Below are 69,947 nucleotides of genomic sequence, written 5' to 3' on the forward strand. Positions count from 1 at the left end.
GAGCATGCTGGTGACGACGTGGCGTTGCTTCACATTGTGTCAGTCACTGAAATGAATTTGGAAAGGAGACAGATGCCCAAAGATCTTGTCAGTGGCCATCTCCAAGTGGTGTGATTATGAGTCATTTTTAATTGTTTCTTTAATCCTTTCTGTATTTTCTCATTTTTCTACAATGAGCATTGTAACTTTTATCAAAAAGAACATTTTTTTTAATAGAAGCTGTCGTCACGTAGAACTAACCCACACTGCCGTATTTTCCTTAGAAGGCAGGAGCTCTCCGTGAGGTCCTCAGGTAAGGAGGTGTGGGAGATGAAAGGTAATTAAGATGTGCCCCAGAGAGTGGACAGCTAGGAGAGAGAGGAGAGAGGGAGGGGGAGAGACACAGGGAGGGAGGAGGAGGAGGCGGGAGAGAGGGAGAGACGAAACGGCTGACAGCTGCATCTGCGCATCTCCAAGATGCTCAGTGATAAGAGCAAAGCACACAAACAGTCCTGTCCGGCCCCCTCTGCATACACTTAGAGCCGAGGACGTTCAGGGCTGGGCTTCCTCACCCGCCCCAGGCACACGGCGGCCAGCAGCCTAGGGCAGAGCTGGGGTATGGACCCACGCAGGCAGGGAGCCTGGAGGTGTAGCCACCCCATCAGGCGCTGCCTACAGTGAGGTGGAGCAGAGCAGCTCTGTGAACGAGGACCAAGGGCCGCTATTGGGGTGGTGACATGGCAGGGAAACCCCCCCAGGCGAGGAGGCTCTGTAGCACCTTCTGTGGGCATCGCCATTGCCTGGCATGGTGGGCGTCCATCCCGAGGTGGCCCTGCCTCGGGGCAGACTTTCCAGCTGTGATCTCACAGCAGGGGAGCTTCCAGAGGGGAGCTCCCCAGCAGAGGATGGGTCCGTCTCCAGCCCTGGAGACGCTCTGGGGATGGGGTGACACCCCAGCGGTCAAAGTTGGGGGACCAGGGCACCCACTGCTTCTCGCTCCTGCCAGACTCCCATTCTGGAGAAAGAGACACATTTTTCTCAAAGTCAGCTAAGGTTCCTTTGGGATGAGATGAAAATATTCACTCTTATTTCAAAAAAATACAGGAGAACATGTGTGACGCAGCACAGCTGCTGATTAAACGTGGGCGCTCCGGGACGAGGCTCCTCTCCGGCCGCCCCCAGCCCCGGTTTGCCCAACACCAAGACCAGCGGAGCATTTAGATGGAGGATGCGGTGGGTCTCCTGTCCCACTACGTCGGGGACCCTCCTGCTCTTCTCATCCCGTCCAGCGGGTCCCCTGTGGCAGCCGGTGGGCACAAACGTCACCCCATGCATGCACCCGTCTATGTGGTGGGGAACGGCTGGTATAACAGCCTTATACTGTGAACTCTTCAGATCCAGCGATGCCCATGTTAGCAGACGAAGGAGGCCATCCACCGGCAGATCTCAGAGCCTGCTCCCCCAGTGTGCCAACCACTCAGTCCTGCAGCCCGCGTGGAACCTGCATCGCCCCACTGGTGGGCCCCAGCCCTGGCTAGAGGTGGCATTCAGGGCCCACCAGCACCACAGCTGGGTGTGGGCACGGTCGCCACCCTCCCTCGGGGAGTTCTGAGTGGGGTTTGGGTAACTCACCCTTGCTGTGCACGGCCGAGTCTACTGTGGACCCACTGCATGAATCGAGTGGAGACAAGCTCAGACCTTCACATCTGGGGCTCAGGGGAGCCATTTCCCTTCTCGTTGGGGTCTTCACAGAAAAAAATATTCCTCTTGGTGTGTGTCCTAAAGTTCCACGGAATTACACCTGCTGTGGGGGCTCCATGCAGGGAATCAGGTGGGCACAGGGCTGTCCCTGGAGGGGCTTCTCCCTAGACATGGGACAGAATGGCATTCGGGGTCCAGCTTCTGTGTTCCCATGTGGCTCCTGTCACCACCCCTGTCCCCGTTGCTGCCGTGGACTCCGCTCTTCCCTGGACGGAAGTCACCGGGTGCGGAAGGCAGGTGGCAGAGTGGGAGCATCCGTCAGTCATCCACCCCTGAGGGGCCAGGCACTGTCCGACCCGGGTTCTGGAAGTAAAACAACCTCCAGAAGGATCCAGGGCTCACAGGACAGGTGCCATAGGCTTGCCGTGGCTCTTCGGAGCTCTTGCCTGTGAGGGCCAGGTGCACAGTGACGGGGACAGACCTCTACCCCCGTGAATGGCAGCACGTGGTGCCTCCTGCCTGGGTCCCCTTAGGTAACCCCAGGGAACATGCATGGTCCCAGCTCCCACTTTACTGCAGGCCCAGAGCAGGACCAGTAGCCCAGCTCCCTGCTCCAGTCTCAGACCCACTGGCAGCACTACCCCTGCCTGCTTGATGCCCCACACAGTCCAAGAGGCCCGGCCTCATCACAGACTCTGTGAAGAGCATGTCCCTCCAGAGCACTCCCTCAAGGGGCCTCATCAGTGTCCCCGAAGCAGGCGGACCATTGAGTCCAGCAGGATGGATGGTCCTCCAAGAGGAGCACTCGCTCCCGGGATCCACTCCAGCATCATGTCCTTGAGAGCTGCCGGTGAGCCCGGGGGCGCAGGATGAACTCGATGCCCCACATCTTTCTTGATCTCAGGTTGTGCCCGAGGCGCAGGAGGCCGACCATGGAGCCCCCAGTGCTCAGGGAGCAGAGAAAGATTTATTCGAATTGGCCAGAACAAGCAGGCAGGAGAGCAGCATCTCTCAGGTCTGCCTTGACAAAAGAAGAAAGTGGGGGCCTCACAGGGCCCAGGCGCTTGCGGGGTGGAGTTCTGGAGAGCAAAGGGGAAGTTGGGGTTTCTTCCACTTCAGATGAGACCTTGAACAGCTAGATTCTTGGCGCCCGTGGCAGTTGGGGCTCGTCATCTGGTCATAACCTCTTCAAAGGCGTTCTTCTTCTGGCAGACAAGCCCATGAACCCGTGTGACCCCTGAGACACCCCTCCGGTTAGACTAGGAAGCAGCAAATCAGTAAGCTATCATGATGGGCAGGCTGTGGAGCAAGCATTTGGGCTCAACAAATACATGTAATGAGGACTGAGGTTATTCATCTGGGATTTTTGTGGCCACTGACCTCTCTCCACCTGTGGTCGTGTTGGGAACAAGGCGGACAGGTAGCCGTGTTCTTATGGATTATTTACAGTGACCCTCAGGTACCCGGCTTCTGTCAGAGTGAGGGGCAGAGGGGAGGCGCCGGTGGGGGAGGGAGGCCTCTTTCAATTCCCAGGAGGAAATGAATCCTGGGATTCCTGAGGGAAGGGCAGGGCGCGGCTGAAGCACCATTCCTAAGAGACCCACGGGCCACCAGGCCTGCCTCCTGAGGGCCCCGTGTCCCTCCCCGCCCCGCTCTCCCTCTGGACTGAACAAGGGGCAGCGGGCACTGCAAGGTCTCTCTGTGGGCTGGGGACCTGAGCAGGGGGCAAAGGATCTGCCAGGGACGTGCACAGAACAGAGACGGGAGGTCACTCCCCACGACGCGCAGGCATGCCGGCCGAAATCAGAAGCACCCAGATGAGAGGACGTGGCCACACCTGGCCATCACCGACTTCCGCGGGTGTCAGAGGGCTGACTCTTCTGGGTGCTGTTCCTCTTATCGGGCACTGTTCAGTGCCTCTCCACTGGCTTCCGCCCAGCACGGGGGTTTGGGGGGCCCGGACTTGTTACGCTGCACCTGCCTTCCAAGACGCCAGCCCCCTTCAGGCCTGGCCAGGGAGGTCCCAGCAGGGCCTTTCTCCGAATTCCCTTGGTCTGTGGAAACACGAGAAGCCGTGAGAACTGTGAGGTTTTCTGCGCTCTCACCAGGTCCCTGTTACAAGCTTCGAATCGCTTGTGCAAAGGGGATGCTGGCTGCCGACACACAGACCAGCACCTGCAGCATCGAGGGGCCTGCGTCCCCCAGACCTGACACCTGGCCAGTCCCGGCCAGGGCAAGGAGCTGGCTTCCGGCCGTCCTCTGGTGTCAGAGCCCCAGCAAGGCCCTGGCAGCCACCTGCACGCACACGGGCAGCGGCTCCGGCTGCAGACTGCAGAGCATGGTCCAGCGGCTGCTGAAATTTCTCTGAGGTGGAGCTGCATCTCTATTGCCCAGATTGTTTTTCCTTGATTAAAAACTGATTTTCTGCTGTGCTCTCAGAATTGCTTTTCATTGCCTTTGGAGGAACAGGAAGGAGAGGAATAAAAGACCTACTGTAAATAATCTTCCTCGGGGAAGAGGCTAGAGGAAAAGAAAACCTAATTTGTCTGATTTCCTTTTTCGTAAAATAAGTGCATACTTAATGAAAACGGCTTATGCCGTGTGTATTTCATCTTTATGTTCTGGGGAAAATGTGGAGAAATCGCACAGGTTTAAGACGTTCTTGGAATCAACAGAGCAGGGGAAATGAGCCCGGTACCTCTCCCGCCTGGAAGCCCTACTACGCGCCAGCACTGCACTGATTGATCCGTCCCCACGACAACCCACGACGTGGGGAACACATCCTGCGTCCTCACTGTAGGAGTCAGAATTTGCTATTCCCCATAATTGAAATACTCGTGATTAAAACAAATCCACTTCTGCAATCATAGATCTCCCGTTTACCGTGAATCCCTTTTTCTGAAGGAAACTAACAACTTAATGACATGTCTCCAGGCTCCAATCAAATGGGTCTCCTGAAATACGAGGTTGTAAAAATAAAAACCAGAGCAGAGAGGAGGAAAGAGCTCCCCCGAGGAGCTGAGAGACCCCGAGCCCGTCGCTGTGGGTGAGGATGGGGGTGCCGGGCACCGGCTCTGGGTCAGGGAGCCGTGGTGGTCCATCACCCCAACCGGGGAAAGGGTGACCAGCAGAGGAGGCTGTGGCCACAGTCCCCGCCCATCCCCAGGGCTTCAGGTTCTGCCTCAGGGTTTCTCCTAAGATGGCCCTCAGGGGAGTCCCCAGGGGCAGGGTCCCCACAGCGCCCACCCCAGTGCCCACGGGGTCAGCGCCCCCCAGGGCTAAGAGCTCAGCCCAGAGGTGAGGCCCCCCATGTGCCGCATCCAGCTCTCAGGCCGTCACCCTGCAGCCCAGCCTAAGGAGACAGTGGGGCTGGTGCCCCCATCAGGGACCAGGCAGCGCTGGGGGGCCAGGCAGCCAAGGTAAATTCAGGGGTGGGGAACCTCCCACTGTCTGTAGTTCGTGCTGAGCCCCCCTGAGCTGCATGCCCGAGCCTGGCCTTGCGGGGGGACATGCTGCCTGTGCCCGGATGTGGCCAGAGGCTGCAAAAGCCTTCCAGCTTCCCCGCCATCCTTCCCCCACCTGTCGCCAGGAGGATGGACATTCGTGGGGTCCTGTGCCTATGACCGTGATTAATGGCTCTATGCTTGTTGATTCCCATAAATTCAGCACTTAGTGCTTCAGTTCAAGCTTGGGGAGACGTTTGCCAGTCCGGAGAATGGTTCTCAGGGATGAGGACAGGGACGGGGGGTACATATGGCTGCAGGCCCCGCTGCGGGCACCTCACCCTGTCCCCGAGGTCACATTGCCATGAGGGGGCTGCTGCCCCACACTTGGCTCACCCCAAGGAGCCAAGCTCCTGGCTCACCCCAGGAGTCAGAGGAGACCACAGAAGGGAAGAGGGTGGGTCCTGCCTCCTCCCCGAGAGGGACGAGAGACTGCACAGGAAGCTGAGCACGGACCGAGTCCCCCAGCCCTAAAGGGCAGCCACTGGGCAGGGCAGGGTCTAGGTCTTCCCACAAAAGCATGTGACCCCGAACCATCGCTCCTCCTGGGGAGGGTGAGCCCGCCTCCAGCAGGAGGACCCCCCACGACCAGAGAACCACTCACTTCGTTCACATGGCCAAGACACCAAGAATGGGGACAGCGGCCTCAGGGAGTGGATCTGACCTTGCTGAAGATGTCGTGAGGAACCGAGGGGAGGACGGTTCCCCACACTGGACACCGTGCGCACCCGCCTGCCTGCAACCTTCTGCCAAAGCGTGTCCCCAGAGCAGCTCCTCAGCCACAGTGCCGCGGGTCTGGGCAGGGTCCTCGGCCGCGGTGGCCCCACAGCCAAGTTGCGTGGGTGGCAGGTCGTTGCAAGTTATTCTCGGTAAGTGGCACTCGATGCCACAGGCCAGTGCCCGCTCAGCTGGAGTCCACAGGCATGCCCCGACTGACCACATGCTCTCAAAGTGATGTGCAGAGGCCTCGCACAGGCTCTTGGGGGTGAGCATTTTTCTAGAATTGCTCCACAGTTTCCCTAGGTTCCGGAAAGGGTCCCTGATCACCCCCAAAAAGTTAAAACCCTCATTGTCGGAGAACAATAAAACATCAGAGTGGAGTGCCTCCGAAAGCCTGACCACAGGGACGTGGGGAAGGCAAAGCCTGGACGAGAAGGCGGAGTCTCAGCTTCCTGGAAAGGACAGAAGCTGGAGCTCTGGCCTGAGAAGCCAAGAGAAACGGGCAGGCCAGAGGGGATGGGGCCATCAGCAAGGGGGCACAGGGACACAGGGACATTGGAGCAGGAGTCTCTCCTGCCAACAGAGGCACACTCTGTGCTCACGTGATAGGAGACCTGTGGTGTTTGATGATTGCCCCTTCCTCCCACACTGTCACCTCGCTCACCAGCACGCGCTGCCTTGGCTTTCCGTGTGCTGGGCCCCGGCCTGTGCACTTCACATGGGTTAGCTTGTGCAACTGCAGAACGGCCCCTTGGGTGGGCCTGATTGTTATCTGCATTTGACAGAAGGGGAAACTGAGGCTCTCCATGCGAACATCTCATGTAGAGTCTGGCCTAGAGGAGGTGCTTGTAGGTACATATGGAGTGGATAAAATGGGCTTCAAAATGGGCGTCTTGACCCCAAACAAAGCCATGCTCTGAACCATCCACTGCTGAGATGCTTCCAGATGTCCACGGCACATTGGTGCCCCGTCAGTGGACAAGCCACAGGCACCACCAGCTCTAAGCCAGGAGAATAAATGTCAAACCCAGGGCGGCAGCAGCAGTGTCCGTGCCTGGTCCTGGCAGGGCGCCTGTAAGGCATGTGCTGATTTCCAGGTGAAGCTAAGACGGGGAAGGCCCTTCCTAGGAATACATGCTCACTGAGAGGGCTAGTCTCCTGGGGGGCATGGTCGGTCCTAACTGTGCTGCCCGCAGTCTTCAGGATTAAGTGGAGCCAGCACTTAGGGTGCGAGCTGCGATGTGGGATCCCCCAGGACACAGGAAGCAGTTGGGTTGGTACAAGGAAGGCTGGCTCCCCCAGATGCTGACTTACTTTCCCTCATTCTAAAGGAAAACGTTTAATTAGAGGATTAATGGAGGATAACGTTTCCTTCATCGATTTCCTTCCTTTCTCGATATTCACCAGGACAATTGATGCCAACAGGACAGATGGAAGCTCCTCTAGGAAGGAAAGGTGTGGTGCTTTCGCACTCAGTTTCCAAGCCTTATTTTCTTTAGGTCTATTTTCCTATCTTTTTTCTAACTTCTTAAGAAGGAAACATCACTGACTTTAAACTTTTTTTCCTCAATTATTCACCTAATGCTATAAATTTCCCTCCAAGCACTGCTTTAGCTGCATCCAACAGATTCTGATATGTTCCGTTTTCATACATATTGAGATGCGGTGTTTCTCTCTACCTACTGTTTTAGTTGTGTCTCGTAAATTTGGATGTTTTGTCAAATGCATATTTGTCTCACAATTATACTTCTCTGTTTTACCTTATTAGTGGCTGCTCTAATAATTACTCTGTGCACTCCTACCGTGCCACAGCCTACCTTGAATTGATGTTGTACCACTTCACATACCCTCTTTCCTCCCTTCCAGACCTGTGTGTTATTGCCATCATATATTTAATTTCTGTATATGTTATAAAACTCATACTATATTTTAAAATTACATTTCTTTATTCAATAGATTTTTAAGGGAATTGGGGAGATAATATTTATATTTATCCAATATTTATAATTTCCACTGCTCTTCATTTTTTTTCAGATCACTTAGCCTTTCAAGTATGAGGGCCTGATGGCAATAATTTATTTAGCTTTTCTTTATCTAAAAATCCCTTTATTTAACCTTTCTATTGTGTGATATTTTCAGTGGTTATAGAATTCCAGTAGAAAACTTTTTTGTTTTCATCCTTACTTCCATTCTTCTGATGAAAAGTCAGCCACCCTTCGTATGCTGTCCCTGAATCTAGCGCTTTCTTTTTCTCTGGCTGCTCTCAGATTTTCTCTTCATTCCGAGGTTTTAGTAGTTGGTGTTCCCATTTGTCATCCTCTTTGTTTTGTATTTTTCCTGCTCGAGGTCATTGAGCCTTTTGAAACTGTGGTGTGGGATCTTTTATCAAATTTAGGAAACATTCTGACCAGTGTGTCTTCACATGTCTCTTCTGCTCCTTGGCTGCCCATTTCCCTCTGGGACTCCGATGTACATCTGTAGTGAGTCATTCGAATTGCCCCACAGATTTGGGTTGTCCTGCTTCCCTCCTGACCCTTACCCTCCGTATGCTTCAGTCTGGATCATCTCGTTGACCTAGCTTTGAGGTTACATACCCTTTGTCTGCTGTGTCCAGTTTGCTTTTAAACCTATCCAACATTTCTTTCACGTAAGAGATTGTACTTCCCATCTCTGGATTTCTCCTTCCATCTTTTTATTTTCCATTTTCTGCTAATATTCTCCGTCTGTCCTATTTTCCTGTAAGTTTTTAACATATTGATAAAAGCTGTTTCAATGCTTTGTCTGCTAATTCAACATCTGAGTCATTTGCGGGTGTGATTCTATTCATTATATTTTTTTTTACCTTTGGAGAATGTCTAGTAATTTCTGTTTGCAAACTGGGCACTGTGAATGACATATTATAGAGACTGGATTTTGTTATCTTCCTCTAAAGGGTGCTGAGTTTTGTCCTGGCAGATGTTAAATTGCTGGTGATTTTTATAAGATGGTCTCAAACACACAGGTCTTATTAACAAGCTCACTCAGAAGTTTAATTTTTGAATTAGTAAACTAACCATCCACAATTTGGATTCCAAGTATTTTAATTTCAGAATAAGTAGATTTAGAAATAAGTCAGAGAGAGAAAGTCAAATATAGCTCACAAATAGAAGATTAAAAACAACGACAAACAAACACATGGCAACAGAGATTGGATTGGTGGTTATCAGAGGGGAAGCGGGGAGGGAAGAGGGTGAAAGGGGTGGTTAGGCATGTGTGTGGTGATGGAGGGTAATTAGTCTTTGGGTGGTGAACGTGATGGAATCTACACAGAAATCGAAATATATAACAATGTACACCTGAAATTTATAAAATGTTATAAACCAATATTACTGCAATAAAAAAAGAATAAATAGATTTAAATAAATTTGAGGGAGGAGTTGATAAAGTAGAAATAAATTTAAAGGTGACACAATAGAGTAATCTGTAGATAGATAGAAACTGAGATTGGACTTGAGCCTGTGGTTTCCCCTGGGCACACATGTGTACACTCTGTCCCCATGTCATCCTGTATCTGTGTTCGGTGCTGTGGTACCCAGGCAAGGATTCATCCATGGTGTAATTGTCAGGATGAGCTGGAGTAGCTGCTGCAATAATCATCCTCCAATCAAATTTGGTATTTAACAACCAATCTGGGATTTGCCATTCAAGTCAAGTCTAGCGTGGGTCAGGGTCAGCAGTGACAGCTCAGGAGGGCAGCTGTCCTCCATGCTGTGACTCAGATTCAGCTGCTTCAAACTCTAGGCCCCGTGACCTCCAAGGCTGAGGGGAGGAGACTGGAGAGCCATCGAGGGCTGTTTATCGCCTCTGCCCAGAAGTGACACAAAGCCATGGGGAGCCAGCCTCCTGGCCGTGCCCAACTCAAGGCGGGCGGACATGTAGACCTAGCAGAAGGGGCCTGGATATCAGCAAGCACTGGTCCACTCAGTCACATACAGGGAACTCGTTTCTGCCTAACCACACAAAGGGCTTCAGGGCAACTCGGCTCCTGGCTCCTGGCTTTAGGTTGCCCTAACCCTAAATTGAAATTACCGGCTGAGTATCTCTGGTGCTCCTGCTCTGGATGGTGCGTGGCCCCAGGGTGGGAGCTGTCTCGCTGATCTTTGGATCCCCAGCCGCACCACCATGCCTGGCCGGGTATCCTCTGGGTCATAGTTAAATGGGGTCACCCACAGGATCAGCACTTCTTCCCCTCGTGAGTTAAGATGCTCGGACTTTGTGACTTGTCTTCCTAAATCTGTGTCTCCAAGAAAATCATAGAAATCTTGGCTGCTTGATGCTAGAAGCATCAAACTGATCATTTTGATTCTCCTCCACCAACCCCCAGGTACAAGCCAGCATGATCCTGGATGAAGCAACTGCCACTTAAACCTCCTCCCTTCTTCTATTCCAGCTCATCTCCCATCTTAGTACAGCGAAGTAGTGAGAATTATACTTCTTACAAAATGCTAATGTCTCCACTATTTTTAAACCCTTTGGTGCCTCGTCAAAGCGCGTGGAGTAAAATCAACTCCTCACCCTGTCGCGAGTCTCCGCTCCTCCTCTCTCCACCCTCTCCGATGCCCCCACCCCCACCCCTGCTCTCTCCACTCCTGCCTCCCGGGCACCCTTCCGTGAACTTGTCGGCCAGCCTGGGAAGCTCGTTCCTGTCCAGCCCCTTTCTAGCGCAATCTTGTCCTCCAGGCTTTGGCTCAAATATAACCTCCTCCAAGAGGTTCTCTGACCACCTATCTCAGGCAGCCTCCCCCTTGCTCTCGGCTCCGTCCCCTGCGTGTCTCCCTAGTACCCTGAGGATCCCAACCTGGACTGGTGCTTCACCTCCTTTCAGAATGTGAGCCCTGCATGGGCAGGGCCTGTCCTGGCTTGGCAGCATACTAGTTCATACATAAAACAGTCACAGGAAAGAAAAATGGTGCTAACCTCATGCACTTAATTTTTCATAATATTCTTATACATACATAGGCATATGCATGTACATCTGTATAAACGTATATGCATATATTTGCATATACATGTATGTACACACAGGGCTCATATATGGGCACCAAAAAAATAGAGATCCTAGTAAAAACCTGATTTTGCTATCACTGTGGCTTTTTAATCTTCTTTAAACAGCCGTAATAGAGATAAAATTTCTTAATTTATCATCTGTGATGCTGGTCTTGACCTCAAACCACGCCCTGGTCTACTCAGACCACGAAACACGTGACTTGGTGTGTGTAAGAGCCCTGTGTTTCAGAAACACCATCCTGCAGGGTCCCTGAGTGACAGGTGAGACCAGCTCCTCTCTTGCCACAGCTCCCTGATGATCAATGGGGAGAACTCTGTGCTCCTCTAAACTAAGACAGATTTCCCCACATACTTAGGTGCAATTTTATGCAAATCAGGGTCTCTGCACCCACACTGGATGTGTATAAATCCCCTGGAGGGAAACGATGTGTCCCAGCAAAGCACAGCACGGTGCCATGGTGCCCCCTCTCTCTGGTGTTTCTCAATGCAGGACCAGCGATGCTTGGGGAGGGGCCTCAGCACCTGTTCATGCATTGCAAGTCGTGTATCACCCCCAGCTCTCACCTACTAACTGCCAGTAGGGCTGCCCCAGAAGGTGCAAATCCAAAACTGCCCCATATCCCCAAACGTCCCCAGAGGCCAGTCCCACCACCATTGAAAATCACTGGCTTTTTTGAACATTCTGTCCCATTGAAAACAGAGCAGGTCAGCTACACGGACAAAGAGAAGGAGGTACAGATGCGAATGTTGGCCGTGTCATCCAAGTCCCATCCAGAGGAGAAGACGGCTTTCTGGAAATGGCCACAGATGCCCTTCCTGTGGGTGGGAGTCTTGGCCTGGGCATGCCAACGCTTGACACGCACTGTTGACGCTGGTCTGTCTCCTTCCAGGAGGAGTCTCGTTCCCCATGCAGCTGCAGCCTGCCGGGCAGTGCTGGCATGTGTCTAGTTTGGGGCTCAACAAATTTTTTCAGGTAGAAAATATTTTAGGCTTTGTGGGCCCCACGTTCTCTGTTGCAACTTCTCCCCTCTTCTCTCTTAGTGCGGAAGTACCCAGAGACGGCATGTGATGAATGAGCGTGGCTCTGCTCCGATAAAACTTTATTTACAAAATCACTTGGCAAGCCGAGTCTTGCCCCGGCCCGCAGCGTGCTGCTTTCGCATGGCAGCCTCTGCAACCTCACTGCAGGTGCATCCGCCCCTCAGAAATGGGCCCACCTCAGGGTGCTGGTGCATTGGATCTGGGCCCCGCCTTGTGGTGAGTTCTGCATGGCAACACCAGCCCTTCCCTGAGGACAGTCTCTCTGCTGACCACGGAGCAGGGCTCCCCACTGGCTGCTTCCATAGCAGCAAATGAAAGGGAGCCAAGGTGTGCCGGGTCACAGACACACGTGGAGCACAAAACACTGCTCCTTCTTGGCAGCAGAAACTCAAGGAACAGCAGTTTATTTACTGAATTCATTAATTCATTCGTTCATAAAGGAATTATTAAGGCCCTACTGGTTCCAGGCACTGCTTGAGGCACAGAGCCACGGCATTGAACACAGCAGATGGAATCTCCACCCCACGGGGGCTGCGTGGTGCAAGCGCGAGCCAGGAGTCTCTAGACGATGATGTGCATGGAGGGACCCCCTCCCCAGAGAGCCCATCTCTCCTGCATGGTGTTCTGAGCGTGTCTAGTCCACATCACAGGAACAGAGCAGAAGTGGGAGCAGCAGGAAGTGGCTGAGGCACAGGCTGGAATATCAGACCAAGCTGGGTTCGAGTCGTGGCCTCCTTTCTCACTATTTGAGTGACTCTCATAAGTTGTTTAACTTTCCTACATCTATTGTCTCTTCTGCAAGATGGGTAAACACCCTTCCAGAGCTGTTTCTGGGACTGGGTGAGGTAAGATGTTAACGGAACTTGAGGCTCCCTCCCCGAAAGAAGCAGAGCCTGAGACAAGCGTTTGAATGCAAGTGACTTTTTGGGAACATGATCCCAGAGAAGAGGAGTGGGCCTGGGATAGTCAGGGCCAAGGACAGAAGCCCATCTGAGACCGTCGCTGAGCAGGTGTGCAGTACGGGGTCTCTGAGGGGCACGTGCAGAGAGCTCAGCATTCTCTCAGGGCTGGGGGGACAGAGCGTTCACCCAGCGACTCCTGCCCCATCGGTCAGCAGGTCTGAGTTTGCAACGTGCAGATGACAAGCTGACTCCTGCAAGTGTCCCTCGATTTGGCACCTGGCGCCAGAGAGGGCCCCGGGCCATGCAGGCGGGACTGCCCAGGGCGGGGCTGCTGGGTTACACCATGTGCCACTTGTCCCAGTGCCGTCTGGCCTCAAAGGTGGGCCAAGAACACCACAGGCCAGGTACAGAGGTGTCCAGATCAGAGGCAGGAAGCACCGGCACAAACATGGCCAGCACCAAATCAGGGATCACCATCCTCAGCATCATAGTTGGGGACACCGCTTTGGAATAGTGTTCCCAGTAAGCTGGGGGCCCAAATTCATGGACTGATTTCCACCCTCAGGCTCATTTATCATTTTGGAGAAAAGACACTTGGATCGGAAGGACCCCTTGGATTTGGCCCAATCTACCTCCCCTGCTTAAAACTTGTCAGAAGATCGCACTTGAGACAAACATCCTCCCCACAGACACTGGTCCCCGACTCCGGACGTCCACTCCAGACCCGCGGCTTCCCGCCAGGTCACTCGGATGGAGCCAGCTGGCACTTGCGTCTTCTCCGCTAGCGGAGGAACGCGTGTGTCTCTTCTGCGTCTGGCTCGCTCCCAAATGCTGCCAGCTGTCCTTGATTTGTTGCTCGTCCCTGTTCTAAGGTCTGATGCCGCAGCCAGTTCCAGAGCTAACACTGGGAGTCGGCCTCTCTCTCCGTCTCTCTCCCTCTCGCCTCTTCTACAAAACCCTTCCCTCCCCGCTGGATCTACCCTGCTCTCTCTACCAGCCTAGGTAGCTAGCCATCAGAAGGCGAGCAACTAAACCCAGAAACAAAACTGAGTCTAAGCACTCAGTTTAACTATTTGACTGTAATTGCAATTATTTTACCCCATTCGTGATGACCTTGGTTTAGCAGTGATGGTCAAACGCCACCCTGTGGAACCTCAGAAGCTCTTCTCCGTGTGGGGTGGAAAGGCTATTTGGTTAAGGGGATACAGAGACCCACCATAGCGGCACACTGAGGAAGAAAGTTTGAGAACATGGTCACAGGAGAGAGTAGTCACCCCCCGCTTGTCCACGTGGGACAGGCTCCAAGGGCCACAGCGGATGCCTGAACCCACGGACAGCGTCAAACCTGTATAGACTGTGTTTTCTCTTACATACACGTATTTGAGGTATGACAGCAAAACTAGCATGAATTCCTGTTTTCTGTCTCACAGCTTCATGGATTGAAGATTTGTTCTTACTGTAGATCTCAGCAACCTCAGCAGACGATTCTTTTTCTTTCATCATTGAGTCAAGAACTTTTACCTCTTCACTTAAAGGAAGCACTTTATGGCTTCTCTTTGGCACATCTGAATCGCCAGCATCACTCCTCTTGCACTGTAGGGCCACGACAGTCGATCTGGTAACTGCGAGGGCTGCCAGTGACTACCGGACAGCGGCATGCACAGTGCGGATCGGCTGGACAAAGGGGTGACCCAAGGCCCGGGAGGCGTGGAACGGGACGGTGTGAGACTTCATCAGGCTACTCAGAACAGCATGCAACTTCAAATTCATGACTTGTTTGTTTCTGGAATTTTCCATTTAATATTTTTGGACCGCAGTTGACCCCGGGTAACTGAAACCGTGGAAAGTGGAGCCGCAGATGAGGGGGGATGACTCTTAGGATTCTTTTGGCTGCAGGCAACAGAAAGCCTTAACTCCAGCTGTCTTCACTCAAAGACGTGCGCCTCCTACAGTGGGACGTCCAGAGGCGGCACCTGCTCCACTTATGTGCCCACCCGTCTCCGTGGTGGTTTCCTCTTCAAGTTGGCCCAGGTACCTGCTTGTTCCAGAGGTCCCTTCCAGATATGACCGTGGCCAGTGGAAAAAGAGGCCCTCTCTTTCTGTCTCTTTCTATCACAAAGAAATCTTATCCGGAACCCTGAGCTGACTCCCCTTACTTCTCACCAGCATTGCATCACACGCTTCTGCTTTTGGCCAGCAGCTTCTGAAGTCACTCCCAATGGTCCTGCCTCCTGGTTCCATGTGCTCCCCTTGAGTGAGGGCTGGCTTAGTGACTCACTTATAACAGAAAACAGAAAAGTGATGGTTTCCACTTCTGAGATTAGGCTGTGCAAGGCTATGACCTCCCTCTTGCTCACAGTCTCACTTTTCACGTGTTTGCCTGGTTGAGAGGGCCATTCGGCGAGCCACCTGGCAAGGAAATGAGGATAGCCTTTGCAACGGGAACTGAGGCCCTCAGGCCAAAATTCCTCAAGGAGCTGAACCCTGGCCACACCGTGTAAATGACCTTGGAAGTGACCTCTCTCCAGTCGAGCACCCAGATGAGATCACAGCCTGGGCTGACAGCTGGTGGCTTGTGAGGGACCCTGAGTCAGAGGCCCCATTTAAACTGTGCCTGGATCCACAACTCACCGAAGCTCTGAGATAATAAGGGGTGATGTTTTGAGCTGCTAAGTCTCAGGGTAATTCCTGAGAGCAATAGAGAACCGGTAAGATGCTTGATCAGTCACTGGGATGGGCACTCAAGGGCTGTGACTGGCTTGGGCCAGTCAGGCTTGATCAAGGACCTGCCACCCTTTGCAGGGGCGTGTGCAGGAAAGGTGGGCATCTGAACAGACTGGGGCTTGCCAATGTGGGAAAGGTTTAGGTGGCTGAGAGTTGCTCTTAGAGGCATACTGGCTGGGGGTAGGAGTGACGTTGAATTCATTCATTCATTCCCTCATTCAGATGCATTATTGACAACCTACTTCTCTTCTGGGCCTGGCCCAGGTCTTCAGTGAGTATTAACGGTGCCTGGTGGAAATCTGTGAGTCTGAGCCCTGGGAATTGGGTGGTGGTGGTTGCTTCTTGGCAAGCAGGACTGTTTTCGTCTCATGCCTGGCGTTGGGCTGAACCGTGATTTGATGCATTGTTGGTGATGATGTGCTGTGATCACGGTCTTTTTGACAACACACTGTGATTCTTGTTACTGGCTGGATCGTCCTGAAGTCTCAGAAATGGGGCAATGGATTAAACCATGGAAAAGCGGTCGAGTGAGTTCGCTTCTTTTTCTATGTCAACTTGCTGGCAGACATACTGAAGAATATTTTTCCAGTGAGGTGCTTATGAAAAACATTTCTGAGTACCATAAAATCAATTGCGTTTATAAGAGAAAGCTATTGTTCCAGGAAACTTTGCTACAAATTCAGAATAAAGAGATTCAAGGAATAAGCAAAGGAAGGACAAGGCAGGCCAACAAAGGGCTCTTTCAGCCCCATATTTCCAGTGGGTTCACCCAGCCAGGGCCATGGAGAGACCTGCGGCTTGGTTAAACATGTGTACATAGGGAAGTTCGAACAACCCCAACCCACCAGTTTTCCTCTTTAATCAAATGGTTATTTCAGTGAAATGTTAAATTAGAGGTAAACAGTAACAACAATTAGGGTATCATGGAATATGAGTGGGGCCTTCAATTTTTGGAAATGTCAAGATTCAAGGGAAGCCTCGCTCTTCATCTTCCTCTCTCTCCAGCTCCTGTGCCGACGGCCACCGCCTACCGTGATGGTCCAGACATGTACGGGTTCAGTTGTTGAAAACGTGCTCATTGTCACAGCCCCCTCAGGACGCTTAGCTGGGAAGCACGGCCCCACTGAGGACAGAGGTAGGATGACCGTGGAGTCTCAAGAGGAAGGGCTTAGCTGAGGGGTCCAGCTCCAACTAGCCCTAACCCCCCGGAGCAAAGTCCCCAGGGCTCAGCAGCCCCTCCTGACAGGTGTCCAGTTAGGGGATTGTGTGTTCCAACAGGAAAAGGGGTTCACATCCGTGTTTCTAAAAACGCCCCCTCATGCCACTCCCTGTGGGACGAGAACCACAGGCCATCTACCCTACTACTTCCATTCCCACCACAGCCGACACCTGACAACAACACTGACGTGAACCTCAGGGCTTCTGTGCACTTTGAGGTGTTGCCAGGCGTTGTGTTGTGTCGTTTTAACAAAACCGTCACCCTCCTGAAGAGGTCATGAGAGCTACGGTCAGAGAGCAGTGACAAAATTCATTTTGAGAAAGACAAACAGGTTTTCTACCAGAAAATGTTCTCTCATAGTATAAATTAGTATTTCTTTTTACGGATCAAAAAATTATTTCAAGAATAAATGTAATGTGGAAAATACGAAATATGGATTAAAAAAATGTGTACCCGTTATCATGGTGACCGTCAGATCATCGAACGCGGCTGCAGCCCCCTGTGAGGGCCTCACAGCCTGCGAGTGGACCCCACGCCCCCAGTGAGAACTGACGGGGCAGCACAGGGGGCTGGCTGTGCCCCCTGAGCGAGTGTTCACCCTCCTATCTTCCGATTGTTAAATGCGGAGTGACATAGTGCCCAGGCCGCAGCCTATAAATACCACTTGCCTCTAAAAGTAGCTGAGACGTGTAGGAGAAATGGCTCACCCCAGAGCTGGGACAGGAAGTGTGCAAGATGAGCCCAGAACATCTTGTTGTACCTCAAGTAGGGGGCCACCCAAGACTGCCCGGGCCACATCAAAGGGGCTCAGAGAGGACTGGGGGAGGCTCCGAGAGGCCAAAAACGGGAGAGCTTAAGCCCCAATAAGTGCAGTGTATTGAAACACGTGAACGATATTCCCACCCAGGAGGCGATATGGACTCTCAAAAAAAATCCCTTATTTCTCACCTTTGGAGGATTCTGAGACATCAGTTCATCGTTTCCCCATCTCTCCTGCAGTGTAACCAAGTGGTTGACCAGGCAAAGTTGATCCTTATAAAAGTGTTCCAGCTAACAGATGAAGACAGATTGACCGAACTCAAACAGCACCATTTTCCAGATCCTTGCGATAGTCATCAATGGTCACCAACATCAGAGCAAGAAAGACCACCGCTTTGTATGTGCCTTCATATGGGAGTTCACGCCCTCTGTGAAGGAGAACTGCCCACACTGAACCCAGATACGGCCAGATTTCTAGATCTAACTGCTAATTTACATGAAGTGCAGGGGACAAAGGAGCATATTCACTGATTCCCTGAGGATGGGATCGGCCAAAACACGAATGCAAGAGACTCTACAAGACAAAACACCAGTTTCTTCTTCAGCAATGGCAAGAAGATGGCAGACAAGAAGATAAAAGGTGGATGGGAGACCTAAAGATGTAGAGAGATATACGAGAGCTGTCAACTGAGCACAATGCACACCCTTCATTAGATCCTGAGGTTTAAAACAAAATGGGCAAAAACAAGGAAAAGGGAACATTGACTGCATATTTGAGGATATCAAAGAATTATTGATATTTTAGGTCTGACATTTGTCCTAGGAAGTTTTTATGTGTCCCCATCTTTTAGAGATCTATACTGAGGTGTTTACAGGTATGTTGCCCTGAATTCACTTCAAAGCCAATAGGCTGGGAAAATGGGTGGGACTGGCCATGAGTTAAGTAAGTGTGGGAACTGCTTGATGGGCACCCACTTGTTCTCTCTCTTCTATCTTTGTAAATGGTTGGAATTTTCCAGGAGAAATCACTTTACAATGTGGAGTTTGGACCACGGGATCCACCGTCTTTGTGCTCTACACTTCTGTCTTCCAGGCTGAGGATCAAAGTGCTGGGCCAAGACAAGATCCCTGTACCATTGGCTCACATGGTGCCCCCGCCTGGGCTGTGGTGACGTCCGGCCACGTCTACTCTGAGAACCTCGGTCCTCTCTCCTGGGCGGCTGGTGGAGAGCCCGCTGCATCTCAGTGCCCAGGTCCTTGGAGCCCTGTGGAAGCAGGAGCAGGTCTGGCTTGGCTGCATCTTCACACCTCTGGGAACCAGGCTCAGCACACTCAGAGCCAGGATGCGGACCCAGACAGTCATCGCAGCTTCCCAAGCCTGCCCACCGTGCTTCCTGGCCTCTGACCCCACTGAGGCTCCAGGGGCCACTGACGAGAAGCCTCCCATGGCGTCAGCCTGTTGTCGACAAGAAGCTACCTCACCATGAGGAAAGGTGCCCAACGAAACTGGACTCGCAGGTGAGCATCAAGATTCTTGGAGTCCACCACCACCTGGGAGAGTGGAATTTGCTCTGCAGGCAGCCTCCCAGGAACTGCCAAGTACACCCCAATCCTGGCATGTCGTCAGCGCCAAGGTGACCTGAGCAGACTGTGATTTGGGAGATCTGACCCAAGCTGTGGTCGAGGGCTGGAAGCAGGCTGTGAAATGGCGGCACCAGACCTGCAAAGCAAATCACCGTCGAGCAGCCACAACTGGAAAATGAGGTCCCGCAGGCAGCGAGGCCAGGAGGAGCGTATTGATTTCCTGTTGAGCACACGCTTCAAGGATCCGCAGCCAATAAAGAGATCCGGCTCCACTATCTGACAATAACACCCGACTCGGCCCCACCACCCCGGACTCAGGGTATTGAACCAAGTTACCAGCATTCACAGGAAGGCACTTACAACCATTATCAAATGGAGCACAAACCCTCTGTTTCTGGGCTTCTTGTGAAAACGTCCCCTCCTGTACAATTCCCCCACCGTTTTCACGGAGGTTTGCCTGTGGATAAAGGTGGACACGTCCCTCTCGTCTGTGTGCTTCTCTGTCTCATACTCACTGCAAAGAGAGATTTAGGCAAAATGCAAGATTTCAAACTATCAGTTCAATGCTTTTTAAAGTTTTTATCCTGTAGACAGTTTCTCAGAGCACCAGATCGACACTTCAGACCACTCGGTCTCACTCCTGGGCCTCAGAAAATTGTCAAGCATTAAAGAGAAAACCAGTGACCTGTCCCCAATGTTGTGGGGACTCTCACCCAGATTGTGAGGATCCAAGGACCCAAAATGAGATCACTCCTCTGCCAACTGGTTCTCAACGCTGATGGTCAGAGCCTCCTAGCGTTTGAAGGGCTTCTGTTCTGACCAAAATGATGACCACTCTAGCCACTCCTCCCCCTCAAAGAAAACCACAGGGCACCGAGGGCCAGTGTCATCTTTGGGGGTGTGGGGCTGGAGTAGGGAGGGGTCTAGGACTCCAAGATCACGCAGAAAGTCCACCGCAGCTGGTCAGGGACAGCAGACACCAGCACAGAGGTTTTCTCCCAGACGATGTGGCCCAAGGGTGTGAGCAGTCCAGCCAGGCTTTGGGCCAGGGCCTTGACCAGGGCTGAAAAAACTCAGAGAACCTGCAACTTGTTGCAGGATGTTAGGTAAACCGGAAAGCAAAATCTCTAAGGACTTCGTTTCTGATATTCTCCTAGAAATAGAGCGTCCCACAGACAGGACAGCACACAGCTTATTCACCATGTAGCAAGAAAGCAGTGTCTGGAAAGGGACAGTCTGGCTGTGCCTGCTGGCTAAGTCGGGGAGTCCCAGGCCACCAGACACTGCGCCAGCCCTGGACTTGTATGGGAAGAAAGGCTGACCTGAAGCTGAGGTTTGCTCTGATTGTGGAGTGGAGCAATTCTCCCCAGGCCTCAGGCTCACACAGGCCCCAGGAATAATGTCCAGGGATGATACGTGTGCATCCGTGGAAGCCCATTGCACACACGATGGAAGCAGAACAAATCCTCAGACACAGGACTTTTAAACGTGGTGGCAACACCTTTTTGGAAGGTGGAATTGAAAGGGTACGCAAGCTCTGAGACGATGTTCGGTGTCCAGGTAATCAGGCCTTCTGACATCTCACGAGGGAGCCGCGGCCTCCACAGCCCTGAGGAGACGTCTCTCCGAGGGAAGACAGCCAGTTCCCAAGACGCTGGGCTGCTGGGCTGAGATTCTGAAGAAGCAGGTGTGTGTTCTCCCAGGAGTCCCCACCCACCAGCAGGCAATGCCCCCAACCCAAAGCCCAGCCACCACGCGTGGCTCTGGGGGCGCCCTGTGCCCAGGAAACTTCCACACCCTCCTCGCACCCTCTCTGCCAGTGTTTACGGGGTGGGTTACGGAAGAGCCACCAGGAAAGTCCGTGGGGCGCAAAGCCCATCAGGGTTAAGGGAAATACGGAAAGTGGATGGAGACCAGGAAAACCCGTTTCCAGAAGGTCTGACACTATAACCATTTCATCTCATCTCACCAGATGTTAAAGAAAACACAAAAGAAACCTGATTTAAAAATCTAATAATTTACTATATTAGGTCACCTTTACACATTTTTATTCTTTCCCCAGAGTCCCCACCACTACTTTGCTATATGTATTCACTGTATAGAAAATCAACATGCAGAGTAGGTACCAGTGCAAACTGCCCGTGTGAACCATAGCTCCCAGCGACCTGGGGCCTTAGCCACACGCTGCTACAAACTAGCCCCTCCCCCTTGAGCCCCATTCTACATTTGGCACCACCAGGTACCCATCATGCAGGCGGAACCCAGGAATCCTCTTGGTGCACCCATTTCCAGGTCCACACACCTAACCAGCTGTGAAGGCCACTCAAGGCTCCCTCCTTATCGCCTCCCTGACCAGTCCCGACTGCGCTGCCCCAGGGCCAGCTCCTGTCACTTGTTGGGTAGAGGCTAAGCGGCTGTCACACAGAGAACAAACATGCAGCAGCTTAAATAAGACACAAGTTCTTCCTCTCTCCTGTCAGAGACGAAAGACCGGTGTGGTCCAAAGCAGGGCACTTCTGCCGAGCTCAAGATGTGGCTTCCGTTTCCAGGTCTACGGTGACTAATTTTTACCACTTCCCAACCAATGAGAGATGGAAGTCAGGCAGTGGAGGGTACGCGGTTTCCTTTCAACTTAGTCATATGGAAGCCACATGCACCCCTCCCACGTGCCAGTGGCAGAACTTTGTTCAGGGCCCCCGCTCAGCAAGGGAGGCTGGAAGCGTGGCTGCTCCCTGGCGGCCGCTGCTCGGCTACAACCCCAAGGTCACGGGCAATGGGCAGATCTGCCCCCTGGATGGCTGGAAGTTCTTCTGAGGGCACCTTGTGCCTCCAACTTCCTCACGCCCTCCAGCCAGCCACCTATACCACCACACCGGGCAGACCTTCACCGCACCTGTCATTCAATCAGTACAGAATGGGATCCTTTCATAACGTCACTGACTAGTGACAGGATTAACATGCTCATGAGGGTTAGGCTGTCTTTTTTTTTTTTTTTTTGAGGAAGATTAGTCCTGAGCTAACATCTGCTGCCAATCCTCCTCTTTTTGCTGAGGAAGACTGGCCCTGAACTAACATCTGTGCCCATCTTCCTCTACTTTATACGTGGGATGCCTTCCACAGCATGGCGTGCCAAGTGGTGCCATGTCTGCACCCGGGATCCAAACCTGCAAACCCTGAGCCCCTGAAGCGGAACGTGCAAAGTTAACCGCTGCGCCACCGGGCTGGCCCCTAGGCTGTCATTTTATTACAATAAGCTTTCATCACTAAAGAGTTATAGTCAAAAAACACAAAAATGAGTTTCAAGTCTATGTAGTAACAATGGTTTTAGTGAGTGATAATAGAGAAAGCGGCCGCCACCATAGAGAAAAAAATACTGACCCCTGTCTCACACAGCAACAAGCTTCAGAGGGCTCACAGGCCTCAATGTGAAGACTGAAATTATAAAAAGAGAAGAAGAATGGGGAGCACAACTATAAGACAGAAATAAGTAATTAAATAAAGGAAAAATGACAGACCTGACTGTGTCAAAAAATGTATTTCTGTTAGACAAAAGACACAAGATGATATTAAATATTATTTAATATTAAAATTCATATTGAATTATCAAATATTAGATAAAATATACAAGCATTATTTAATATTATTCCTTAATTTAAATTATAATATTGAATATTCTTATCTACCCTAAGCTACAAGAAATAAGGTTTCGGTTTTTTAGGGCCACACTAGAATTTCTCTGGTTCTTTGTGCATTTGGACGGCTAGTTTAAAATGCTAAATTTCATGATTATTTTTCTCTAAGCTCTTCAGAGCTGTCAAAACAGCCCTCTGTCCCCCAAAGTCTTTGTGATCCTTGTCACCAGCGGTCAGTGCAGCAGCCAGTCAGTGTCCCAGAGTTCTGCCTCTGACAGACGCCCTGGCCCAAGCGTCCAGCTGCAGGCTGTGCGGATGCTCAGGCAGCCCTGCGGAGAGGGCCACGGGGCAAGGACTCGAGGCGGGAGGGTCCAGCTCATGGTGGAAGGACATGAGGGCTGGAAATGTTCATGATAGAGGAGATTTACTTCTAAGTTAAGGAACTTTCTTGGAGACAATATCCCTTTTCTCATGACCACGGCAGTAATGAAAGGAGGTGTAATTTTTACTCTCAGTCTTCAACGGCATTCTCCATTTAGTCCTGACATTCTACTTTCTCTTTAAGATGTTTCTGTCCAGTTACTTTGTCTGTATTGAAAATTATATTATAAAATATTACATAATAACATACAATTTTAATTTATAACTATATAACATAACTTACGGTATAGTCACATAATACCATACGATTATAATGTTATTAATCTGACTTGCAGAAGAACAGCTACCAGTCAGAGAGGATAGGACGTGTTGCTCTAACAAACGATCTCAGCATCTCATGGGCCTAAAGCAACGGCTGACGTCCACTCTCGGAGTACGTGCACCCGGGGCGCCAGGGGCTCTACCTCTTGCCGTCTCATCCGCAGACGCAGCCCATCGGAGCCTCCATCATCTGAGGTGCTGTTGGCACGGCAGGTGGAAGGGAATGGGGTGATTCGCTCCCTGACTCTGAAAGGCTTCTGTGGCAGTGATGCAAGTCACTTCTGCTCACGCTCCCCTGGCCAAAGACAGTCACAGGGTCATCCCTAACTCCAAGGGGGCAGGGAAGTGCGATCTCACCCTGTGACAGCAAGAAGAGGCCCCCAACGCCGGCCAGCTGCACTGACTCCCACCACGGCACGTCACCAACTCACCACAGTTCCCTGGCCGGAGACTGCCAAAATGGGGCTGGGAGCAAGAGAAATCTAGAGAAATCATGAGTAGGGAGAGTCCAGTCACGCCCACCGTGACCGTACAACCTTCTGCTAAAACCTCAGAAAAGTCACAGGTCAGAGAACTCAGTCACCGTGGGTCTGCTGTTCCTCAGCCAAGTCAGCACGCAGCCAAGAGGGAGAAGGGATGATTGGAACCGATCCCCTCTTATAGTAGAGTGAAGCCTGCGACATCTACAGAAGGTCCCCAGAGGTCTTGAGGAAGTTATTCCAGCAAAAATGCTACCAGCTTGGACTGGAAGGGACAGAAAGAGAACAAATGGAACAAAATGAAAGGAGGTTGTCGGGTGAAGCTAAGTCTGCGGGGAAATCTTTGTGCAGCAACCGCTAACTAACACAGGTACCCATTCACGCACTTGGTTAGTTCCTCATCAATCCATCCATCCACCAGTCCGTCTGTCCATCCATCAGTCCATCCATCCATCCATGTACCCATCCATCCATCCATCCATCCATCCATCCATCCATCCATCCGTCCATCCATCCATCTACCCATCCGTCCATCCATCCATCCGTCCGTCCATCCATTTGTCCATCCATCCATCCATCCATCCATCCATCAATCCATCCATCCATCCATCCATCCATTCATCCATCCATCCGCTCATTCATCTATTCATTCTGTCGATTGTGTTTGTCTGCCTGCCTCTGGGGACACGTAAGTTCCCTTAGGGCTGGCATCTTTCTTTCCTTTGTCCACTGATGTACCAAATCTGCACAGAGTGCCTGGGATGGGGAAGGCACTGGGGAAATAGGCGTTGAATGAGCAGCCTCAGGCCACGTGCCTCCTGTAGGTTCTTCTTTCAGGAAGAAGGCTCTGTTTTGTTTTTCTTGTCTTGCTCTCCTCATTCATTCAACATTTGCTAAGTACCTAATGCGTACAGACGCTGGTCAGCAAACTTCTCCAGGAAAATTTTTAAAACTCCCACCCCTCCTGGAATGCTCACTCAAGGGCAGGAGGGGAGAGACCAACAACAGAGACACAAAGCCACTAGACAGCTTGACGCTTGTCAGATGACAATAAAATAAAAGAGGGAAGGGGGACAGGGCTCCCTCCCACAGAGCTGCACGGGGCTGAGGCTGACCTGGGAGTCCTGGGAAGGGGGACAAAGGGCACAAGGAGGTCCTTCCCGATGGACCCGTTCGGGTAAGGGGCACTCAGTCTTGGAGCAGAGAGGTGGACCCACCTGACAGTGGGGATGACGCAGGGGGTGGGGGGATCTGGAGGGGTGGGGAGCAGGTCAACCTAAAGCAATAAACTGAGGCCAGGAAGTGATATTTCAAGGGACCCTTCTGTTATGAGTTTTGTCCCCCCAAAATTCATATCTTGAAGCTCTAACCCCCAGTACCTCAGAATGTGACCTTATTTGGAAATAGGCTCATTGTGGAGGTAATTAGTTAAGATGAAGTCATACTGGAATCAGTGGCCCTAATCCGATACAGCTGCTGTCCTTATAAAAGGGGTGACTTAGAACACAGGGCTACACACAGGGAGACCACCGTGTAAACATGAAGACAGAGCTTGGGGCCGTGTGTCTACAGGGAGCCCAGTGATGGCCAGCAACCGCCAGAAGCTGGAGAGAGACTCTCCGTCAGCCTCAGAGGGACAAGCCCTGTGACACCTGGTCGGGGACTTCTTTTCTCACTCAGAGAGAATGAACTGCCGTGGTTCAGCCACCCAGTTTGCTTACTATGCTCCGTGGCCCCAGGACACCCACACGTCTCCTCTCAGAAAAGGGAAAACGCCGGAGCCGAGTCCTAATGAAAGAGCAGGTGCCATTCTGAGCATCGTGACCAAAGTTCCTTTCCAGGAGGTTTGTGTCTCGGCAATGAGAGCGTTGCTTTCTGTCATTTTCAAACAGAAAATGAAAGGTTGCTAAATGGATAAGTAATTTTAACTGAGTCATTGATCTGAATACTTTTAAAGTGAAACCATAAGTGTTTCTGTCCCACTTTGAAGTCAGCCTCCACGCTCCCTTTCCTCCCTCGGGGGCATTTTATAGCCATTAAGAATGTGTTCCTTTTATCTGGGCCTTCAATTAATTGAATTTCAAAAATACTCTGAAATGGCTTTTTTTATATAAAAATCAGCTAACTCCGGGAGCACATTCCTGCATGATTTACTGTCACAATAATTAAAAGCGGGCGCGTTACACCGGTCAGTGGGGGAGCGAGCCGCCCCCTTCTATCCTGGAGCCTCACGTGGGATTTGTGATGCTCCCCAGATGCCCGTGAGGAGCGAGGGACATGCTCACTTTTAGGACTGCACTGGATGACCACTGGAGTCACCCCTTGAAGGGGACACTCAGCTATTCACAGGACAACTAAACACACGTGCAAGGCAACACCTCAACTGCAGACAATGGAGCATGATGTGGCCAATGTTGGGAAATGTTCTGACCGCCCATCCTCCTTCAGGGGAATCGCTGAGTGGAGTTTCACACAGATCTCCCGATACCCTGACAGGGAGGAGTGGAGAACAGGTCAAAATGCCAAAACTCGGAGAGCAGCTGAGCTTGAGAGCGAGCACCAAACGGTGGGTCCATCCCATATGTGCTCCACTCCCACCACCTCTTTCTCTCTTATTTACTTATTGACCTGTGCAAATGCCGTGTAGTAGCTTGCCACCTTCTATTTGTGAAAGTATTTTTGCAAGCATCTGCTAAAGAACAGAGTGTGTAAATGAGAACAGCCAGGAAGCAGCCACCAAGAAGCAGCCACTGTGGGGAATATATTCTCTCTTTGTGCAAATTCCACAGGGGGTGCCCAGTGAGGTCCTTCTTTTGAGGGCCCCTCGCTCACTGACGCTGACTATTTTCCCAGGCCCCTTGCATGAATGCTAGCTCATGCACTGAAGACACAAATTTACATTTCTTTTCTCCCTAGTAAAGATTTTCTCTTCTAATACGATGTCAAAGAATTCAAAATGATATTCAGACTCCAGACGATGATACGTCCTGTTACCTTTCTCTACAATTTAAAAAATCACGTCACCCCATTTGGCTGTCTTCTAGCCAGGGCGTTCATGATTGGAGACTGCTCTGTAAACATTTCAGGTTTAAACACACAGACCACAGACATTGTTTAAATTAATAGCTTTTCACTTTTAATAATAGAAACATCCCTAAAATCTGCTGATGCATTCCGGCATGATAGACGAGACATCATATTCCTGAAGCGAAGAGAAAGAACAAACTTTTCAACTGGTGCTCCCTCAACCTCCTTCCGACCCCAGGAGGATGGAAAGGAAGCTGAAACAGCAGAGCCGTGAGGCTCCCTGCCCTTCAGTCCACGCGCTCACTCCGCGCAGCGACCACAGGTGCCTACCCAGGACACCGCTCTGCTCTGAGAAGGAAACTGCTCGGACTTTCTGCATTAAGTAATTCCACGTTTGCATCACACTGTGAAGGGGGGAGGAAGGGAGAGAGTTAGCCTGTGGCCCCAGATCCAGCCGGGAACAGGATCCCAGTGCTTCAGGGAACTTTTCAAAGATGAAAGATGTTGCTCCCCACTCCCCACCCCTAGGATGTGGGCCCCCAAACACTGCTGCTAAGTCGGCCCAAGGAGCTGGTACCAAAGGCCAGACCCTTCCAAAGACAACAGCGTCTTTGGGACTCCAGTGTCCAGGAATCCTTCTGAGGCCGTCCTCACTCAGGACCAGTTGCTGCAGCCTCCTCCTTGGCCTGGAGAAGAGCCTCTAGCCCCTCCTGGGTCCCTGAGGAGGGGGGGAGAATGAGGCTGAGGACCCCTTGGCCATGGCAGGCACCGGGGCAGCATCAGAGCCAGCCCAGTCAGCTCCATCACCGTGTTTTCCACCACCAGATGCCTCTGCATGTTGCAGCAACGTTCAGGCAAGGGGGAGGATGCGGCTGCACGGCCAAGTCCTGGGGGCACGGAGACTTTTGTTTCAGATTGCACGAAGTCTCTGCCAACAGGGAAAACAAAAGAGGGATTGAGAGATGCTCCATGGGGAGCAAGGACTGACCAGAGCTGGGGGCATGGTGGTTGTTGGGGGCAGCCGTTGGCCTTGTTGCCCTGCAGCGCACGTGCCAGGGCCTATCCGCAGGTCAGCCCCCGGGAGGACTTCTGTCCTTCAGGGGTGGCCAAAGCTGCAGACTCGCTTTCCAGACTGATCATTCACTGACGCCAAGCGGGGACTTTCCCCGCCAGGCCCCCGGGCCGAGACCTGGGGTATTTCCATCATGTCCTCAGAGTTCCAGCCCAGGAGGGCATGGCAACCTGACAAGAGGGCTGGGGCCACTCCCTGCCCTGGAGGTCAATGGCCGAGGGGTGGAGGATGTCTGCTGGTGCTTCCGGTCACTTGGTCAGGGGTCCGAGGCAAGGTCTGGCCTGGCGGCGTTCAAGCAATGGGACACCGAGGAGGGTCTCTGGGGGAGGCGGGTGAAGGGACGGGCCAGGGAGCCCACTGCACGTTGCCCCTCCTGGGCTGGTTCTGTTGCTTCTGGGGGTGCTGGTGGGGGCCAGCTAGGGAAACCCCAGGGGTTGTGGGGCTTCGCCTCCTGCTTCCCCATGTTTGTTTGTTGTGTTGTTAAAGAGGCCTTGGTGAATTCGAAAGGAGTTTATCTCCAGATCGAGATTGTAAACACAAGCCTGCCTGGCTCATCTTCAGCTATGAAAAGAATCTAAGTCCCAGGTAAGCTCTGCAGGGCAGGATGGACATGCTTGTCCCTGTTGGCCCCAGGGTCCTGCAGAGAGCATCCCTCAGGGCATGAGGGAGGAGACGGAAAGAAGAGAGCTGAACCGCAAGACAAGGATGGAAGCCAACCCCTCTCCCCGAGGAGGGTGCCATGGCCCTTTCCTCCCCATCCCTACCTAGTACGCACCCCTTCCCAGGACCCCTTCCGTCAGCCCATGGAGTCAGCCTGTGGGCTACAGTGACACATGGCATGTCTGGGCGGATGCCCACAGGTCTGTAGCCCAGATGAGGCTTCGTGTTTCCAGAGCAGGCCCAGAGACCAACACTGTGTCCTTCCCAGAGAAGACACCAGAAGCTCTGGACTCAGCACGAGGGGAGGCAAGCCTGGGGCTGCTGGCTCTCTTCTTTTTCCGGATGGAAGCTCTGCTCCATGGAGGAAATGGAGGGACAGATGAGGCCTGGAGACAGACTGTCCCGGTGTGCTGTTGCTGAAGCAAGCGATATGCACTGCCCCTCCAGTGTCTGCAGACGGCTTTGAGGAAAAAAAGGGAAAAACAGCAAACAACTTTTTCAGACATTATCCAAGTCAACACACCTCAAATGCCATTGCGCCGCCACGAATCATGAGAAGAAACAAACCCGTGGTTCTCTGAAGGGAAAATGATGGGGTGGGGGTTACACACGGCCAGGGATGCCAGACCCCCCGAGTAAGGCTCCTGGAGCCTGGGACCTAGGACCACACACACATCACCTTCCCTCCAGGCCTCAGGATGCAGAAACCACCGGCTGTCACGCAGAGGTGTATGTCCAGGCCAGAGACCCAGCCCGCCAGGGCTCCAGAGGGTCCACAGAAGCTCCAGAAGCTCCCGTGTCAGGCTGCCCAGTCCGGGGCAGGTCACAGGTTCCCCGGCAACTGAGCAGTTTGTCACCCTGCTACACCTGCCTGCACCTGCCTAAGCCCTCCAGCCCACACCAAGGCTCTCGGGGCTGCCCAGGGCCTGCAGCCGGCAGAGCTGGGGGCAGGGGCGGGAACCAGCGTGGACAGCAGCAGGGGAGAGGCTGGGCTCCCTTAATGTGAAGGGGCAATGGGGGGTGGAGGGGAGAAGAAAGGAAAGGCCTGGGGGCCAGGATGTCCAGTCTATTCTGAGGAGTAGCCCGCCGGTCTGCCAGCCGCAGCGCCCTCAACCGATCTCCAGGGCTCCAGGGTGGGATACCACGGCCGAGGGGGTGGTCGGGGGACTCGGGGAACTGGGGCCAAGAAAAGCAAGGCTGTCTCCAGGCGCAGCTCCTCCGGCCCAAGTGGCCCCAAGCGGTACAGCCAGACCGCAGGGAGGGCTCCCTGAGGGTCCCTGAGGAGTCCAAGGCTGCCTGGAGAGGCCCAGCAGGCCAAACATTTGGTCAAATCAAGGCGGCGCGCCTTCCTGCTGTCCTGTTATGGCTGGGCTGTCGGCTCCCGGCCGGCGTTCCCGCCCAACCCGCCCCGGGCGTCCCTGCCCCCATCCCGGGGCGCCCCTCGTCCCAGCCCCTCCGCCCCACGCACCCGACGCGCGAGCCGCGCGGAGGGCAAAGTTGGCAAGTGCACGGCGCCCGCGGGGGAAAGCGTTAATGGGCGGCCGGGTGGGAGCAGCGCGCTCGCTCGCCCACGTCACGCCGGTGCGGGCTCTGCTGACGACCGCGGCGCCTGGGGACGCCGGCGCGCTCCGCTCGCCAGGTGCTCCGCCTGGAAATGTCTCCATTAGTTGTCGCCTGCTCCCCGCCGGAGCGCGCGCGCCGAGCGGCCGCGCAGAGCCCTCGCGGGCGGCCGGTAGTGGCCCGGCGCCACAGCAGGTAGGCGAGGTCCCCGCGCCCGCCCCCGCCCCGGGGCTCCGAGACCCCTCCCCCATTCCGGGGAGGCGGAGGCTCCGCGCGGCCGCCGAGGGGCGCGGGCGGCGGCGACTGCGGCGACTCCCCGGTGCGTCCCGGGCTGCGCGCTGCTCCCCGCGGCCCCGGCGCCCGAGCGGCGCGGGCGGGCGCGTCCCCAGCGCAGGTAGGGAGTGGGCTCGGCCGCACAAACTTTGCGAGGATCGCTCCTGCGCTGGAGGGCACAAAGTTTGCTGCCTGCCGGTGGGGTCTCGGGAGGCCGCCGCGTTTGCTGCAAGTTGGGGAAAACGGGATGCGGGGGTGGCGCGGGGGCTAGCGCCGGGCAACAAGGCCTCAGTCCAGAGTCCTCGACCGCGCGCCTTCCGGGTTCGGGCGGCGCCCTGCGAGCGAGCGTTGGGGTCGCGGCGGGAGATCCGGAGGGAGCCAGCCAGAATGGAGGGCGTTTCGGGGAGAAGGATTCAAGGCGTGCGCCTGCAGCTCGCTCCACTGGCTTCGCAGGGGACCCCGGAGGACGGGCTGCGAAGGAGTGACCTGCCACCCTCGGGGTTCGCTAGCGCAGCGCCTCCGACTTGTAGAACGCCTCTTAGCCCTACACCCCGACCGGGTGTCCACGAGCAGTGGACAGGCACAGACACCCCAGGGGCTCTGCCCTATGCCTCCGAAAAGAAGGCCCCTGCCTGGTGCTGCGCGCTCCCGCCTCCGCCCTCTGCCTGGGGTCAACTTCGCTGGGCTGGAGAGATCCCTCTGGCGGCTCTCGGTGCGCCAGACGGCGGTGGCCCCCGGGGACGACTCTGGGAACTGGCCGGGAGTGCCTGGGCTCTGCTGGTAGCGAGGGCGAAGCCACTCAGAGAGCAGGGAAAGGTCGAGGCGCGGCCTCTCGCTCCAGAGGCCCCCCACGGTTCCGATGGTCCCTGGGCAAAAGGTGCCCTCACGGCCTCTAATGTCTGGCACTAAGCTTCCTCAGGCCTCTTCGCCCTTAGCTCCTTTTAAACTCAGCAGGCCAGTGGGGGCACCTCACCGAAGCCAAGGAGCTGCCCTGTCCATGGGGGACCGCGTGGTTTCCGGCGAGTCCTGCTCACGGGTGTACTAGAACAGGGGGTCCCTCGAGGGCCGTGGGCTCAGCACGCCACGTCTGTGCAGGCGCACTTAGCTGATGATACCTGAGAGGCTGGCGCTCCTGTCCGCTCTCTAAGGGAAACCCGGGTGCCTTTGCTCGATTGGCCTTTTAGGAAAGGGCATTTGGATAGTTATTCTGGTATTATCTGTGGGATAAAATGGCCCAGAAAGTACCCCGGTTCGGGCAGCGGGCCTCGGCCAAGGCTCAGGTTGTCAGCGGAATGTCTTGTGGTTGTGCGCCAGGCGGGGTCCGAGTGAGCAGCCAAAAAGCGCGAGGCTCCTCGGCTGGCCCCAGCTTCCCCAAACAGGGTGGCCAAGCGAGGCCCGCGCAGTCCCCCTGGGCCTGGGGCAGGCAGGAAGCGGAGGACCAGTAAGCAGCGGCCAGGGAAAGCGGAGTCGGTGAGCTGGATTTCAGGATCCGGGGGAGAGGGTCGCCCGCGAGAACAGGGCCGGGCCAGTGGGGACTAGGAGCGTCTGTTTACGCACGCAGGCTGGAAAGAAACACAGGAGAACGTTGCAGTGATGCTCCAAGCCCCTGAAACCCCTCCCCCAGAGGCCTCTACTGACCGGCTGTGCCCGCCCCGGCTCTGAAAGCACGTCTGCTCAGAAGATGAATGGTCGCGTGTTCAGACGCTGCTCTCTGCGAGCTGTGCCCGAGTCTCCGGGGAAGGAAACGCGGCGCGCAGGCCTGGGTGTGCCGCGCGCTGCGAGCCGGAGCCCTGAGCACTGGCCTATGGGACCTGGTCGGTGGCTTCCTACGCCGCCTCCAGAACGCTGACAATGGCCAAGGCCGGGGCCACGGGAATGGGCTGAGGAAAGGATGCTGAAGGCCATCCTTCCAACACGATTCCTGCTCCCTAGGCCCTCAGCCACCCCGGCTTGTGCCCCTCCCTTGCCCAGGCCTCATTACCGGGAGCGAGTTGTTTGTAAACAGTAAATAATGGAAAGTAGGTGGTGTTCAGAAAAGCCTCGGCAGAAGCCGGAAAGCTGGAAGGAGCTGGGAGGAGGGAGAAAGGGGGAGGGGAGGAGCAGAGGAGGAAGAGGGAGAGAGACAGATTCATTTCTGCCCGAGAAGCCCCGGTGGCTAGTTTCTTATTATTTACAGGAAGGTGATATTAGCAATTCAGGTGAGGAAGAAATAAACACGGCCTCCACGAAATCAATACAGAATTCAAAAACAATTATTAATGTCATTTGACTCGTGTTCTTTATATATCTCTCCGGGCTACAGACGCTAAACTGTCTGAATAATTTGCATGGAGTGGCTATTCATTATTTCCCATGATTTTCCTTTGCAAGCAGCTCGGACGTGGCCGGCTTCGGTCCAGCGCCATCAGAGAACTCGTATTTTCATCTGTAAATTAAAGCAATTACGCAGTAGATATTATATGATGCGTACTGTGGTCTCCAGATACTCATCAATCACCTTCAACCGAGCTGTCAGAGGGGCAGATTTGGTTTCTGGGAGGCAGGTTTGCAGCTGGGGAGAGGGCGAGAACCGTCATCATTAATTAGAGGGTGACCCTGCGGCGATTCACAGGTCTGAACCTAGGAATCTTTCCCAGCAAGTCTGCACAGCGCCGCCGTGCACGGCTCCCCTCCCGGCCGACCGCGGGAGGCCAAGCGGGGCGACTGCCGCAGAGGAGAGTCCGGGCCCCGGAGGGCGGCGGCGCAAGAGGCGGGGAGCGAGCTCGGGGTGGCCGGGGCGCCCCCTTGCCGCCTGCGCTCTGGCCTCCGCTTTGGACAGGGCGAGGTTCCAGGGCCAGGACTGGCTGGGGAAGTCCTGGGCTGGGCACTCGCTCTCCTCCCCAGACCGAGGCGCGCGTCCCGGGCCAGGAGCTGTGCAAAACAGGCAGGGAAGGACGCGTGGGCCTGGCGCCCCCTCCCCCGTTCCTAGCCCCAAAGATCGCCGGGAGGAGCAAGCTTAGCGGGAGGGGCCCCGGAGCTGAGTCGGGAAACCAGCTCTTCCGAGTGCGCGGGATGTCTGGCAGTCCCCGATTTAGCCGCGAGGGGCAGGGGGAGGGAGGGGGGACATGTGCCCGGCAGGAACTTATAGGACAATGGGAGGGAGGTGCGGGGGTGGAGGGCGTCCCCCTGGGACAAGCGGCCGAGTGGCAAAGCCCCGTAGCACTTGCGCCACGGAACCTTGGGATGGCGGGCTCCGGGGAAGGCCCCACGACTCACACACCTGAGGGCATTTTCACCTCCAGATGCAGACACTCTTGGAGCCGCATCTGGCGCTGGAACTGCGTCCCGGTGTGGGGTTCGAACTGGTGGGAGGCGTGTCTGACTCCCGGTTAAACAATAGTCGGGCCTCGCTGCCTCCCGCCGCCGCGCGCCCGGCCTGCGGAGCCGCCCTCCTTCCACCTGGAGCGGAGCGCGGAGCGCGGAGGCCGGGCCGCCTGCGCCCGCGCGGCTAATTTTAACTGTTGATTACATCTTCAGTGAAGACTCAGTCGTGTGTCCCTTCATATGTCTCATTTGTAATTGAGACTAATGATTACAGTGGGGTGGGAAGGAGCAGCTGCTCATTAATTAATTTCTAATTAAAAGTGCCTCCCGTCCTCGGTGACTAAGGAGGAACACGGTTCGTCGGGGCGATATTGACTGCTCGGGTGAAATTCATTTGTTGGAGCCTGTTGGCCCCTCCGCCCCGCGCGGCCGGCCTGTCTCCGCCCTGCCCGGTCCGGGCCGCGGCCGAGTGACCCGCACGTCTGCGGACAGGCCGGACTGCGCGGTGGGGGTGACGTCAGAGCCTCCGGCGCTTAAAGCCGCGCAGAACTGACTTGACGGGTTCGCGCAACTCGTTTTTTTTTTTTCCTTTTTTGCAAAATATGTATTTGTGTCTCCGCTGCGAGCCCGGTCGGTTCCAGAGCCCCCTCGAGGCTCCGGATTGTGAGGCTCAAAGGACCGCTGCGGCCGCCGCGGCCCGCTGTCCTACCCGGTTAGAAAAGTTTGCGGAGTGTGTGGATGAATTAACCGGGTCTTCTGCTTCGCTCTCCCAGCGCCTAGGAGCCGGCGGCCCCGGAGCAGTGGCCGCGCCACGCCGGCCCCCGCGCGCAGGACCCTCCCCGGCCCCGCCCGCCGGCCCTGGGCCGCGCCCGCCATGTCCTACCCGCAGTTTGGATACCCGTACTCCTCTGCGCCCCAGGTAAGGGGGACCCGCGAGCGCCGCAGAGAACGCGGCCGGACACGCCGGCGGGCGGGCTGTCCAGTGCCCAGGCGTCGCTTCCCAGCGAGCAGGGCCTGTGCCAGGCGTCCCTGGCGCCCAGCCCGGGGGGTGGGGGCAGGGGCGCTGAGGGAACCCCGATGGGCAAGGCCCCCATTTCTCGCTTTATTTGGCCCCCACACTGGGCTCTGAGGCTGAGCCCTAGGGGGCCTGGGGATCGGAGAGAGACGGGGCACAAGAGGGCGTGCGCAGCCTTGGAACCCCCCGCCCCAACCCCGGGGAGAGTGTGAACACTCCCGCACCGGAACAGGCTGGGCCCCACGTGGCTGGAGGAGGCCAGGAGCGCGCAGGCTCCCCACGGAAAGGAACGCGCGGTCCCGAGGACATGTGGCACGCCCTCCTGGGCGGCGCGAGGGGCGGATGGAGGCCCAGGGCCCCAGCCTGGCGCGCGGGTGCCCCGCCCTTCCTCCTGGCCCTTCTCTCCCTCAGTTCCTGATGACCACTAACTCCCTGAGCACGTGTTGCGAATCGGGTGGCCGGACTCTGGCCGACTCCGGGCCGGCCGCCTCCGCCCAGGCGCCCGTCTACTGCCCGGTCTACGAGAGCCGGCTGCTGGCCACCGCGCGCCACGAGCTCAACTCGGCCGCGGCGCTTGGCGTCTATGGGGGCCCCTACGGAGGCTCTCAGGGCTATGGCAACTACGTGACCTACGGATCCGAGGCGTCCGCCTTCTACTCGCTGGTAAGGGGGGGGGGGGGTCTGTCAAAGCTTCCCCGTCGGCCGCCCGCCGCATCATGCGCCTACCCCTCGGTTTGCCAAACTCCTTTTCCCTCACTCCGAAGGCAGGGGTGCTTGTCCCCTGGAGCCTGGATTGTGGGGATGGGAGAAGCTTCCTTCAAGGTTGCGGGCGCCTCTAAGCCTGGTCCCTCTTAACGCCACCAGGCCCGCCCCCGCGGGCTGGCCGCTGTCTATATTTATTGTTCGTCCGCATCTCCCTTAAGTTCTGGCCAGACGTCTGGTTCTGTCGGAGGGGTCGGAGCGTGTGCTTCCCTTCTCCCTTCCTACTGCCCCCCCCCCCCCCAGCTCTCCTGCCCACCTCGCTCCTCTGGCCCCCTCTTCCTCTCCTCCCAGCCCCCCACTTCCCCCTCCCCTCGCTCTCTCCCTCCCTCGCTACCCCCTCTCCTTCCCCCTTCCTGTCTCAGCTCCTCCCCTTTTCTCCTCTCCCTCCTCCCCCGTCCTCTTTTCCCTCCCCTTGCTCACCCTCCTCTTCTGCTGTCCCCCAGTCCCCGACCCTCTTCTCTCCCCCTTCCTCCCTCTCATCTTCCTCTCCCCTGTTCCCTACTCACCCTGCACCGCCCCCGCCCAGCACTCCCTTCGTCCTCACTCCACGTCCTGGGGCTCCTTTGCTCCCTGAGCCCTAAGGAGAGTCTGGGGACGGGTGCGGGGTGTGAGGCTGCCCGAAGCCAGAGGGCCTAGGGAAGGGACGCGAGGTGGGTCTCATTCGGAAGCTGCGACCTCAGGCTCCTGGGCACCTACAGAACAGCTTCGACTCCAAGGACGGGACGGGATCTGCGCATGCGGGCCTCACGCCCGCCGCCGCCGCCGCCTACTACCCGTACGAGCCGGCTCTGGGCCAGTACCCATATGACAGGTGAGGGCCCGGACCCCTCCTCCATGCCCGCCCCCACACGGACCCCTACCGCCAGCCCCTCGCCCCCTCGGCATGGTTGGGCGGCAAGGGGAGGGGCATTCCTGAGGCCAGGCTGAGCTGACCTTAGTCCCAGCCCTGCCTCTCAGCGAGCAGGTGGCCACCGGGGTTAACCCGGGCCCCCACGCTCTCCGGACTCCCAAAGCCCTCGCTGCGCTGAGCTGTGGTGTTAAGGGGAGTCGCGTCTCGCTGCCCAGGCTTCAGATGCCTGCCCCCACCGGAAGACGCGCAGCCCGTGTTGTGTGTGGGGGCCCACCCAGCCCACCGTCCCTACGGTGAGAACCAGAGAAGGGAGTCCTTGCTCACTCACAGACAGCATGCCCCATTTCCCGCGGGGCGCCAGTCATACATTTAACCGCAGAAAGTCCACGGAGGCCCCCTGCGCTTTTTCTCCCCATGGGCGCTAAGGACCGTTTCTGCCCACGGGCGTTCCATAATCGAGTTCGCGTCTCTGTGATATATTGCCCTGGTTTCCAGATCAAAAGGATAGGAGAGAGGCCCGATAAAGGAACTCCGAGGAAATCTCTATCTGTGTAGAGTGACAGAGACCAGGCTCTGGCTACTGAAGGAGCCCGGGCTCTGAGTAAGTTTAATCAAATATGCGCACATCTTTGGCCTCGGACCACAGAAGGCGGTGCCCGCAGGCAGCCGTGCCAGGTCGAGGCCTGAGTCCGACTCAGCTCTTAGCACCATAAATCCACCCCCCACGACGGGAACGGAAGCCCCCCCTGGGCCTCGCCCTCGCTGTCCGCGGTGCGGGGGCCGCGGCCGGCGCCCATTGCCCAGCCTGTCTCCAGGTACGGGACCATGGACAGCGGCACGCGGAGGAAGAACGCCACGCGCGAGACCACCAGCACGCTCAAGGCCTGGCTGCAGGAGCACCGCAAGAACCCCTACCCCACCAAGGGCGAGAAGATCATGCTGGCCATCATCACCAAGATGACCCTCACGCAGGTCTCCACCTGGTTCGCCAACGCGCGCCGGCGCCTCAAGAAGGAGAACAAGATGACATGGCCGCCTAGGAACAAGTGCGTGGACGAGAAGCGGCCCTACGCTGAGGGCGAGGAGGAGGAGGGGGCCGACGAGGACCCCCGGGAGGAGCCCCGCAAGAGCGCCAAGAACGAAGGTGGGTGGCAGCTGGCGATGCTGGGGCTGGGGCGCTAGGCCGGGGCGTCCCGGTGCCTTCTCTGCGGCTTCTAGGACCTCTAGAGGCCTTGAACCGGGATCATAAAAGCAGATCCTCAGGGGCCCAGGCGGCAAATGAATGAACTGGCCCCCTGGAGGCCATGCGCTGTGTGGCCTGTGGTGGTGAGCCCGAAGCATGCTTACAGAAATCCAGAATCACGTTTCAAACGTTAGACACCCCACCCCCACCCCCACTGAGTTGAGGCTGAAATCACCCAGGCTCCTGTGTTGCTAGTTTGGGGACTGGGAGCCTCTGGAGGAGATGGAACATGGGAAGAAAGGCCTGGGTGCTCTTTCTAGCTCCAGAGTCGGCCCCATAACCGTGGGCTTAGAGTTAGGAAGGAGGTAAGGTTCTGATTAACGCGCTGTCCTCTCTCTCCACTGGCCACTGTTTCTTTCCTGGGCAGAGCCCATCGGCAAAGAGGAGAAGGATCTAGAGCTCAGCGATTTGGAGGACTTCGATGCCCTGGAGGCGGAGCCCCGGGACTGCGAGCTGAAACCGCCCTTCCAGCCCCTGGATGGCAGCCTGGACCGAGTCGCCGCACCCGACGGCCCCAGCGCCCCGGGAAAGGAGGCCCCAGGCAGCCTCCGGATGCCCCTGGCTGCCGGTAGTGGGGCCTCCCTGGACCAGGACCTGGAGAGGGCCCGGAGCTGCCTCCGGAGCGCAGCAGCCGGCCCAGAGCAGCAGCCGGGCGTGGGCGATGGCCCGCAGGTCTGCGAGGCCAAGCTGGGCTTTGCGCCCGCTGGGGCCACGGTGGGGCTCGAGGCCAAGCCCCGAATCTGGTCCCTGGCGCACACGGCGACAGCCGCCGCCACTGCCCTGAGCCAGACTGAGTTTCCGTCGTGCATGCTCAAGCGCCAAGGCCCTATCGCTCCTGCTGCCGCCTCGTCGGCGCCTGCTTCGTCCTCGCCTGCGGCCCCGGTCCCCGCTGGTGCCCTGGACAGGCACCAGGACTCCCCAGTAACCAGTCTCAGAAACTGGGTGGACGGGGTCTTTCATGACCCCATCCTCAGGCACAGCACTTTGAACCAGGCCTGGGCCACCGCCAAGGGCGCCCTCCTGGACCCAGGGCCGCTGGGACGCACACTGGGGGCGAGCGCCAACATGCTGACCACGCCCCTGGCGCGGGCCTTCCCTCCCACCGCACCCCAAGATGCCCCTGCCTCCAGCGCTGCCAAGGAGCTGCTGGCCCTGCCCAAGGCCAGCGGGAAGCCCTTCTGCGCCTAACTGGCCACTGGCCAGGGCGCCTGAGCCGAAGAGGGAGCTGGTGCTCAGGCTGCAGGCTCCTAGGTCGCAGACTCTTTCTACCAGGTTTCCAAAGCAAGGCAAGAGCACAGGAGAGCTCAGGCCACCAACCACCCTGGAGGGAGCATCTGAACTCGCTCTGGGGGAGCCAGGGAGCAGCAGCTTGACTGATGTGTCAGGTGCCCCACCCACCTGGACATGAGCCACTCCCCCAAACACGGACCTGGGGGATGAAACTGCTCTCTGAGCAGAAGGGAGCCACCCTGAGCATAAAGTTTACCGTCCACAAGTTTACATGGAGCAGACATTTCAGCCCTGAGGCTCTGTCTTGCAGTCTCCTTTTGGGTTTGAGCATGCCTCTGTGTTATGGAAACCCCTCAGCCTGCTGACCTTCTGACTTCATCCTCCGCACATAATCCTCACCAACAGCACTTCACCAAGTTTACACTATTGCACACTCCTAACTCGATCAGATTATGTTTTTTTAATGTATGTTCACACCAATAACTGCCTGCTTCAGAGGCTAATATAACAAAACCAATAAAACCGAGTGGTGGTGTTTGCATTGCAAAGTGAACACGTTTCCAATGTAGGGGTTTGAGAATGGGCAGAAGAAAAGGTGCAGATCCCCATGGGAAGGGTGGGGAGGAGTCCTTGACCCAGGTCCTCAAGGAAGCTGTTGGTGGAGTGCCAGAGGTTAAGCAAAGGCATTTTTAAAAGAACAGTCACAGTAAACTGCCAGCATTCTGTTGAAGTCCATAATAGAAGTGGATACCCAAAATTTTTTAACTCTCCCCGTTACCAGATTCCAGAATTTTGAGAAAACGGGCACTTCTTTGGTTAGATTAGAATAACTTTTCAACTTTATAAATTCCCTGGGACTGTGTTTTTGTGGGGGAGGGGGAGTGGGGACCTCACTGTCCTGAGGCCTCTCGGCCTGTCCTCAGCGGGAGGGAGGCAGCCTTGAAGGCGCTGCTCCACTGCTAACCACTCGTCCCCTCCCTCCAGGGCCCAGGCGTTGCGCAGGCAGCTTCCTCTGCTGGGAGAGAAGGCGAGCGAGGCTCCGGGCGCTTTGCAGGCCGCAGACCAGAGGCGAGGCTGGGAGGAAGGGCCTGGGGCAGAGGTGGGAGGCCTAGAGCTGGAGCCGGACAGGGTTTAGGGTCAGAACCCGCAGAGCAATTGGTGAGCGGGGAGACGCGGGCTTCGCCTTGCTTCGCCTAGGCTCCCGCACAGCACTGACCCCTGCCTGGCTTTGCTTAGAAACCCAGTCCCCCACACCCACCCCCGCGAAGCCCAGTTCGCTGGCGGCCAGCTGCTCTGATCTGAAAGGAAATCGCTAGGTCCCTCCCTGTAGTCAAGTTTGCACCTCCCACCCCCACCCTCCCCGCAGATCCAGCACAACGGGCCCCAGGGCAGCGAGCAAGGCGCGCTCCCAGGACTCGGGGCTCGCCCCTTCCTGAAGCCCTCCAAGTAAGGCCCTGCTGGTGGCCCGACGAAGATCGGATTGGCAAGCCAGCGGGCCTGCAAAAGTGGGTCAGCCCCAGTGGTGCCCCGAAGAGGCTATGGGGGTTCTTACCCTGGGACTCGGACACATTGAAAGCCCGGGAGACGCCAGCTGAAGACTCGAGTCGGCCGGCGGGCAGCCTTCGAGGGACACGCGAGGCCGGGGCTTTCTTCTGCGAGGGGCTGGGAGCGACTGGACTGGTGCCCTGTGGGGTCCGGGGCCCCTGGGATAGGTCACGGGAAGGCTGAGAGCGCTGGAAAGCTGGCCTCATCGGCCCTGGAGACCGGGCACTGGGGCGAGTTTACGCACGGGAGACAGAGACAGAGCGCGCGGCCCCAAGCCCGTCGCCTGGGCTGCGCGGGGCACCCCTGAGCGAGGGGACCCTGATGGCAGGACTGCGGCCGGGCCCCAGACTCTGAGTGGTGGGACCTCGAACCCCAGACCTTGAGCGGAGGGAGCAGCCCGGCCCCAAGCCGGGGCCGCCAGCGGCCGCGCGGTAATTGGATTGTATCCGCGCGCGCTGTCACCGCATTGACTTTCGAGCTCTTCGATGATATTATCGAGATGCGGAAGCTTGCGCTGATGTGCCTGTCAAAAGGCTGCGGCTGGAGCCCCCGGCCTGGCGAGCGAGCATCAGCCAAGATAATTTGAAGTGAAATTTTCATTTTGACAGTAAACCCCTCAATTTCTAAAGGCTCCGCGCTCCGAGAGCTCGCTGGCAGGGGGAGGCTTTGCAGAAAGCCCACGTCTTAGACTGAAAAGGGCAAAAGAACTCGAATTAGTTGTAATAGATAAAAGGGCAAAAATAAAGAGTCAAGGGTACTTGACAGTAATAGCGAAAGTGGAGTCTCGAGGGAGACGCGGCGGCCGAGGCTGGGGCGCCAGGAATTTTAATGCGGCCGAGGGCGGCCGCCGGAGTGCGCCCACCCCAGCCCGAGACAAAGCCAGGCATTTCCAGCAAAAGCAAGGCTTCGCCGACGCCAGCGGCGTGGCGCAGCGGGAAAGGGCAGTGGAGGCAGAAACCCAGGCTCGGACCTCGGCCCGTGGCCCTGGCTGCAGGCTTCGAGAGGCTGGGCTCGCGGTTGCAGGGGTGGGCGAGCGCTGCGGGGCCAGGCTGGTCTGACTTTAGACCCCTGACCCCAGACCCCAGATCCCCTCGCGGGGCTGCCCCGAGCCTAGAGGGCTCAGCCTGCCGTCCAGGCCTGCTGCCCTCTGGACCTCAGGCTCCAGCGTCACGGGTGGCGGCGGATCCCTGTCTGTCCCAGTGCCATGGGCGTGGGAGCGCCCAGATCTTGGTGGAACTGGCTGGCAGAAAGTGCCTTATTTGATCAAACTGCGAAACTGTGTGAAATAGAGACATCAAGTGAGGAGAAGAGAATCAGCCACATTCCAGGGCAACAGATCCCGAAAGGATGCTCCAGAGGCTGGGGCTGTCGCTTCGACCCACATTCCTTACCTTTGGGGGCACACTCTGGAGGATTTCCCGTAGGCACCTTGCCCCTCTCTGGCCCATGTTCTCCCACTGGCTGGTGGGGGCGAGCGCAAAGGGATGAGAACTGCCAGGGATTGCATTTTAGGAGCGGGCGCTGGGGGGGGGGGCAGGGGGGAAGCCCGTGGTCCTGGAGGCGGGGGCCCCTCTTCCCTCGCTGGGCGGCTGTCAGAGGGGCTGGGGACCGCGCGCTCAGCCGCTCAGGCGTGGCCGACTCAGACACAGAGGAGGGGATGCTAAATTAACGGCGCACTTTACATAGAGCCCAAATAAAACTGTAATCAGCGGCGCGTTACTTTTCATTAAGCGAGTCTGACAGCAGCATATCCAGACCCAACAGGGGACCAGGCGCGGAAATATACGGCTGGCGGCCCAGTCGAGGATAATTCCTTAAGCTCCATTAACAACTCTTAGCCGCAGGAAATGGGCTCCCGAAACGTCTCCAAATCTAAAAGCTTTATCGACCCTCAACCAGCTGGCTCCATTTCTTTCCTTTTTCTTCCTTCCTTTCTTTTTTTAAAATTTCTTTTCTTTTCTTTTTAACTTAAGGAAGGACGTCCAGCAAGTAATAGAGTTTGACACGACACCTTCTTAACTAGGAGAGAGGCAGGGAAGCCAGCCCTTAAATGATATTTAAAAGGCAACCAATTAAGATTTAAAGTGGTCGTCTCCCGAGATGGTGCCTGCGATTTATACCTCCTCCCTTCCTGGGCACGCCTGCTGGCCGAGCTGCCACCACTGACAGCCAGCCCCTCCCTCTCTCTCCTTCCTCCTTCCCTCCTACTCACCACTCTCTTTCTGAGTGTGTCCCTCATCTCTCTCCATTCCCTGTCTCTCAGTCTCTCTGTCTCTCTCCACAAAGAGAATAACACAGGAGAGAGAAGCAGCGACATTTCCTGCCCGTCCCTTCCCAGTGGGCGTGGGCATGGGCAGACTCTCTCCTGAGGCAGGTGATAGTGGATTGAGGGGGACTGAGGCTGGCCCCTCGTGCAGACACATCTAGCTGGCCACGTGGTGTCCTCACTGGCCCAGGGTGGCCTCTTTATTGGGGTGCGGGTGCCCAGGCTGCAGATGCCCAGAGGTCAGCCTCGCTCACAGTGGGCAGGTGTCCAGCGAGAGGACAGTCCAGGTCTGGTGTGGGCAGGGTGGGGGGCCAGCAGTAAATACCAGAGGAGAAGCTTCAAGCTGTCTTCAAACCACAGCCTTCCACAGGTACAACTGAGGCAGAGGGATTTCCCCCTCACCCAGCCCTGCTCTCTACTCTACAAATACTCCAGGAAGATGCCATCTCTGTGGTGCAGCTTCAGGAAAGCCGTTTGTCTGGGATCAGCCCTTGTCCCTGTCACTCGGTCACATCCCTCACAGTGGTGCTGGCCAGGGCATTTGTTCCCATTGGTGCCACTAAGTTCAAGAAGCTAGAAAGCCCCTTACTCAGAGTCACACCACGGGAAGGCAGCAAAGCCCAGGGAAGGAAGCACTACGACCTTTCCTTCTGACTCCAGTCTCAGGCCCCTTTGGAAGAGAATAGAATAATGGGGCCCTGGAGGGACAAAATGCAGGAGGAGGGGAGGGGAGGAGAGAAGGGGGAGGAAGGGGGGGAGGGAGAGGAAGGATGGGAGAGGAAAAAGAAGAGCAGAGAGGGGGAGGAAAGGAGGGGGAGGAGGAGGGGAAGAGAGGGGCCAGCCAGGAGTGGGTAGAGGAGGAAGAAGGGGGAGGGAACCTAGTGGAGGGGGGAGGGGACTGCCTTCCAACGTGTCTGGCATCAGCCTTCTGATGAAAAAATACTTGTGAAAGAAATGCCTTTTCCCAAGAGGACTCTGGCTCTTGGGGTGAAGGTGGAGGTTCCGGTGAAGTCCCTGGACCAGACAGGCTCCCTGCACACTTGCCTGAGGGAGCCCTGAGCCCATGGCATCTTCACTCTGTTGGGGAAGGATGGATGGACTTCTCCAAGAGGTTTCTCCGATGTCAGCCAAGCCCACTCTGGACTCTAAGAAGCCGGAGTCCCATCTCAGCAGCCCGGAGGCAGGGAAGAGTCCAGGACCAGCGGGGCACCTGCTGCTCTGTCTAAGGATGTCCCGAGGGTCGGATTCAGGAGGCAGATGCTGTTCCCCGTAAAAGCCTTGAAGACCTGAGTGGAACCCAAAAAGTAGGCAGACAATGGAACACCCAAAGCAAGAACTAGACAGAGGAGGGGCTTCCCAAGATCTGCCTGACCCCTCGCCCAGGCGAGGGGCCAAGACGCTCTGCCCAGCACCTGGTAACGCTGCCTTCATTCCCGGGCTCCCAGGAGAGGAGCTGGATTTCTGCACAGTCACCAGGTTTCCGCTACTGTCCTCGTGTAGATATAGACCAGACTGAGCAGAATTGCCCACACAATTTAGGGACTCTGTAATCTCATGGAGAAAATAATACTGATAATAGCAATCAACAGTGAGGCGGGGCCATCCAAAGAGGAGAAGCACTCTGGCAGAAGGGTATCTTGCTGGCAGAAGGGTATCAACCTTTTCTCCTCACGGTGCTGCATTATGTTAAATGCATAATCATTGTCTTCGTCATCTCATCACACCAGCCATGGCCAAGCTGATGGAGTCGTGTGCACTCTCTCTGCTCCAGGGCTTGCAGGTGCCCGTGTGAGACACGGGAGGTGCTGAGTGGCTGCCTGCCTGGGACCCAGCAGACGGGCAGCACAGCAGGTATGTGAAGCAAACACACCCCAGGCTAGGGGAGAGCAGGAAAGAGTCGTGCAAGATTCTGGAAGCTTCCCAGCAAGTTCAGCCCCCCTTCTCAGTCCTTGGTGAGCAGGGTGGCCCCCAGCTGGCCCAGGCTTGGGTCTTAGCGAGCAGGTAAGGTTTTGGCAGATGGAGCAAGAAGAGGAAGAGTGTCCACAGTGGAGAGAGGGGCCAGACCAGAGGCCAGGGCACAGGGAGGGACAGTGCTCATCTTAACCTGGGACACAGGTGGGGGAATGACACGGACAGTGACACCAAAGGAGTCTGCTGCAGGTTGCTCTGGGCCTTGTGGAGCCAGGGCACTCTGGGGCAGAGGGTGGTGTCTCCCTGTCGGCAAGACCCTTGGAGGCAGAGGGAGGAGGGAGGGGTGCTCAGGGCCTCCAGAGGGCTCAGAACTTGCCTGGAAGGGAACCCGGGCGTGCAGCACCTCCGCAGGGTTTGTTTGTGGGGAGGATGAAGGAAAGAGCAGCCAGGTGCTGTTCCTGTCCCCCTCTGGGGGTGGGCAGTTGCAGAAGAGTCCAGAGGACCATCCCTACCTCTGAGGAGAGGGGTGACTGAGCTGGGGGCAGCAACGAGCCTAATGGGCTGATGGCCAGCGAGGCAGCCACAGCCTGCCCCGAGGAGCTGTGGGCCAGGGGCTCAGCGGGCCCTCCAGCCCAGGCAGGAGCCCACCTGAATGAAGCGCCAGACCTGATGTGCACAGCCTGTCTGTGCCCTGGATGGCCACGTACCCATGCACTAGACACACGGTCCTGGGGTGGGAGTGACAACATCACAGCGCCACCTGGCCCCGGGACCCCCATCCTGACGCTCCAGCCTGAGAGTTGTAGGTGCACCCCTTGGATCTCGACCTGGAGTCAGAGAATGGGGCCTGCAGCCAAGAGGCCAGGTGCTGGCCTTTCCTGCTTGGCCCCACCTAGCCCCGGGGTGTTCACAGGGGCCTAGCCAGCCGGCGGGGTGGGGGGGGGGGGGGGGGGGGGGGGGGGCTGTCCCATCTCACAGGTGTCTCTCGTCTACAATCAGACTGCAAATGGAACCTTGAATTTAATGAATTTAATGAATTTAATGAATTTAATGATGGCGACTCTCTTTTCATGGAACGTTGGCCCAAGTGCGAGATAATCAGCCTGAACACAGACTGCAGCCTTGCAACAGCACTCGCCTGGGGCGAGGACGTCATTTGTGTCAGGCACGTAGGTGGGCATGCCACACCCCTGATGGTGGCTCCTGGCGCCTCCAGGCAGAGGGCCATCCAGGCGTTGGGGATGGACCCTGCTGTGGAGGAGTGGTCGGCACCAACGCAGGCACCGATGACGTCAGCACCTCCGGGCCCTGAGAGTCCACTGCACGTGGCATTGAGATCACCTCTCCTTCCATTGGTCTGTGGGCCTCCAGTGGACACTCCCGTCTGTCCAGGAAGAGAAGCTAAGGCCTCTGGCCTTTCTGAGACTTCCCCACCTTTGTGAACATGTGGCCTGGAAGGGGGCGGTAGGACTCCAAGGTGCGAGAGAACTTCCCAATTTAGGGCCACACCTGGCCCTTGCCACCTGGCACCTGTGTAGTGAGAATCAGTCGTGTGCACAATTAGAGATGTGAGGCCACCCCAGGCCACTGCAGTGTGGGGCAGCCCCCGGGGCCTGTTCTGGGGACAGATCTCAGAGCCCTGGAGAGGGCAGCATGTGCCAGGTCAGCCAGGGAGAAAAGAACCTTGGAGGGGGTGGCGCTGGGCATTCACAGTGGTTTCGGGGGAAGGACAGGAGCTGCCGTGTGCCCACCCCGGGCCCCATGCAGGGCAGGCACCCACGGACTCAGGGAAGAAACCTGCCCTGGGAGAAGTGGTGGCCTGGCCCACAGCTCCTCCTCCCCTTCCTGCCCTCGGGACACCTCCCTGGGGCTGCCTTGCTGGTGATGGGGGCGCTGGAGGCAGCCGAGGCCCTGGGGGAGTGTGGCCACGCCAAGGCACACAGAGGGCACCAAGTGAGACTCGGGCCTCCAGGATTCGGAAACCCACGTACAGCTCTAACTTCATCCCATTCAGGCGCTGCAGCAGGAGGTGCATGATGGGGACCAAGAGGGGACAACATGTCAAGTGCTCAGAGTCCTGTTTCCACCTCCTTTGTTTTGTCAATATTATTCCAGCCTAGAACACCCAGCTGCAGGAGGACGCAGAGGCCGAGCCCACCAGGAAGGACCCAGGGTGGACTGCAGAGATAACCAGTGTCCAGGCACGGTTTGGTTTTGAAGGCCTCCTCCTTAGCAGGGTCCTGTTGCCACTGGAAGGGGACCCACAGCTGTCAGGGATGAATCTGCCGGCCGGCCGTCTCCAGCAGTCCTGCCCCCCCAGCACAGACGCTTCCCGCTTCCCCCTGGAGCCCGGTTTGTTGCTCTTGGTTTCATTCCTAAACTGCTTCTTCTACTTTCCACCTGTTTCTGTTGTTCAGCCAAGATCAGGCTGCAGGGGCAACAGGCGGGGTCCTGTGTGGAGGCAGGAAAGGGGCTGTCTGACCCGTTACCACTGATCCCAGGAGCCCCCACCTCTTTCCCAAACCACGCAAACCGTGTTGTTTTGTTTTCATCCACATGCTTCTAGAAATCAGGGACCGTTCATTTCATTCTTCTGGTTTCAAGTACAAAATAAGTTATTATCCTCGACATTTAACATTTCCTTTAATGGGACATCCCTGTTTTGAGTATCTTTGATACAGACATACCTATGTAAGGGCATATAAAAACCTATGAAATAGACGGACTGAAGTAGAAGCAAATCCTCTTGTTCCCAAATGCATGCCCCCTCGCCGTGACATTCATCTCAACATGATGTCCTTGTGTTTAGAATAGATTTTGGTTTACCAAAACCTGAATTGCAGAGAACTTCCCAGACCGTTGTGATGTGTCTGCGTTTTCCCCTGCATCATTGTCCATCACTTGAAAGCATAGCATGTCCGTTCCCGTCGTGCCCACGAGACCCCGGCCTGCCTCTGGCCTTCGACCCAAGGGTGGGTCTGGGCAGCGAGGGACCTGCAGGATTGGGAGATGAAACTCCCTGGTGAAGGCACGAGATACACCCGAAAAAGCAGATACTTAAACATAAAAGCAACAAGTCGTTTAAATGCAGGGGGGGCAAAGAGTAAGGGAGGAATAGTGATTACAGGTGTTTCCTAGATGGTTCTGTTAAATCAGGTTTAGACTTCTTCATCACGGTTTTGCTGTTGGACGTCGTATTTTCGCTTTTATTCTATATGTTTACATGACTTCTCACTCCCTCTAGGAAAAAGAAAGTGACCATATGGCCAAGGCATGGAGAGATGTTCCCGTTGATCCCCTTGGACCCCTGCCACCGCCGCCGCCCAGCCACAGCACGGACCCTGGTGAGCCGGCAGCACCGACGCCTGGGTTTGCGAGCTGGCCTTTGCTCTCCAGCCCTCTCCGTTTCCACTGCCTCCCCCTCAATGAGTGTGCTCTGAAAAGGGGCATAATAGTGCCTCACTGTAAAGTGACACCACTCTTTACAGCCCCAGAGGCGACCCTCCGGGGGCCATCAGACATGGCCCCGTGCTCAGCCCCCACAGGTCCCAGCTGCTCAGAGCTGCTAAGCCCCACCCCGTGTGCATGGCTGAGTGACAACCGCCTTCTCCAGGACACGGGCAGGGCTCCGCTGTGGGGCCCAGTCGGAGTTGTTACAGCCTTTCGGACCACACGTCCTGGTCAGAACAGCACTTAATCCAAACCGCAGAGAGAGCAGTAGTTCCATTTGGAGAGTCTGTCTGCCATGCGCATGTCTCAAGGAAAACGGGAGCAAAGGAAAGGGGCCCCAGACCGAGGAGAGGAGTCGTGCCACCCGCCCTGGTCCAGCACTGGACTGTGTGTTGCTGTTTGTGCCTTCGCCACCACTTCCCACCGTCCCATGAAGGGCCCGGGCTAGTGTGTCATTGGGGGGGCTCCCAAGAGGTTGGGAAAGCAGAGACGAGGGAACCTCCATTTCAGATGATAGCAGGACAGAGACGGAGGCTGCCCGGCACCCCGACAATTCAAGACCGCGGAGGGTTTGCAATGGTCCTGTGCTCGGTAGCTTCCCTAACTGCTCCAGGACCTCAGGCTGACACCTCAGCTGTGTCCCTGATCACAGCCTTACAGAAATCCTCCCTACCCAAGCTTCTCCTACTTTTTTTTTTTTTTTGAGGAAGATTAGCGCTGAGCTACCATCTGCTGCCAATCCTCCTACTTTTGCTGAGGAAGACTGGCCCTGAGCTGACATCTGTGCCCATCTTCTTCTATTTTGTATGTGGGACACCTGCCTCAGAGTGGCTTGATAAGTAGTGCATAGTTCCATGCCTGAGATCTGAACTGGTGAACCCCAGGCCGCCGAAGCAGAGCGGGTGAACTTAACTGCTACGTTACTGGGCCGGCCCCAAGTTTCTCCACTTTTGAGTAAGTGTGAATTCCTCTGTTGTGCCTGGTATCCACATAATAATCCTCACAGTAGCTCATCCAAGGGGACAGAACCCCCAGGAGAGAAATCTAGAATGCGTTTCCCGGTCTGATCAGATCCAAAGGCGTTAATCGCCCTGTCGCCATGGTAAAGGGAGACTGGTGGTTTTTCGAACACAGTATCAACACAATTACTCCTTGTCGCCTGTGGTCATCTGGAGCCTGGTGCCTATTTCTGAGAGGCTCTGGTGACCAAGCGGCGGCTGTGTGCGCCAGGGAAGAAGACGGCTGAGCGCAGAGGCCGGGCGCTGACGCCCCAGGCCCTGAGTTCCCTCCCTGGAGCTTGCAAGCCTGAGAGTTTCCGCACTGGCCTGAAAGATGCCGGAATCGGAATCTCCAGTAGCCGGAGGGCCCCAGTTCCTGGAATCCAGATTCACGGGCTCGGCCGGCCAGAGGGCAACGCAAGTGAGTCACAGCCCCACAGGGCCTCTGACGTGGAGGCAGGGGTGGGAGAGGCCGGAGGCCGAATCCGGTAACTGGAGAACGTTGACCCCTTCGGTCGCTCTGGGCGTTTCTCACAGCCCTCCACCATCCAACCTCACCTTCCCCGAAAGAACCTGTATCCCCATCACCTCTCATCGCCATGACACTGCAAACCAGCCTTAAACCCCAGGGTCCCCAGGGCCCAGTACAAACTGCGACCCAGGAGGAAGGACCGTGCTCACAAAAGAGCTGCAAGATTTTATAGTTTTTATGGACAGAAACATGGGGAGTTTGTAGGGGAGCGATACGAAGGGCGACAGGCCAGCCTGGAAGACTTGCCACGTTGGTTCAAGGCAAACTCATAAGTGTGGCCGCCCCGTTGCTCCGTGCTGGCTCCATGGTGTTGGTTCGAGCAGCTGAGGGCAGCTCACAGTGTTTTAACTGGTTGATTGAAACATGGGCTTGATGTTGCCTCCAGAGAGGAGTCAGGCTGCGGGAGGTCTCAGCGGCCTGGGCTTCCCTAAATCTACACTGCAGCTATTTCCTGGGCTCCAGATGCACACGCTGCAGACTCTGGAGGGAGGGTCTGAGGGCAGGAAAGGCCCAGAGAGGGATTTAGAGCTCTCTCTTCCCACCAAAAGACCGCCCCAGAGTCGTGGTGCCGTGGGAAGGATTGCAGAGTCAGCCATGACCCAAACCTCGAGAGATGAGGGGACGTGATCGCAACCAAACCATCAAGCCCCCCACCCCGTGACCTGTGCAGGGGACAGCCGGCACCTGTGGGATGACAGTGAGTTACCCCAACTGGAGAGGGCGGTGCCTCCAAACGCAGCCGATGTCCCAGATGTAGTTTCTTTAACCCCCTGTTACCAATCTGTGCCAATGCTCTGCGAGCACATTTTTCTCTCTACCCATCAGTGAAGACGACCATCCCAGGTGCTTCACTGGGAAGGAACAATCCGCATTGTGTCACCTGAGGGCCACAGAGGTCCCCAGCCTTCCTCCTGATCTGGTCGGCCTGTGCCTGCCCCCCGGGCGCACTGCGCTCCTGGCTCACCGATTCGGTATGCTGAGTGACTGGTCTTTATCACACAGGGCAGAGTGGCCGCTGCTATACGTGGGGGTGGGGAGGATTCCCGGAATCCAGGGGGCCTCTGGTTTTCCGACTCCCCTGTCCTGTGGCCAAAGAAAAGTTACAGCAACCCAAACAGGAAGGGACCCTGCACGGAGACGGGGTCTTCAAGAAGTAATCAACTTAAAATGAGGCATTGGGGGCCCTGGTGCTGTCTGCTGGGCGTCCCAATAAGAAGAGGAGGCTGGGACACACAGAGGGACACAGGGAGAGGGCGGTGTCCACGCCCATGGAGAGAGGCCTCAAGAGGAGCCAGCCCAGCCAGGACCTTGGTCTCAGACTCCCAGCCTCCAGGACGGGCAGCACATAAATGTCTGTCATTTAAGCTTCCCGGTCCGCAGTCCTTTGTTACCGCAGCCGTGGGACACTGCCACAGAAGACATACGGTGGGACCCCGTGGCCCCACCATGGAGAGATACAGGGCCCCAGCTGTCAGCGGTGTGGAAGCCGACAGCCTGGTTCAAACACGCAGACCAGGTGAAGTGTGGAGCTCACAAACGTTCATGTTGAGACCTGGTGAGGCATTTTGAGGAAAGATATTCCATTTTACACAGGATTTGTCCCAGAATCCACTAAAATGGCCCGCTCCCCTCCATCTTTCCCAGGATCTCATTTGGCAACCTGTGTTTGCACACGTGTCTCCACTGTTGCACCTGCATGAAGCAACAAGCACTGGACAGAATGGGGCGGAAATGGCCCTTCGCAGGACACGGCAGCTGTCACTACCGGGGAATTAGACTGTACTTTACGTGTGTCGTCAAGGGCCCTTGCTCTGTGACGTCGTACCGGGATCACTGCAGCCGTCCGGGGACAGGGACAGCTACCAGTGAGGCTAAGATGTTCGCTCCTGGGATCACGCCTAGGACATGGCCACCAGGGTCCCAGCCACGTGCTCCCATTTGGTGTCTTAACCACGGTGGTCTTTCCGGAAGCCCCACTCTCCAACCCACTGACCCACAAACGCATGAGGCTCTCCGTCTGAGTAGCCAGCAGAGCAGGAGGACTTGGCTGCAGTGTGCGCTGCTCTGCCCTCGGCTTGTCAGCCCAGCGGATGCAAAGAAACTCTGTGTATCTGGGCAAAAGGGGCACTGTGTGCAGCCTCGCAAGTTCTCGCAGGAGGATGGCAGCAGCACCCTTAGCACGGGGGAGCAAATCTGCGCCATCCTCGCAGAAAGTCACACCCCCCCCCCCCCCCCAGGGAAAAGGCCCTTGGCTGCTGGTTCCTGACAGAGACATTCTGACCGCCCGACCACAGGACATCAGGTGATGGTGCCACATAGGCTGCCCATGGCAAACCCAGCAGCCATGAGCCCCAGTGAGTGGGGTGCGACCTGCCATCAAGTGCAGTGTCATGTGGGAGACAGAGCTGGGCCAGGCTGGGGAGGTGTGATCAGGCCGGGGAGATGTCATCAGGCCGGAGAGGTATGGTCAGGCCTGGGAGGGATGGTCAGGCCTGGGAATATGGTCAGGCTAGGAGGTATGGTCAGACCTGGGAGGTATGGTCAGTCCTGAGAGGTATGGTCAGACCTGGGAGGTATGGTCAGCCTCGGTGATGTGTGGTCCGGCTGGGAGGTGTGGTCAGGCCTGGGAAGGTCGGTCAGGCTGGGAAGTTTGGGTAAGAGGCATGACAGGTGCCTGTGATGCCATCGGCACCTCCGCTGCGGCATCTCTCCGCACACCCAGGAGACACCCCAAACCACCACCAAGCAGCCTGTGTGACTGTCCCATTCCCTGACCACTGGTGCCCAGGCCGAGGGCTGCTCCACACACAGGCATGAGACAATTCTCTGACACTGGGGGTCTGCCGCGGGGGCAGGATTCCCCCAGGTGGGAGGGGCCCTCTTTCTTCGTCAAGGGAACTGTGAAGGCAGCCTCCACTCTCCTCAGGCTGGCGGCTCTGGAGTGGGCAGGACGGCACGGTTGACCCACAGCTTCCTGATCTTCCTGTCACACCATTTGGATCTGAACTGCACTGTTTCGCGGTAAGCAGTGTCCCCAAAGTCCACTCCTTCCTGATTCCTCTTTTCGCCGACGCTCCTGTAGACGGAGCAGCACTAAGAGAACAGCGCAGAGAAAAACGGGGAGAGCCGCGGGAGGACGCGGGCGCCTTCAGAGCCACCCGGCAACAGCGCAGCCCCGGCTGTCGCTCCCTCTCCAGGTGTCGGATTCTGGCACACGGACCTGCTCCTCTTCCACACGTGGGGAGCAGTTGTGGCTTGGGGTCCTTTCGGAAACAATAAGGAGGAGGGGCCCGACCGGCAGAGAGTCTCCATTCTAAACTAGTCCAGGCCAAGAACAAGCCAAACAATTCCTGCACGCTTGTCATCTGGAGAGCTGCAAGATGGAGAACACATCACAGTCTTCCGTTTGCAGCCGCAGCCGTCTGAGTGGGGAAAGCCCGGCGTTTGTGGTCCCTTTTCTCATCTTCGTCAGGGGGTCCTGGGGAGTGGCATTGCCTGACAGCAAACACACGGAGCCAGGATCCTCTCCCAGGATCCTCTGGGGCCAGCACACTCGCCACCTCCGGCTTTTCAATTATTAAGACCAAACCCAGAGGAGCCAGCAAGCTGCGTCTCGCCCAGAGACGTTGGGACGATGTGGAGAAGGACACCAGTGGTTGCAGGTTGTCCAGTGATGACGGTGGGGACAAGACATGGGTGCCTGTGGCCCGTGGACATAAGACAAGGTTGCTTGGAAGGCCCTCAGTCAGGGTCAGCAGCCCCCAGCCGCTCTCCCAGGGCACATAGCATCCCACCCAGAGCACAGCAGAGGTCAGAGGGCAGAGGGCAGGGGTGGCGTTTGCCAAGATCAAAGAAGTCTCAGAGCAGGAGACAAAGAGTTCTACATAAAAGAAGTGAGGTTCTTAGCAACAACGGTGAGATAACGAGTGTACCCCGCAAGGTTTGCACCTGGGGTCAGAGCAGAGAAGAAACCCTTCCTCTGAGGCAGGTTTCCAGGACGCACACAGGCCCCCACCCTGTGGGAGCCCCTTCCTGGCCATCTGGGACACCCCCACCCTGGGCTGTGCTCCCCTGGACCTCAGGCTAAGCGCAGAGCTGGCCCGTGTGATGCCCCTGGTATGGGGGGTGGGAGCCCTCATCAGAAGGCAGCCCCCTTCCTCGCTTCACCCACAGTGACAGCTCATCAACTCCACGACGACAGATGCCTCAGGTCATCCTGCAAAAGTCAAATTGTCCTTTGACCTTGCCCATATGACCTCCCCATTACTCCTTTGTGTCAGAAAGAAATAGCGCATAAATCGCCCACCCTCCCCCTCCGCTGTTGCGCCGTGTTCCTCCTGGTTCCTCGCTGTGGGGGAAGGACCCACAAGGCTCGGGTTGTGACAAATGTCCAACAATAAATGCGCGTGAGCCCCGTGTCCTCGAGCAGCTGTAATTCCCTCCCTCCTTTCAGATCGTTCTGTGATTGTTGCTATAGACACTCCTACAGGAAATTTGGGAAACACAGGGGAGTTGAAGAAAAAATAGAAATCATGTGTGAAGCCCTCACTCGGAGCATAGTCTTGATGAATTTTTTCCAGCTTTACGAACGTCTGTGCAATTACTTCTCAAATAACGTCCACATGCCTTTTCAAGAAAATTGACTCCAAGGGAGGAGTGGCAATGGGAGGTTTTCTGGGGGCATGGCACCCCGACCCCTTTTGGAGTCCTGGGTTAGGATGGTCGTGGGTCTTCCCAGAACCTGGCTACAGATCGTGGAGCATTTCACAGAGGTGGTGGCCCTGGGACCTGAATGGCCGAGCACCATGAGGGTCTCACTTGCAGGCCATCACCATGTCCTCAGGGCCCGGACCATGCAGAGCCCCTTCAGAGCAGCGGACCGCCCAGCATTGTGGTGGCAGGAGGCCGGGGCGGGGGCTCCTGGGCAGGCAGGGGCCTTAGAGGCCAGACTACCTGGGCCAGCAACAGCGGAGTGGGCTCTGTCTGGCCAACCACGTGTTCCGTTTAGCCCGCGTGGGAAAAGCTTTACGTCAGTTACCCAACCAGCTGAGGCTGAACCAGGAGTAGGCTTCAGAGGGGCTCTCCACACATCCCCAAAGAGATTACTGACCATAGGGCCCAGGCACTCAGCCACCCCCAGTACCATCTCCCCAGGTCTCGCAGTGGACACACGCACCCCAGCCTTCCAGGCAGGGTCCTGGCCTAGGTACCAGTGACCCGTACTGTCCACTGTCCATGTCCTGGCGGGTCACCCTGCTCGCTGCCGTCTTGTGAATTCTCGTCTGGGTTCCTTTGCTGGCCAGTGGGCTCCTGGAGGGCAGGGCTGCCCGTCTTGCTCACACTCCCTCTCCGTCCCGCTCGGAACTCGCACGCCCAGGCACTCGGCCAGCGTCTGTGGAATGAGCAGGGCTTCCTGAAATGAGATGGGTTCCCATCCTTGGGCCTCCTCACAGGCCTGTGTCTGGACCGTGAGCTGCCCGAGAGCGACGTCCGGGCCTGTCTCCCCACCAGCTGCACACTGGATGCTGGTACCGTGCTGGGCATGCTGCGGAGAGAAAGGAGGGGTGGTGGGTGACTGGGGGAGAACAGAGGAGAGTGTGGGAAGGGGGCAGGCAGAGTGTGGCTGATTCACAGGGTGGATCCATGCCCAGGAGGCGTCCCCACCACGTCCCCTTGTGCCCTGGCTGTGCAGGCAGGAGGGGTCCCCTGGTAGTCAGCTGGAGGCCACGGTCATGCCTTATGCAGAAGGACTAGCCTTCAACCCTGCTCCTACAGCTTCCTGGCACAGGCCTTGGGCCCACCCAGTGTCCCAGGCCCCCTTTCCCATGTAAATCTCACGTCAAACATACAAAGTGGGCCTCCCGAGCCACAGGTCTCAGCGAGATGGCGTCTGCACAGCCCGGAGCCCCAAACAGTAGCAGGTACGGCTGGGGTTCCCACCTTGCAGCTGTCTCTGAGCCAGGGCGGATCTGAGGGCACCGGCCGGCTGACTGTTGGCTGAACTTCCTCCATAAACCAGCGTCTGTGTGAGGTGAGGCGGAGAGGGCTGGCCCCAGGGTCTGCTGCGCACGTCTGTGTGGTCCTGGGCAGACAGTGTGCCTGAGTTGGGACACCCCAAAAGCCAAGCCTGACCCAGAAGCATGGATTTCCATGGGAAATCATCTCAGGGACATGCAAGGAGGACAGCCGGTATGGGGACTGGCTAGCCACTTGACCACAACCGGGTGCAAACTGGTTTTCGATTCCATGTGACCAGAGAAGCCACATGAAATGCATCTCAGGACAGCTACCCTGAGGACAAAGGGGGAGAATCAGTTCCTAGACCCCTGCCCACCCACTGGTCAGGGGCCCCCAGAGCATGGCAGTGGCACCATGGTGGTCTCCCACAGAGGCCCATCTGCTGGGATCACAGAAAGAGTAAAACCCCACCACCCTCCCAGGGCTCAGAACAAGCCCCAGTCCGGCCCTCAGAGACTTCTGGGGCCTGGGACAGCAGTCGGGGTCTGAGGGTCTCCCTCAGGTTGTGATCCTAAGGGAATCTAGGCCCTTCCCTCCCAGTGGAGTCCCTGGCTGCAGTCCCGCCCTTCACAGGGCCCTGCACACTGCTGTCCTGTGCTCTCCTTGCCTGCGGTGGCGGCCGCAGCACAGAGAGGAATGCACCAGGCCAGCAGTGCCCGGGGCCTGCCCCGGGCTGTCAGCTTGCGTGCCCACCCGTGTCAGTGACCTCATCCCTGGGCCAACCCTGTGGTCCTGGGGCTGTGCTGGACGTCCCCCAGCTGGGACCATGTCTCCAGCGGCCTTTCCCACACTGTCCCCAGCAGGAGCACATGCCGCCTCCCCTGCTCCTCGCCTGACAGGCACACACGGCGATGTCCCCTGTGACCTCCATGGCTCGTGTGTCCTACCTGGCACAGTGCCCCTTCGTGGATGGGGAGTCGCACAGCTGAAGGAGCCTCGTCCACATTAAGCCCCGTCCCCTTGGCAGGCAGGACGAGCCCCGAGCAGCCCAGACGGGCGTGAAGACCCTGGAGTCCCCTCTCAGTCTTAGTCTGGAGGAGCAGGGAGTAAGGACCCGGGTGGGGACGTGTTAATCCTTTAAAGACTCACACAGATTACGAGCAAAAACTCTAAGCTTCTCTTGCTGCAAACGCCATGTGGAAGCCAGGCCGCTGGGGTTCAGCACTTCAGCTGGAGGATCATTGTCAGAATTCTGGCGTCACAACAGACCCTTAGAGTAGACACGAGGGCACCGCTGTTGTCTCTGGTCTTTTTTTCTCTCTGAGTAAGAAAGCTTGCTATCCAGTGAGCTGTTTCCATAACGATTCTTTTTATACAAGAAAGTAAACTTTATCTCCATCCACCCCGTTTTTTTCATCTCTCTTCAGCCTACCTTATCTGGACGCCTCTTCTCATGTCCATGCAATATGAGCAGCCCCGTCCTTCCAGAAGGTTCCATCTTTTTTTTTTAATTTTTAGCACTCTTTTTTATTTTAATTTAATTTTATTTTTTGAAAATCCTTTTAGTGAGGTCATATTGGCTTATAACATTGTGTAAATTTCAGGTGTAAATTAATATGTGTTAGTTTCTATATAGACTACATAGTGTTCACTACTAATGTCTAGTTTTCATCCGTCACCATACATATGTGCCCCTTCATCCCTTTTGCCCACCTGCCCACCCTTTACTAGAACCTATTATTAGTTCTAGTAAACACTAATCTGTTCTCCTTATCTATGTGCTCATCTTCCACACATGAGTGAAATCATATGGTGTTTGTCTTTCTCTGTCTGGCTTATTTTGCTTAACATCATACCCTGAAGGTCCATCTATGTTGTTGCAAACAGCACGATGTTGTCTTTTTCATGGCTGAGTAGTATTTCATTGTATTTATATATACCACATCTTCTTTATCTATTCATCTGTTGATGGGCACTTGGGTTGCTTCCACGTCTTGGCTATTGTGAATAATGCTGTGATGAACATAGGGGTGCATATATGCATAAGTCTCTTTGACTTGTTGATTTCATGTTCTTTGGATAAATATCTAGTCGTGGGATAGCTGGATAATATGGTGTTTCTATTTTTAATTTTTTGAGAAATCTCCAACATGAACAAAATTAATAGACAGCCCACCAACTGGGAGAAAATATTTGCAAATCATGTATCTGACAAGAGATTAATTTCCAAAATATATGAAGAACTCAAACAACTCAACACCAAAAACCAAACAACCCGTTCAAAAAATGGGCAGAGGATCTGAACAGACATTTTTCTGAAGAAGATATACCAATGGCCAACAGGCACATGAAAAGATGTTCAATATCACTAATCATCAGAGAAATGCAAATCAAAACTGCAATGAGATTTCACCTTATACTTGTCAGAATGGCTATAATTAACAAGAGAAAAAATAACAAATGTTGGAGAGGATGTGGAGAAAAGGGAACACTCATACACTGCTGGTGGGAGTGCAAACTGGAACAGACAGTTCCATCTTAGAACCAGCCCCATTCAGCCAGCCAGTCCTGAGCATCTGAACTGCATCCTCTTAAGAATCTAGGAAGGACTTGAAGTGATGGCTTTGCTTTCTGATTTTTCCCGGTCCAGAGGAAGTTTGCAGGCCAAGTGATATTTCTATTTCAAACTTTATTGTGTAATTATAGTGTGAAACATATTATTTTTCCTCTCTCAGTTAACAGTAAATTTTATTGCGTAAATAAATTACACATGCCGTAATTCATGCCTTGCAGCCTACACACCAATTAAACCTGGAGCTGACACAGTCCCAGCACAATTACATGATATCTGCAAAGTGAAATAGCCATTTGTTTGCTCCACGGTAATCATCGGGCCACTTAGCTACATGGTGACTGTGTGTCCCCGGGTGGCGCGGCCCTGGCGGGAGTGATTTACGGGCTCCGTGGAGAGGATGCTGGCGGCACGTGACCACACGATCCCGAGGGAGTCCCCGAGGCAGGGAGTTGTGCGGGGCTCAGCGGAGAGGCAGCTGCCCTTCCACACCCCAGAGAGACCCTAAGGTCTGGCGTCCCAAACAAATGGCCATCTGAGTTGCTGGCTTCACTTTCTTGGGAAAACATTCCTGAGTGCCAGCCTCTGAAGAAAGCACACACACTCGACTCAAGCAGCCCATCAGGGTGTCCCGACGAGGAAAAAGGGGACCCGTCCCTCCGTCTCCCCTTCGCCCCTTCTGAAGGCGTCTCCCGGCTGCAGAGGACGTGCCCATCCTGACAGCACAGCCAAGCCTCCTGAACTTTCATCTCCCTGGATGCCTCATGGGCCCGCTTCACGGGCAGCATCCTCTCCCCGATGGTCACCACTGGGGGGTCCGTGCCTGTGAGGAGAGAATGACAAGAGGTGGCAGGAAAACAACAGGAAATAGGAGAGGTCTTGCTACAGGACGATGCTCCACCTGGTGAATCCGTGACCCTCATACAGATACAAAATGCACACGAGTCACGGCTCCAACTAATGAAATAACGAGGGAACTGGGAAGGTCGTACAGAACAGAGAAGGCACAGAACCACAGACGTCCATGCAGCACAGCAACGGGGAGACTAGCCTGAAGAACCAGTCTGCCCACAGGGCAGTAATCAACTGCATTCCATCGGACGCAACCAGCGCGGTTCCTGCAGATGACCAGTGTACCCAAGGCTCCCTGCTCTCCTCAGGTCAGCATCTGTCTCAGCAGAGTCATAGAGGGCCTGTGCCCACGGCAGAGCCTCACCCCGCGGGGTCAGATCGCCCCGGAGATTCCAGCGTTCCACTGCAAAGATGTTCAGCCGTCTCTTCTGCCCGTTCCCAAAATGGGTGTTTCCTTCCACGAGGAAAAAGAAAGACAGCTAAGATTTCCCAGGGGGAAATTATAATGGGGCCACCAGCTAATGTCTCCAGGTCCCACCGGCAGAATTAGGGGCTGACGTTGCTCTTCAGTCTAGAAAAACGTCAGCTACCTCTGGAAGGGCAGCCAGAAAGCCATCACTGCCATAAAGGTTCACTTTCCGGAGGGAAAGGCCTGGGTGACACCTCCCACTGTGCAGCTGCGTGTTTCTAAAGGAGAGCTTTCTTATCATTATGCCTCAGTGCAATCGAAAGTGTGTCCAACAAGCTTGTTTCAGAGGCAGACCTGCGGTGGGCAAGTGGTCCAGGCAGACACTGTAGGATGGTCTGGCCCTGCGTCCGGCCAGCAGGAGGCCAGGTGGGCAGCCTCCAGAGCCGTTTGAGACACTGCCCGCCCGCGGGGCACTGCAGGAGAAGGCCCCGCCTCGGTCCTCCCTCCCACAGCGCCCGTCTGTGGGCTGAAAGCCCCCACAGGCTGACCACAGGGCTTACCCTTTAAAAGGCGGCGGGAACGGCCTCCGTCCCGTCACTCCCGCTGGCTGGGTTCCAAAATCCAATTACAGCCAATAGTTCAACTTAAAATATTTGATTCAAACTAAATGCACACCAATTGCTCTTTTTAATCAATCCACTCAAACTTACTGCAAGTTATTCACGTACAAGTGCCTATAAAAAGATACTCGATACTCATTCTCGTGAACAAGCGTGATGTCTTTTCCATATTTAAATTACATCGTTAAAGAGAACGTGTGGTGGGAGAGGGGCTCCTCACCCCACAAAGACACCACACGGAGCCACCTGCACGTGGCCACCTGCCCAGGGCTGCCACACTACCGTGTGACACACAGCCTGCAAGCACTTCCCCAGGGTGACCTCCGAGCCCTCACGGCAGCTCTGAGGGGGCATTGCCACCACGTTGTAGGACAGCCCAGCCCACAGTACCGTCCTCCCTCCTGTAAGAAGGCACTTCCTCGGGTCATCTGTGGGGGCACACAAGTCCACGCCTCCCAGACTCAGGGCTCAGCCACGGGACCCGCCTGTGCCAATGACCATGAGCAGGTGCGCTGTGAACTGCCCATGCCCAGAAGCTCTGACGGCCACTACAGCTTCCCACCCTGTCTCTGGTTTCTGCTGTCACCACGGGGAAGGCCCGTCCCAGACAGGGGCTGTTCGTCCCTCAGGGCCCAGGACAGGAGAAAATGCCAAGCAGGACAGCGTGAGTCCACAGCCAAGGGGGACGGAGGGGCACTCGGCTCCTTGGGATAGGGGTGTTTGTGATGCAGCAAAGCTGACTGATATGGGCTGCAGCCTGGCGGGTTGAGTAACTGCCCACGTCACACTGCGTCAGGTCTCAAGCCCCCGTGTCACCCCTGGTCAATGCGCCCTCAGCCGCTGGGTTCGACCACCGCTGCTCTTGAGAGCATTTGTTTCCACAGCACTCCAGCGCCCAGGCGTCGCCCATCTCCGTGTCAGAGTTGGGAAGTGCCCCCCCAGTTTTCTCCTCTGGGCCAGCAGCACTCCAGCCGCGGTTCCGTCCAGCAGGCCCACGTCCCCATCAGCTGCCCTGCAGGCCCCACCGTCCCCCGACACTGGAAAGTCACCCTTCTTCTGACACTTGCTTCTCTTGCTGCATCTGCCCAGCAGGCATGGGGCCTGCATGTCGAGGGTCAGTGCTGGGCCTCTAACAGCCCCTCCACCGGCCACGTTGCAGCTGGAGACTAGCCCCTTTGCAGGTGGGCCTGGAAGGCAGGCAGACCCCTCCCCGAGGCCCGGCACAGACCCCTCCCTCTGAAAGCCGTCCAGATGCTCGCCCAGGCCCAGCCCCGCAGCCTCCAAGCCTCCGGATAACTTTCTCTGTGGCTCTGTGTACATGCCTCATGGCCGTGGGCGGTCACTCTGGGCTGGCTGTCCTCTCCTGCGGGCTCTAGCTTCTCAGGACAGGAGCTGAATCTTCTTGGAGCCCAGTCCTTGGGGCCTCACATGGAGGGCAAAGAGGATGGTGGGACCAGTGAGACAAGGTTGTCCAGGGCTGTACCTCACTTTCCAGCCAGGCCGTGAGTTCAGACTTGAACAAGCCATGATGGGTGCACACACGGCCCCATGAGAGCCACGGCCACGTGGGCACCAAGGCCCTGGTGTGGGGACTGGCTTCCCAGCTTCCTCCAAGTACAAGAGGGGCGAGGCACCCCCACGGGCCAGCGCACCCGTCTGCACAGCACTCCCCGGCCATGCACTCACGGCTCCTATCTACCTGTGAAGTGAGCAAGGTGGACGATTCTGGAAGGTACCGGGTGTGAACCCCAGCACGGCGGCCATGCCTGCTCCTGGAGCTCCTGCTCAGCTCGGCAAGGAAGGGAGAGAGTGGGGCATGAGGAGCCGGGCTGCTGAGGTCTGCCCCTGGCCCGCCCCAAGCTTGTACCTGCACAGGTTCCTAGCTGTGCAGCTCACTCTCCTGGTCCACAGAGACCCCAGGGACAGGACCCAGGAAGGAGGAAGGGCTCCCTTGTCCTCATGTGTGCTGTGCGAGGGAGGGGGCAGGCGCATGGGACAAAGGAACAGAATTCCCTCAGCTGTTCAATTCCCCACTCCTCTCCCCAGATCCTCTCTGCCCAGGCTCCCCAGGCAGCCAGACTGGTTCTTATCTCTGACGGTCCTAGATTCCACATGGAGGCGCCAATACACAGGTGTGTGTGTGTATGCATGAGTGTGTATGCATGTGTTACATGAGTGTGTGAATGTGTGTATGCACGAGTGTGCCTGCACGTGTGTATGCATGAGTGTGTGCATGTGTGTATGCATGAGCCTGTGTCCATGCAATTGTGTATGCATGTGTTTGTGTGCATGTGTGTGCACATGTGAACATGCATTGTGTGCATGAGCATGCGCGTGCGTGAGTGTTTACATGCATGTTCATGCGTGTGGGCGCACATTCGTGTGTGCATGCACATGTGCGTGTGTTCATGCATTGTGCACACGTGTGTGTGCGTGTGTTCGCGTATGCATGAGGGTGTGTGCTGGGGTCCACTGGCCTGGGTGAGGTTGGTCAAGTCCGAGTTTCAGAGACAGCTTATTCTTGGTTGAGATAAAGAGAAAATCTTCAAGTGTGCCAACTCCCTGTGCCCCGGACCGACAGGCATTCTAAATGGAAACAAGGAGAGCGGATTTTGTTTCCAGAGAAAACCTGTAGGTACGAGCAGCGAGAGAGGCCACACTGGACACCAGGCAGAGGAGGAGTGTGGGGCTGCCGAGGCACCTGTCACGTGAAGAGGCACAGAGCCTGATGACAGGCCTGCAGCAGAACCCATGTCACCACGAGAAGCCCGTGAGGCAGGGAGGTAAATAAGATGTGGAGGCACCTGGATACACGTTGCTAGTGAGAGCAGCCAGTCTGAGAAGCCCCACGCCATAGGATTCCAGCCACGTGGAAAAGGCAACACCGTGCGGACAGAAAAAGGGTCAGTGATGTCTGGGCTGTAGGCTGGAGGGATGGACAGGCAGAGCCCAGGAGACGTTTAGGGCACTGAAACCCCCCCGAAGGACACTGTGATGGTGGAGACATGACGTGACGCATCTGTCCAAACCCCCAGATGGAAGAGCGCAGAGCGAACCCTGAGGAAACCGAGGACTTCCCTTCATAACGACGGGTCAGCGCAGGCTCCCCGGGCGGAGGCACCACACCCCTCAACACGGTGCAACAAGACGGAGAGCGGGCAACTCCCTGCACCTTCTGCTCGAGCTGTCTGTAGACCTAAAACTGCTCTGAAAATAGCCTATCAATTTTTAATAAATAGGAAGAAATCAGGAATAAAGTACTGAAGTTACTGGATGAGACCGGCTCCTTCTCCCTATGCTGAAGCCCTCAATTTAGTTTGCATTGCTTTTAGAATTTTTGTTCTTCTTTTAACATTATGAAGAGATATGTCTGTTGCACACAAATGTCAAAGTTGAGAAGCACGGGACTGAGGCAGGGAGAGTCCTGGATGCCCCTCGTCCCAAGGGGACCCGACGGTGGTTTGGCTGCCTCCCTGCAGACCTCTCCCGTCCCCATGTGTCCCAACTGTGGCCTGCGCTCACCCGGCCTGTGGTGGACTCCCAGGCCCAGCATGGGCGGCCATGAAGAATGAAAGTCCTCAACGTGCTCCGGGCCCTGGGTGCCGGCCATCGGCCGTTGGTGGTGTGTGACACACAGAGGCCCTAAGAAGGCCCCGCAGGCAGCTGAGCCTGGCACACAGGAGGGAAAGAGGCCAGCAGGCCCGGACAGGCCTGGGCGCTGGCCGACAGGAGGCTCCCATTCCTGTCCCCACGTGGCGGGCACAGGAGACGCGAGGAGCGACCGTGTTAGGCTTTTCCAGGTTCGAGCCGGGCGGCTGATGAATGAATGTCCCTCCTGGGCTCTGGTCTGCTTCTCCTCGGGGGGACGGATGGCCTTCAGAAGGGCGAGGTGGCGCCTGTCACCCCCCAGGTCACTGGAGCCTCTGGAATGCGCCAGATGGCTGCTGAGGCCGGCCCCTCCCCGACTGGCGGTGCCCCACCCCCACCCCCAGCGCATGCCTTCGAGGTCAAGCGCCCGCTCCGGCCGCTGACGTGTGTCATCTGGCAGCCGCTGGCTCACATCCTGTGGCAAGGCCGGCGGCGGGGACGCTTCCAAATACCACAGTGGCAGCGGGCCAGACGTGACAGGGAGAGGCGAGGAAAGGTTACCGCACTGACACTCCCGGCCTCCCAGCTGTCACTGCTGGCACGTCAGAAGCTGAGGGTCCAGACGCTCGTCACGTCACACCCTCCTCGGAGCTCCAGAAAGTCCAGGAGAACCAAGGTGCTGAGAGCCCAGGCGCACGGAAAATGCGGTGGGGGTGTGTGTGTGCACGTGTGTGCACTTGTACATGCATGTGTGTGCATGCATGTGCATATAAGCGTGTGAATTGTGTGCATACGTGTGTCCACGCATGTGTGGGCACAAGTGCCTGGTGGGAGGCAGTGCTCTGAAGCACCGAGCGGTGAGCCTATCTATAAATATGTGCAACATCTAGAGGAGTGGACGGTCCTACCCACGTCTTTCACTTCATCCATGCAGCATGTGATGACCCAGCCATGACAGGGTGACCGCCCAGGGTCATTTGTAGAAAACGGCCAGATATGCACAAATAATAAGGTCCAAGTGCTTCGTGTGTGACATCACGGCCCCTCAGCACCACACAGTGGGGGAAGCCACATCCTTCTTCACTTTGGGAGGAAACTGAGGCAAGAAGGCCAGGGAAGCTGTGGGGCCAGGACCAGGTCTCAGGCATACTTGCCTGTCCCCAGCCACTAATACAAAGAAGACGTCCAGTGTCACATGTGGAGAAGACATGCCCCAAACACGCCTGGAGGTACACGAGGAGCCGTGTCCTGCTTCCCTGGCTCTGTCCCTGGGCCACACGGTCAGCGGGGCTAGGAGGGGAGAGGGGAGGGGAGAGACTGCACGGAAGAGTGAAGGAAGGACCACTGTTGAGTCCCCCCGCACCCCATCCTGCAGACGGCTGCTTCTGGGACAGACTGCGCCCTGAGACCTGGCCGCGGCTGGACGCGGGCCGGTTGCCCTGCCAGGTGTGCTCCCAGGGCTGGTGAGAGCACGTTCCTGCCCATAGGTCCCTCAGCAATGGACCCCAAGCCCCCGAGAGGCTGGGACGGGTGAAGGCAGAGGCTGGAGGCCGGCTGGGCACACTTATGGACTCGCTTGCTGGCAAGGAGGCCAGGCAGAATATCCCGGTACACGTTCTGTGTCCACGCATCAGATCTTCTCTGATAACAAAGGGTCAGCCTCTCAACGAAGCCCTAGAATTAGACAGCTGCTCAGCTGGTGACACACAAAGTATAAGCACATGCATGCGTGCACACTCACACCCGTGAGTACAGAGCACACGCTCCCGTAAACATGTGACACACAAAGGATACGCACACGCACACATGCACACTCACACCCGTAAACATGTGTGCACACCCACACATGCACATGCGTGCACTCACACACAACCACTCTTACACTGTCATGTGCACAAACTCACACATGGGCACACACACCCTTGAGTGCATGCACTCACACACATAGTTATACATGCACATGCACACACACTCGCCCCATAGTTCATCTGGACAGTAAAAGGGCTGGTGACTCAAGCTTTAAAAATGTTCTATGTCCAGACACCGTGTGGGTCAGCGCCAGGGACACCCACAGAATGACCCACCACAGCCCATCCCCTGCCCCTGCCCCGAGAAGACACTTGTGAAAATAATGACGTTTGTTCACATTTGCTGATAAATTAGTAACAGTTCAGTCTGCTTTTCACAGTGGTGTCCAACCTTAGCGTCAGGGCACTGCTGGGTGTGCATGTGCGAGTGTGCATGAGTGAGTGTGTGAATGTGTGCATATGTGAGAATGAGTGTGTGCAAGCACACACACTTATACTATGGGGCCTGAACATGCCCAGCCACTGATTTCATGTAATCAAGGACGTAACCACATGCATGTGATCATGTGCAGATAATAATGTGCCTGTGATCAAGCATGTGTAATTACCTACTGGTAATCACGCACCTGCAATCACATGTGTGTCATTATGTGCATGTAATCACATGGACAACCACCAATATAATCATATGTGTGTGATTGTGCACTGCAATGACACACATATAATCATGCTCATGTGACCACATACACGCTATTGTGTGATGTTCACGCATGTGTGATCACACACATGTAGTCACCTGCAGATAATAATGCTATGCAGCCTTGTGCATGTGGTGGTGCCCCCAACCTCACACGAATGTGCCTCTTCCCTTCGAACCCTTAACCGAGGCCAGACGGCCACACTCAGCCCCTCAGGACAGTCTAACAGACCCACCGTCCCGGAGGCACCGCGGCCGCTCGCCCAGCCCTGGCTCCCAGAGGCCACTGCCAGGCTCCCCTGCTGTGGGTACACGTGTCCGCACAGACTGTGATGGGAGCCCGGAGTCCACACAGAGCTCACTGCTGCTCCCCGGCATGAGGTCGTCCCCCTGAATCGTTGGCTCCTCCACCCCAGCCCCTGGGGACCTCAGACAGTCCCTCTCTGTGACCGAAACCCCAAGAAATGGTGGATCCCAAGGCAAGCGGCACTAGAAACGCTCTTCCTCACATGCACAACAGCACCGTGTTTGATTACGTGGCATGAGCAGACACAGCTTAAATCATTCAGAAAGTTTATTCAGAAAACAACGGCAAAGAAGGCGGGGCAGAGGCTCTGGCCTTGGGCGGAGGGGGTCAGAGGCTGCCTTCCCACCTAAGCCCGCAATTCTGCAACCGGAGCTCCAGCATCGCGGCTGAGTCGTTTGCTGCCCAGCTGAGTCGTTCCTTCTTAGAGTCACTGAGAAAAATAAGACTCCTCTGAACGAAACATACAGTCCCCAGACCCGAAAGTGGGGCTGGGCACCACCGCGCTTCCTGCGACCCAGGACAGCTCCCGCGTCCCGCTTACACAGGTGTCCTACAGCTGGGACCCGGAGCCACACAGCATCCCATCTCCCATGGCCAAATTAGCCAGGAAGGGGCCTTGGGTGAGGACCCTGGTGAGGTGAAGAGCCAGGTGTGGGCCACCGAGGGCCCCGGAGGGACGTGAAAACCCTGGGAAACTCTGGAGGGGCTGAACCGTCCACCTCACTAAAGACTCAATGTGTTTCACAAACAGTGTCCGAAGAGAAAGCAGGCCCCAAATGTTAGGTCTTGGGGACAGCCTTCAGCGTCTACCCTGCTCCCATCACTGGGCTCCTCAGTAGATAAGAGCCTCCAGGCTTCACCTCCCCCAACACCATGAGGGAGAACCCCAGGGTCACAGACCGCAGCCCTGGTCTCAGCTCTTAAAGGGCCTTGGACTTTGGGGGAAGCGGTTCCATGGGCTTAGAAATCGCCTTAAAGCTGTGCTCTATCGCAGGAACGATTGCAAAAAGCCAGGTTGGAGACGAGAGATTTTACACATATGGAAAGTGGAAATTGCCAGGTCAATTAAGATATTAGGGGATAATGATTAATAAACCAGAGCAATGCAACCGTTCTGTCACAGATTCTATTACCATGGAATTAGTCTGTTCTGAGCTTAGAAAATGGTCCTTTTTGAGGACAGCTGATGTTGAGCAGGCAGCACCGAGGTGGGGAGCCTTCCCTGTGGGTGATTTGCTCCCCGTGTTTCCAGGTGCTCAAGCGTGTGCGGCGCCAGGCGGATGAAGGAGCATCAGTCATCGGTTGCAGAATCTTTCAGGGGTCTAACTGCAGATCTGAGTGTGACCAGCACACGGCATTGGACACCTGTGCAGCCACACCCACCCTGCAAAGTCCAACACATCCATCCTCCTGCGATTATTTCACCTCCATACGTGACATTCAAAATACCACCCCTCGGTGCTTTCAGTCCCCCTGGGAAAGACGTACTGCTCCCATCACTTGACACCCTACAGTCCCTTTCTACGGGGGAGGGAGCGTCAGAGACAGACCAAGAGGGTCGCGGCTGGGAGACCCAGAGAGAGCTCCCCAAGTCCTGACATTTCCATTCAGCTTCTCCAAACGCCTTGTTTCCCTACTGAGAACTAATCTTAGAAACAAGGGTTCTCAAAGGAAAGGGGCAAAAACAAAACGTCATTTAAGAGCACACGACACTGAATTATCACGGGCAGCCTCCAGAGAAAAGAAACGAAGGGTTTCGACCAGAATTCCAAGAGTCGGCCCGTGGCTAGTGCCCCGGGCTCGGCCGTCGTCCAGGTGGCAGTTGGCTCGTCAGCTCTGGGCCTGTTTCTCTCCGTGGTTCACGCCCTCCAACCCCACATCATAACAGAAAAGATGGTTTTTACTTTTAAATTTCTCACGTTCCTGTAATGAAGTACTGTATTCACACAGCGGTTTCCATCCATGCAGGGGCTGGTCCCGTCAACTGCTCTTTTGCGCGCAAATAGCAAACACTTCCTGGTTCACTGAAATTTCAGTCATTTTTGCGAGCAGAGTTTACGGAATGTAATTTACAGATTTATGATGGTTAAAAATACATCTTCCCCCTTCAGTTGCATATCAGGATATCAGGTGTATTATTTTGATAAGTTTTTACACTAGAATGGTATTTATAATCCAGAAAACTTCCCTTCAAAAGATTCTAAATCACACCTCTTCTACTTGGAAAGTTATTTTTGCTTTGGCAAGACGCGTGTCGGGTGTGAGTAATAAAATGTACCTTATAAAATACCAGCACGTTACCTTCACAGCGATACAAAAACCGGTCATAATTCCAAGGAGTAACGGGCAGTCGTTTTCATTGTTAAGTGGTATTCAAGAATTAATGATACCACGGAGACGCAGGTTGGCAATAAAATACGGTGCATTTTGGAGTGCTTCAAAACTGCCTTCAATTCTACACAGGAAACAGTCTTTCCGGCCCGCCACACAGCCCACCAAACGCTTTAGTAAGTGTGACCTTTAATACATGGACATTCTTGAGCACTGAGGTCCCCTTTGAAAGCTTGGTGCAGTACAATTACACTGAATGTCCTCTTGACTGTTAAATCAATCACCGGGATTAGGAAGCAATGATTATCAGAAAAAACCTGGGGCTGGCCCGGTGATGCAGGGGTTAAGTGCACACGTTCCGCTTTCGCGGCCCCGGGTTTGCTGGTTCAGATCCCGGGTGCGGACAGGGCACCGCTTGGCAAAAGCCATGGGGTGGCAGGCATCCCACGTATAAAGCACAGGAAGATGGGCGTGGATGTGAGCTCAGGGCCAGTCTTCCTCAGCAAAAAGAGGAGGATTGGCAGTAGTTAGCTCAGGGCTAATGTTCCTCAAAAAAAAAAAAAAAAAGCTGTTTTCTGATTCCCCTCTCCCCATGAACCGGAAGCTGTCAGGTTGTTTCTGGGACGTGGTAGGGCTGTTTGGTATGAATAAATGGAGATTATTTTAAAGTCTTTCATATGCAGGAGGCTGTTTACTTACAAATGAATGCAGAACCCAGGGTAAAGGGAAATGCCTATTTTTTTTTTTTTTTGAACAAAGAAGGCACCCACGTTTGTCCCTCCAACGTTCTTGGTGTTTCCTGGAAGAAGAAAGAAGCCGATTTCACAATTTCACTAAACCCAAGGAGCAGTCTATTTGTGGAGTTCCCTGCAACATGGCTTCCTGGCTCCCGGCTCCGTCACTATTTTGAATGCCACCTCTAAATAAAACAGCTTGTTTTCTTCTCCCTCAGCTGGGCAGGGCTGTGCTCCGGCTCTGCTGGCGGGTCTGCAGGCCGCTGCCGGGTCCCCCTCCCTCCCGGGCCGCTCAGCTCCTTTCAGAGGCAAATGCATGCGAGCACTCAAGCGTGCGCCCCCGCAGGCCTGTCTGGGTGTCTGGGAGCCGCGGTGGCGCTGAC

General features: G+C 55.8%; 1 protein-coding gene and 1 long non-coding RNA gene across 3 annotated transcripts; one reads left to right on the top strand and one right to left on the bottom strand.

Moving 5' to 3' along the window:
* Window positions 1–27,104: 27,104 nt before the first annotated feature.
* LOC124245143 (uncharacterized) lies at window positions 27,105–30,324 on the bottom strand. Its single transcript, XR_006890186.1, has 2 exons — window positions 30,219–30,324; window positions 27,105–29,210 (listed from the first exon to the last, which is right to left on the bottom strand). It is a non-coding gene; the product is annotated as an uncharacterized LOC124245143 (long non-coding RNA).
* A 44-nt stretch (window positions 30,325–30,368) lies between these two features.
* On the top strand, window positions 30,369–39,534 carry IRX4 (iroquois homeobox 4). 2 transcript variants are annotated; one of them, XM_046672373.1, is made up of 6 exons: window positions 30,369–30,505; window positions 34,660–34,805; window positions 35,313–35,564; window positions 36,362–36,474; window positions 37,329–37,657; window positions 38,124–39,534. In XM_046672373.1, exons 2-6 carry the CDS (start codon window positions 34,761–34,763, stop codon window positions 38,942–38,944), a joined length of 1,560 nt encoding a protein of 519 aa, XP_046528329.1. In that variant the 5' UTR covers window positions 30,369–30,505; window positions 34,660–34,760; the 3' UTR covers window positions 38,945–39,534. The 2 variants fall into 2 exon arrangements, with proteins under 2 accessions (XP_046528329.1, XP_046528328.1); XM_046672372.1 differs by lacking the exons at window positions 30,369–30,505; window positions 34,660–34,805 and having other exon boundaries at window positions 34,940–35,564.
* The last annotated feature ends 30,413 nt before the right edge of the window (window positions 39,535–69,947 follow it).

Source organism: Equus quagga, chromosome 9 (genome assembly GCF_021613505.1).
Source record: "Equus quagga isolate Etosha38 chromosome 9, UCLA_HA_Equagga_1.0, whole genome shotgun sequence".
NCBI classification, from domain to species: domain Eukaryota; kingdom Metazoa; phylum Chordata; class Mammalia; order Perissodactyla; family Equidae; genus Equus; species Equus quagga.

Excerpts from the sequence above, each read along its gene's own strand:
- IRX4 (XM_046672372.1), top strand. The coding sequence starts at position 35,244 with ATGGAGGCCCAGGGCCCCAGCCTGGCGCGCGGGTGCCCCGCCCTTCCT. Across the intron at positions 35,565-36,361 it reads CGTCCGCCTTCTACTCGCTG|AACAGCTTCGACTCCAAGGA; the intron begins GTAAGGGGGGGG and ends GGGCACCTACAG. Across the intron at positions 37,658-38,123 it reads CAAGAGCGCCAAGAACGAAG|AGCCCATCGGCAAAGAGGAG; the intron begins GTGGGTGGCAGC and ends TTTCCTGGGCAG.